General features: G+C 53.9%; 3 protein-coding genes across 10 annotated transcripts in view; 2 read left to right on the top strand and 1 right to left on the bottom strand.

Annotated features, from left to right (window-relative positions):
• CD5 (CD5 molecule) overlaps positions 1–15,917 on the top strand; it is an 18,539-nt gene extending 2,622 nt beyond the window's left edge. The window contains exons 2-11 of the mRNA XM_037137785.2: positions 6,809–6,844; positions 8,035–8,334; positions 8,768–8,827; positions 9,092–9,424; positions 11,565–11,855; positions 12,486–12,611; positions 13,340–13,393; positions 14,327–14,449; positions 14,957–15,048; positions 15,462–15,917. Of these exons, the coding sequence (XP_036993680.2) occupies positions 6,809–6,844; positions 8,035–8,334; positions 8,768–8,827; positions 9,092–9,424; positions 11,565–11,855; positions 12,486–12,611; positions 13,340–13,393; positions 14,327–14,449; positions 14,957–15,045 (1,412 nt within the window). The 3' untranslated portion in view covers positions 15,046–15,048; positions 15,462–15,917. The remainder of the gene's footprint in view (positions 1–6,808; positions 6,845–8,034; positions 8,335–8,767; positions 8,828–9,091; positions 9,425–11,564; positions 11,856–12,485; positions 12,612–13,339; positions 13,394–14,326; positions 14,450–14,956; positions 15,049–15,461) is intronic.
• Positions 15,918–19,005: 3,088 nt separating this feature from the next.
• On the bottom strand, positions 19,006–45,676 carry VPS37C (VPS37C subunit of ESCRT-I). Of its 8 annotated transcripts, none has more exons than XM_037137783.2 (6): positions 45,374–45,676; positions 44,794–44,924; positions 23,385–23,483; positions 22,650–22,821; positions 21,699–21,781; positions 19,006–21,136 (listed from the first exon to the last, which is right to left on the bottom strand). In XM_037137783.2, exons 3-6 carry the CDS (start codon positions 23,475–23,477, stop codon positions 20,405–20,407), a joined length of 1,080 nt encoding a protein of 359 aa, XP_036993678.2. In that variant the 5' UTR covers positions 23,478–23,483; positions 44,794–44,924; positions 45,374–45,676; the 3' UTR covers positions 19,006–20,404. The 8 variants fall into 8 exon arrangements, with proteins under 8 accessions (XP_036993678.2, XP_036993674.2, XP_053515130.1 ...); XM_037137779.2 differs by having other exon boundaries at positions 44,800–44,924; XM_053659155.1 differs by lacking the exons at positions 44,794–44,924; positions 45,374–45,676 and adding exons at positions 31,362–31,498; positions 31,790–32,654.
• A 14,960-nt stretch (positions 45,677–60,636) lies between these two features.
• Positions 60,637–66,314, top strand: LOC119043726 (pepsin F-like). Its single transcript, XM_053659044.1, has 7 exons — positions 60,637–60,765; positions 61,575–61,910; positions 63,112–63,311; positions 64,432–64,548; positions 64,695–64,839; positions 64,931–65,029; positions 66,168–66,314. The coding sequence occupies exons 1-7, from the start codon at positions 60,637–60,639 to the stop codon at positions 66,312–66,314; spliced, it is 1,173 nt and encodes a 390-aa protein (XP_053515019.1).
• Positions 66,315–69,035: the final 2,721 nt, after the last annotated feature.

Raw genomic sequence — 69,035 nt, 5'->3', positions numbered from 1 at the left:
AGGTAGGATTGGTGGGAAGGGGTCTTGCCAGAGGCTGGCCTACCCCTCAGTCTTTCTGCTCCCCAACACTCTGGCACAGGCTCTTCATTCATTCATTCACCTACAAATGTTTACTGAGCACTTCCTATAGCTCCATGTGTCCAGCTCTGCAAAGCACTGAGGATAGAGCAGTGAACGGAACAGGACCCCCCCATGGATCTGGTACCATGTGCCAGGCTGACCAAGGAGACCCGCTACAAAGCACAAGTAATCGAGCCCTCAAAACATGTGCAAATATTTTGATCAGTGTAACCAAGGAAACAGCAGCGGTTGACATAAGTGACCGACTTCACTGTGAGTCCACCGGCTGGGCATCCACAACAGAGGAGGGGGGTGGGGGCCCTGGCTTCGAGCAGGCCACCCAGCCTGTGTCCCAGGCTGCAGAGCCGAGGCCCGCTGGCTCTGGGCACAAAGGAGGGGGCCCCAGCACCCCCATGAGGAATGGAGAGACTGGGGGCTGGCGCTGGCCCTCTGGTCGCCCTGCGCAGCCCCAACCGTTCAGACGGGCTTTCTCCATCGCAGCCGGGGAGGGACTTCAACTCCATCTGACACGCTTGACTGAACCCCTACTGTGTGTGGTGCACGTGTGCGCGTGCGTGCATGCTGTGCGCGTCTGTGCCGGGTGCCAGGTGTCCAGGAGGGCTGTGTGCAGGTTCTTGAAGGCCCATGGGGCTTGGAGTAGCATGGCTCTGGGCCCGATTTCTACATGGTTGCTCACGAATGGCAAGAACACCTCTCTAAGTCTCAGCGTTCTCACCCGGAAAATGGGGGTCACCACTGTGCCTGCCTCAGAGGATAGTCGTCAGATCTAACTCTTTCCTTCATTCATTCAGACAGCACCTAGGCACTGAGCACCCACTATGTGCCAGGCGGCATTCTGAGTGCTGGGGACACCGTGGCGAATAAGGAAAACCCCGCCCAGTGGGTCAGTCGGGAGTAGTCTCCCCGCCCGTGTGATGGGGACACAGATGAGAGGTGGAGTAGGCCGGTGCTCACACGGCGCTCGGAGTCCTGGGTGGTGTGGCTGGGGGTTGGGACCGCTGGGGGCCGTGCTGTACCTGGGAGGGTGCAGTGGGCCTCACGAGAAGATAATGTTTGAGAAAGGTCCGGGAGGGCGGGAGGGAGCCCGCCGTGCCAGCCTGGGGAGGACCCCTGGCAGAGGGGCGGCAGCCCGGGGCTTCTCCTCCAGCAAACTGAGCAGAGGAGAAAGTGTGCTGAGCGCCCTGGGGAGAGACAGTAACTCACCTGTCCTGTCCGCAGCCCGCACCTTGAGCCCCGGGCCAGAAGCTTAGGGAGTTCAGAATGTTTTTGACGGTAGAAGGTGCCCTGTGCCTGGGCTGCATGCACCCAACACGCCCGCCAACCAGGCCTCGGGCAGCACTTCAGGAGATGGCTTCTGCAGTGAAACATGAACTCACACACTCAGAGGGACTCCTAAAGGCCACCAACACCCTCCCGCCAAAGGCGTTAGAAAGACTTTTGGTTTGGATTTTGAATAGCAGATGAGGGGTTGCGGCCACTTCCTCTATAATTAATGCTATCATCATTATCATCATGATCGTTATTCCCCTCCCAGGCTGGACTTCAAGGGCTCTCACAGGCACCCCACTACTCCCTTATCCCTGGGGACACAGCTGGGAGAGGTGTGGCAGGGATGGGGCAGGAAAGTGGTGGCAGTTGAGATGACAAGGGCCCACAGATCCCCACGGAGGCTTCCGGAGTGCGCCCTCCCTCTTCTCGGCCTCGGTCCCTCCATCTGTACCACGGGGCGAGCAGGTTCTGTGTCTCCCCACAGCAGACTCCCGTGGGGCCCTGTCCAGTGATGGTGATTGTTTTCCTGCCCCGACTTTATCACCAGCGAGCTGTGTGACCTTCGGCAAGTCACTCAGCCTCTCTGGATCTCAGTTTCCTGATCTCAGAATGGGGGTAAGCCTGGTCCCTTCAACCCATCCAGGGCTGTGGGTGGAAAGAATGAGCCCCCAGGTGTGGCAGAGTCTTGAGATGCGTGAAGCTCCGAACAAAACGGAGGGCTTGGCACAGCGGAGACACATGCGGCATGAAGTCCATGCCAACTCCATTAGACAGGCCAGGCCACGATGGGGGAAGCCATAAGCTAAATCGTGAAGGCCACTGTGCCCAGGATGGGCTCACTCTCTGCACATTGGCCCAGGCCCTGGGTGAGCAAGAGGAGCGGCCAGACCTGCGGTCCTTCTTTCTCTTCCGCAGGCTCTGGCGCCCTGGCTCTCCCGGCAGGAGCTTCTCTGCGTGTTTTGCACATAAAAAAGCTCCTAATCCTAAACCGGTCACTTCCTCTGGGGCTCGGCCAGAGGAACAGAATTTCAGGTCATGGGACCTTTGTTCCCCTGAAGCGCTGATGCTGCTGCAGTTTAGACACAGCTCACTGACTAGTGTCGTCCAGGGAAGAGGGGTCTCTGACCCTCCAAGGCGGTCCCTCACTGGGGGTGACAGGACGGAGGAGGCAGAATGCCCCCAAAGGCCCTCAGACATGTGGAGTTTGCTGTACATTGAAGTTCATGGACTAGTAGGAGGGAGAGTTCCCTGTTTGTGGGAAGGTGTTCACTATCGCCCTTGTTGCCATTGACAATGTCCCAGCCCCTCCTGGGATCCCGGGTGCCCCCCATGTCCCAGGGTGCAGGTGGTCGGAGCTTACCGGCAGGGCCCACCAGTGAGTAGGAGACAGGCCGGCCCGGGCTCTGCTGAGGACTGGGCAGTGGGCCCCACCCCACCGGCCTGCCAACCTTCGTCTGCAATTCCCAACCCAGCGAGCATTTGCAGGTTTCTGACCAACGCAGTCGGTGCGAATCCTGACCTGAACGAATGGGAGGCTATTTATAATCTTGGCGCGTCCTTCTCAGTGTGAAAATTCACGCGTTTCCCTGCAGGGGACCGTCCTGTGTCTGAAGCCGGGGGTCTCCAGAGGCAGGGCACCAGGAGGCTACCTCGGGCACCGTGGCAACCAGAAGGGCAGGCAGCTGCCCGGGGCTGGCAGAGGCCCCTGCAGACAGAGATATCTCTTCTTCAAAAACATCTGGGTCTTGGGATTTTTTAAATATAACAGAACAAAAAGAAACCTTTGAAAAAATGGGCCACCCGATTTTTAACACTGTGCAAAGCCAATAAAACTCATCCAGGGCCTGACGCGGCCTGCAGGGCTGCCAAAGTGGGAATCACGTGGGTGCTGGGAGCCAGGCGGGCAGGGAAGTAGGAGATGAGGGTGTCTGTGTATGAGATAGATAGATAGATAGATGATAGATAGATGGTCTCGGAGCTGCTCTCAGGAATTCATCTACTCCTCACTGAGACCTGTTGGAGCAAAACAGGGTCAAAATGACTGAATCCCCACAAAAGCAGAAATGAAAAAGGGGCTCGGAAGGAGTACGGAGGGCTTCTTTTTTGTTGTTTTTAAAGATTTTATTTATTTATTTTCAGAGAGGAGAAGAGAAGGAGAAAGAGAGGGCGAGAAATACCAATGTGTGGTTGCCTCTCATGCGCTCCATACTGGGGGGACCTGGCCTGCAACCCAGGCATGTGTCCTGACTGGGAATTGAACCAGCGACCCTTCAGTTTAAAGTCCGGCCCAATCCAATGAGCTATACCAGTCGGGGCTTTAAGAGGCGTTCTAACTCTGGCTTTCTTGTTCTGAGCTTTGCCTGGATGTAGTCAGTCTAAGTCCTAAATTTCTGGGCTTCCAGGAAGGGTTGCCCGGGGAAGGAAGGGGCCTTTGGAGAATTCTCGTTCCCAGCTCCAGCTGCCAAGGTGCCGCTGTGGACAGCGGGTTAGGAAATAGCACAAGGCTTCCGTGACCCATGTCCTCCATGCTCTCAAGGGTCTCCAGGCTTCTGTCTGCAGACTCTGCCGCAGCAGGGCCTGGGCCTCAGGCTACAGGCGGGGGCCGGCACGGTATGTTGTGGCAGGAAGGGCGTCAGAGAGCCCTGAGCGCACCTACCAGGTTCAGGGGAAGGAGGATGCTGGTCTGCGCAAAGCAGCTAAAATCAGCTGGGGACAAGCAGAACCTGAACATTTTCCTGGACAGAATGAAAGAATGAAGCACCCAGGATGCTCCAGGTCAGGCGCGCATCCCACCGTCCACCTCCGAACCTGGAGGAGGGCGAGGGGTCGTGGAATCTAAGGTCCTCATCTTATAGATGCGGAAACAGAGCCCAGAGAGGTGGAGTGACTCGCCAAGAGCACACAGCAAGTGCCTGGGAGAGTCCTCCCGTGCCATGTCTCACAGGCCGAACAGGATCCCAGGGTCACGCCTCCCCATCAGCCCGCACGCCGGGAACACGCAGGAACTGGTGAGACACTGGGCCGGCTGCCGCGGCCTTCGCTCCCATGGAGAGGGTGGCAGCCTGGCCCAGAGGTCGAAAAGCACAAATTCGGCTCCTGGGGAGGCCTGGCCGAGAGTTCCGACCCCAGCACTCAGTGGCAGTTCGGGCTAGTTCCTCGCTCTCAGTCTCCTCATCTATAAAATGGGGATTATTAGGACAGCAGTGCTTGCTTCTGGGAGCTGTGCTGAGGTTTCAGAGAGTCCACGTGAAAAATGCCTGGGCAAGGGGGCCAGCTGTAAGCGATGAGGACACTCCTGGAGGGACAGACAGGAAATGCTACTCGGCTGAGGACAGACGGACGCCCAGAGGGAGCCAAAGCCCCAGGATGCCTAGACGCCTCTTCATGACCAGGCATTTTCTGCTTTAGAATTTTCCTTGGTTGTCTGGCTGGCTCGGTCTTTCCTGGCAGGGCCTGGGCTGCTCTGTGTGAGACTTGCCTCCACGGCCAGGCCCAAGGGCTTCTGGGCCTGGGGGCTCCAGCTCCTCAGGGTCAGGGTCTGGGTCATGTTCATCTCTGCAGCCCCACCTTGGCCTTTGGGAGGCACGATGGGGGTGCAGAGAGTAGAGGGCACGGGTTTAGGAGGCAAGCTTACGGTTCAAGCCCAGGCCCTGCCAGTTGCTGGCAGTGTCGCCCTGGAGGGGGCACTTACACTCTCCCAATATGTCTTCCGTGAGCACATTCAACTCACACTGTGAGGCCGTGTGGGACGTTAACAATGGCATCCGTAAGGAATGACTCTGAGGGCCGAGTATACAGTAGGTGCTCAATAATGGTAGCTGCTGTCAATAATGAGTGTTGACTGAGGTAACTTTGGGACTGCAAGGGTCCCAGGTGAGAAGGCAAGTGTGAGCCCTGGGGCCTGGCTTCCCAGGGCCCTGGACCCGGAGTCCCCTGTAGGGAAAGCTCCCCCGGTCCCTGCACGCACCCCAGGCCCTGCCCGGGCCGTGACCAGTAGCTGCACTGAGCACCAAACAGGGCCGGGAAGGCACCGGGCTAAGTCCGTCACGCTGATCACATCCTCTCATCACTATGCAGCTGCCCCTTCCCTGTCCCCGTGCTGTGGATGAGGAAATGGAGACTCAGAGGGGCTGAGGGACTTGCTCCCAGGGCCTGTAGGCAGGTGGTGGCAGGGCTGTGCCCTCGCTCAGCTGAGAAAGGGACCAGTGCCTGAGAACCAGCGCAGCAGCAAAGGGGGGGACCCTTATGTCCCCTCTCCCCCGATATGCTCCCCCAAGCTGCCTCAGCCGTCATGGCTTAGCCAAAGAAATGACTCCCTAAAGGTGGACAGCCCCACTCACGACGGGGAGCTGGAACTGGAGGGAGGTGGCCTGCTGGGGGACCCCTTCTTCCCACAACGGGGCTGGGAGGAGGTGGCACTTCCCAAATGGCCCACATCCCTAGTGGCTGAGCCCAGGCAGGAGCTGGGCCAGGCTCGCTGGGGCCGTGGTCTTGGCACCTCTGCCAGCGGGCTGTGCCACCACAGCCGAGTCCCTTCCAATCCAAGTCTGAGCTTTGACGCCTTCCCCTGGAAACTGGAGCCGTGAGAGATAAATTGCTGCCATTCTCATCCGGCCTTGGGAATACCAGACAGCGGCGAGCTGGCCTTGGATTCCCTCCCCGGCTCATTTCCTGGTTCCCTAGATCCATGCAAACTTGGATTTAAGTGCGAACTTAAAAAAAAAGATTTTATTTATTTTTATTTTTAAAGAGCAAAGGAGGGAGAAAGAGAGGGAGAGACACATAGATATGTGAGAAAAATATCTATCAGGTGCCTCTTGCACACCTCTAAGTGGGGACCTGACCTGCAACCCAGGCATGTGCCCTGACTGGGAATTGAACCAGTGACCTTTTGGTTTGCAGGCCGGTGCTCTGAGCCACACCAGCCAGGGCAGCAGTGCAAACTTTTTTGATTAAAAGCAACCTAACAGGACATTTTTACTTTGCAACCTGAGGCACGGAAAGTGAGCCTTATCCTCACAGTGCACACTGCCTTCTGATATCCTCTCTTCGAGTCCACTTCATTTTCTAACAAATCGATGTTTGTGACACCGCTCATTTGTGCAAAGGGACAGCGGCAGGGGATGTGGGGCGGGTTACGACTGCTGTGCGCCCGGGTTGGGACGGTGATGACCCCGGCCCAGGTCTGCGCTGACATCCACAGCACTGTGCACCAAAGGAAAAGCCAGTGGACTGCCTGTTCTTCCACAAAGTCGACTTTGAAAACAGGGACAAAAGGTCATGGCCGCAACCCACTAAACTGGCCTCATGACCCACCCAGGGGGACAAGGGTAGCTGCAAAGCCCTGCACCTGGACGCCAGGATCGCGGGGGCTGGCAGAGAAGGCCACGGCTCTGCCTGCGGGCCAAGGGAGCGGGAGGGAGACTCACTTCCTGACCTTGCTCTCTCCTTTCCGCAGTCACTTCCTGCCTCGGAAGGCCCGCCGCCGACTCAGGTGAGGAAGAGCCGTGGGAGGCCTGGCGCAGAGGTGGGGAGGGGCAGCAGGGCTGATTCTGTCGGGCTGGAGGGGGTCCTGCCAATGAAGAAATCAGCGCCTCCACCGGGGATAGGGATAGAGAGAGACAGAGTCAGAACCCCCCCAACACACACACACACTGACATGCCCGCCGGTGCGTAGATGCTCTCCGCGGCCACGAAGCACCCCATCTGCCCAGCTTCCCCCATCCTAAACACTCATTCACTTCGGGCATATGTTTCCAGAACCTCTCTATGCAAGTGCAAACACAGATTCTCATTCTTTCCTCCATGGAGCTTGAGCAAATCACAAAGGCCACGTTCCCACCTACGGCCCAGCCACTCCGCCTCTCAGTCTTCTCCTGGGAGAAATGGGACCGTGTGCCCACACACAGGCAAACGTAGGCACCTCAGGGTCCGTAGCAGCCCAAACCTGGAAACAGCCCAAAAAGCAAAGGCACACGCGGATCGTGGCGTGTCCACACAGGAAGTGTGGTCAGCCGCCGGAAAGGACAGACGCACAGCCAGGCAGCACCGGGGGGATCTCCAGCACTGAGTGGAAGGAGCCAGACCGGAAAAACCGGCAAAGGACAAAAATGCTGAGTGATTTCACTCACATGACATTTTAGAACAGGTGAAAGTAACCTTTAGTGACAGAAAGCAGATGGGGGACGGGCTGAGGCGGGCTTTAGGGAGCTTGGGGGGGGGGGGTGCAGAGGCTCCGCATCGAGAGTGTGGCGGTGCTACGGACGCCTGCCGTCCGCCCAGTTCCTCTGAACAAGTGCCCTCAAAACGAGCACGTTTCACTGAGTGCAAGGTGCACCTCAATGAAGTCGATTTTAAAAGTTAGAGGAGAAGAAAGCGGCACCAGGCCTAACTCCCGTCAATGGAGACAGACTTCCCAGGAGTGGGGCGGTTCTGCTGCACCGTGGGTGGCCAGGGCCCCTCGCCCACTGTTCCGAGTTTCCCTTGGCTCCGAGGTCTGCGCCCCATCCTCCCGGCCTGGCTCCAGGGGCCGCCTGGGTGAGGAGAGGCCCCAGGCTGAGACTCTGGGAAGTCCCTGCAGTGCCCCGAAGGATGAGTCACAGGAGCAGAAGGGAGGCTGGCTGGGGGCAGGCGGGCAGAGAAGAGCCTTCCCGGCCTGACCCTCCCTTCCCCTCTGGCCCCTAGAGCTCCCACTGAGACTGCGCGGCTCCAACTCTCCGTGCCAGGGCCAGCTGGAGGTCCACTTCGACGGCGAGTGGCATACGCTGGACAGCCGGAGCTGGGGCCCCGACCGCCCGGAGGACCCCAAGCAGGTCTCCAATCTCTGCCAGAAGCTGAACTGCGGGGATGCCTTGGTCCTGACCCACATCTCTTACTTCAGCAGCCCCCAGAACCAGGTCATCTGCCAGGGGCAGCTGGGGTCCTTCTCCAGCTGCAACTCCAGCGCAGCAAACCAGAGGGCCCCTCTGGGCCTGATCTGCTTAGGTGGGTCCCCTTGGCCTGAACACCGGCCCTGAGGAGGCTGCCCCGGGCCTGGGATCCCGGGCCTGAGTGGGAAGGTGGAAGAGGGTCCCAGATTTACAGTGCTGCCCGCCCCCGACACACACACATTCACTGGTGGGGACCTGAAGGGGGAAGGCTGGCGCCTGTCTGGTAAGATGGAAAAGGTCAAGGACCTGCTAACTTCACTGTCTCCTCTTCACCTCTGTTTTCCCAACTGTAAAATGGGCTGGTGCTGCCCACCTCACAGGAGGCTTAGAGACTACGCGTGGAGCAAGTGGCACCCGCATCATGAGTTCCAGGTCCTTCTGGAACTGCCCTCAGCTCCAGCTTTCGTGTTTGCCCTCAGCCCTCCACACGCCCCACCCTTCCCTGCTCCCCCCTCTTTCTGCCCCCTCACCAGAATGTCTCCTTGCAGAGCCACGGAAGACAAGCCCTCCTACCACAAGGCCGCCGCCCACCACGCCAGAGCCCACAGGTAAAAGGACGCCGGAGCTCCCAGGGGAGGTGTCCGATGCAGTGATTAGAAACACAGGATGCCCAATTACGTTTGCATTTCGAGCAAACACGAAGTGTTAGTGGAATTACACCCCCTGCAGCAGTTGGGACCTCACCACTTCCCAGGTCTGTCGGCTGGTCATTCACATGTCCGTGTGTTGGAGCCTAGATCCAGGAGCAAGGAGGGCCCCCCCCACCGCCGCTGTCAGTGCTCAGATGCACACCCCTCCCCCTCTCTCCCCAGCACCTCCCAGGCTGCATCTGGTACCAGGGCCCGAGGGCCTGCGGTGTGCGGGCGTGGTGGAATTCTACAGGGGCGGCCTGGGTGGCACCATCAGCTATGAGGACCAGGACGGGCCCAAGGACCTGGGGGACCTCATCTGCGGGGCCCTTCAGTGTGGCTCCTTCCTGAAGCGCCTGCCGGAGGCCAAGGCAGCCAGGACGCAACCCCCAGGGGAGATCGGGCACTTGCCAGTTCGGTGGGAGATCCAGAGCACCAACTGTACCTCTCTGGAGCAGTGTTTCAGAAAAGTCCAGCCCCGGAAGGACGGCCGAGTTCTCGCCCTCATCTGTTCTGGTGAGTGAGACTGGGCCAGGCCCAAGGGCGTCCCCAGACGGTCAGTCACCACATGGTCTCCAAACCCCCCGCATGTAGCACAGGGTCCGGGGCACTATGCAGAGAGAGCGCGCGAGGGAGGTGGGCTCTGGCGGTTGGCCTCTAAGAGGTAGGCAGGTGGGATGGGGAGGCCGCAGTCACACCAGGTGCCTTGGGAATCTCTGCAAAGCAATTCGAACAAGTCACAGGCCCCAGACGCCCCACCGCTCGGGGAAGGCAGGATCAGCAGGACTTCCAGGAGGAGGCAAGGTCTGCCCAGCAGGTTTGGAAGGAGGAGAGGAGCGCAGTGGAGTAGAGCAGAGAAGGCTTGCAGGCGGGAAGCATGGCTCATGCCAAGGACCAGAGCAGGATGGGGCAGGTGGCAGGACCAGCCTCGCAGGAAGGGGGCTTGTAACCCCCCGGGACAGCAAGGTTGCAGATGGTGAGAGGTGGGAGGTCCCTGGGCGCAGAAGGCCGGGAGGCCAGAGCAGGTCTCCAGGGGTCCCCTGCACAGGCTGCCCAGCCACAGAGCTGCAGGTGGGAGAAACTGGTGATGCCGATGTGGTTGAGCGGGGGCAGCCGAGGAGTCTGGTCTACGGGACCCCAAAACCGGGATCAGTGGGGAACCTGAGGGGAAAGAGACTCCAGTTCAGAACCAGGAGGAAAGGCGTTGCCTGCCTGAGGAGGGATGGGCTTCTCTGCGAGGGAGGGTTCTGGCAGGTCCAGACTGGACGAAGTCTCCCTCGTGGGCAGGTCGTTCCTCTTGTTCACAGCAGCTTCGGAGGTGGGAGTTATCACTGTTCTGCCTCACGCACGAGCAAGCTGAGGCTCAAAGAGGTGACATTTCTTGCCTAATATCACAGATCAGCAATTTTCAGCCTTTTTCATCTCCTCGCACACAGAAACTAACTACTACAATTCTGCAGCACACCAAAAAAATATTTTTTGCCAATCTGAACAAAAAGGGGGTATAATTTTGATTCATTTACACCAGATGGCTATTGTGGCTGTTGTCACTTTTTAATTTCATAGTCTAAGGGAAAAGAGGTCAGTGACTAAATTATCAGGCGTTGTGTGTTTTAAACATTCTTGTGGCACGCCGGTTGAAAATCGCTGTCACAGAGCCCTGGCTGATTTCCGCTCAAGCAGGGTCAGGCCGGAGCCTGTCACCTAAGCCTCGGCTACTCCAAAGGTGGTCCAGGACAGCAGCATGGACGTCATCCGGGGCTGGTTAGGAATGCAGGCTCTCAGGCCCCACCCCCCAACCTATTGAATCAGGACCACCATTTCAGACAGGTCCAGGGATGTGGGCATACAAAGCCAGGAAGGGGGGGCTCTAATGTGGGTGGGGCAGCCCCAACTTATTGGGTGTCTGGTGTGAATTAGTCAACACTGCCCCCTTCAGGCAGAAGCTGGCCCCCACAGTCTCTTGGCCTGAGGAGGGGAGCAAGGCTGGTTTGCAGGTTATAGCCCACCCAGCCCTCCTGTGGGCTGTACCCTGCAAACCACACACGGGGAGCTGGCCCTTGACTTTTATTCTAAATAGATTTACTAAGCTTTTGAAGGTGGATGTTGCTATGGAAACTGACCAAAACTGGTGAGATCCCAGCTCCCTCTGCACGGAGCAGCAGGACCTGGACAGCAGCATTTCCAGCTTCTGTTCCCTCTGTGAACCGCCAGGACTCGGAGCAGGAGGGAGTTCCCATCCCTGGGCCTCCGTTTCCCTTCCTGAAAAGCCCTCCCGCCTCCCAGGGAGCGCAGGAGAAGGAGAGGATGTTTCTAAGAGGAAAGGGGAGCCCACTTTCCACTGCTCTTCCCACTCCCTGCGGGTGGCTGCCACGGGCATCGCCACCTGCCAGCTTCCTCACCGGTCAAAGGGCCCAGGCTGTGGCCTCTCAGGACAGCTGCTGGCAGCTTCCCAGAAAACGGGGGAAGTGGCAGAGACTATGGCAGAAAGGGGAAAGGACAGAAAGGAAAGTCGTGTCACATGGTGCCGCAGCCCCCATGAGGTGGCCGCCCCTCTGCCGTGGCAGGGGGTCCCAGGGGCCAGGCGTGCGGGCTCAGGGCGGAGGAGGTTCCCGCCGAGCCTGCCACCCCACCTCCCGCTCTTTCCCCTCCCCAGATTTCCAGCCCAAGGTGCAGAGCCGCCTGGTGGCGGGCGGCGGCACGTGTGCGGGCTACGTGCAGGTGCGCCGGGGCCGGCAGTGGGAGGCCCTGTGCCACAACTCCCAGGCCAAGGCCACCTCTCGGTGGGAGGAGGTGTGCCAGGAGCAGCGGTGCGGTGGCGTCAGCTCCTCCCAGGTGCTGGGTGCCGGCGACAAGACCTCCCGGGGGCTCGTCTGTCACCAGGAGAAGCTGTCCCAGTGCTACCAGCTTCAGGAGATAACCCACTGCAGGCGGGTGTTTGTCACATGTGAGTTGGCTGCAGCCCACAGCGGGTGGAGGACCGTTTTGGGTTTTCCCTCTAAGGCCTGGTCAGTGAGCAGGACAGGTAGCCCCAGGCCCCCAGAAAAGGACGCAGGGAAGGCAACTGGGGGGAGGGAGGCAAGAGCGCTCAGTGATGAGCACAAGCCACAAAGAGGACTGGCCCTCACTGTTAGGCAGCCGGCGAAGGACAGAAGGCTTCTGTCTTCTACTCGTCCAGGATGGACAGGAGTGAAGCAAGGGCCAGGCTGAACACATTGCTCCTTTAGTGGGAACTGAGTAGCACATTGAAGAGAGAGATGGAGGCATGGGTGGCCAGTGTATGACCATGTATTGGTGCCATATATGGTGGCAAGGGGATCACGTGGTAGGAAGTTCAGTAATTGATAACCCAAGCAGCACGTGATAGCTGGACAGTCAAGTGGCAGATGCTAAGTTGGAATGGAGGAATGTGCAGTGCGGAATTCCAGAGATGGTGGAGGGACAGCCATGTGGGTGACTGCCTTCCACATGTGCTGGTGGATCACGGGGAGAAGCCGGGCAGCAGCTTCCCTCTGAATGGGCAGATTCGACGCCGGCGGGGTGGGACTGAGCTGAGCCCCCTGCCTCCCCACCCCAGGCAACGATCCGAACCCGGCGGGCCTGGGCGCAGGCGCCGTGGCAAGTATCATCCTGGCCCTCGTGCTCCTGGCGGTGCTGCTGGTCGTGTGCGGCCCCCTCGCCTACAAGAAGCTGGTGAAGAAATGTAGGTGCCGGTGCCTCAGCCACCTCCCTCTCAAGCCCCAGTGTGGGGAGATGAGGAGGGGCCCTGCCTCTGCTCTGACACCCAGCCCCACCCCTCTCCCTTCGACTTGGCATCTTCTGCCCAAAGTACGAGAAAAAGAAAGCCAGGAACAGTGTAGGTGGCTGATTCACCCGCACCCGGGGCCCAGCTGAGACCCACTCCGGGCCAAAGGGAGGGTGCGGCCTTCTTTAGCTGATGAGAGGCCCAGAGGGTCATCAGCATGGCCTCTGACCTCAGGAGACACGTGTCGAAGGTCCAGCGCCACCACCTACCAGCTGTGCCTGATGGTGACTAAGCCACTTCCTCTCAGAGCCTCAGTTTCCTCATCTACAAAATGGATGATTACTCACCTAGTGAATGTAGCAGGTTGCTGTCTGTCTTCGTCCTGCAGAACTCAGGAGAACATGATTCAAGGACAAGGGAGGGAGATTAGAGGGGCTGAGAAAGGAAGGCCCAGAGGCAGGCAGTGTGGGCTCGTCCCTGCCACCCTCCCAGATCTTAACTCTGGTTCTGAAGTCGTTTCTGCTGGAGAACCAGCCACCTCTAGCAAGAGATGGCAGCAGTTTCCTCCCCAGCAAGTCAGAAAACTGAGGCCCCCAAAGACCCCAGGGGGCAGAGCCCCTCCTCCCCATGCCCTTCACCCCTACTCCTGCCTCCACCCTCATGTGCCTTTCTCGTCTGCCGCCCAGTCCGCCAGAAGAAGCAGCGCCAGTGGATCGGCCCGACAGGAATGAGCCAGAACAGTAAGTGTCCCCAGAGGCAGAGTCCGCCAGCCCAGCCAGTGTCCCCCAGGCTCAGGAAGGAAGCCTTGGAGGCAGGGTTGAGGCTCACTCTGACCACCTCCAGAGCCAGGGGCTGCCCGAGGGCTCTGATCTCCACCGTGTGGCTGAGGGATGGCTGTGCCAGCCGGCATTGATGGGCGGCACTCGGGAGGACTCCGTGACGGTGTAGGTTTGCACAGCCATGCCGGAGACAAAGCTGGACTCTGTTCCTCACCACGGGACTTATCAGAACCTTTAAGCGGTATTTCTGCCTGGTTCATCCCCAACGTGGGGACACAGGAAGAAGGGTTGTTCAAGCCAGTTCCATCACTGCCTCGGTCATGGAACAACCTTCAAAGGCCAGTTGTAAAAAAACTGCCTTCTGATGCAGCCAGCCCAACCCCCACCCAGCCTTCATCTTCTCTCCTTGCAGCCCTGCCCGCCAGAGCCACCCTCCAGGGTGGAGCCGCGACTCTCCTCCTCACTCCTGCTTCATAGTCTTCCTCCCTTTGCCAAAAGCCAAACCCTTCAGGAAGGCTCTGTGTTGTCAAGTCTTTTGTTATAAAGAAAGGTCCTCAGCTCTGGGAGGGCAGGGGGAATACCTACCCTATCTCCTGTGTTCCAATTCCCTGCTTAAAACATGTTTGATGACTGACTAACAGACCAGCCAAAGGCCCAGCCTGCCAATCAGCTTGCTGGCCAGTCCAGAAGCTGCTCTAAGTCTGACCCCTGCTTGTATGAACCTGTCCAGACAGAAGGGAAGAGAGGACCTATCAGAGGAGCTGCGGGTGCCCTTGCAACACCCGTCCCCCCATTACACACTGGGAACAAAAATTAAAGCTCTGGACCCCGTTGGGAAGGAGGATAAGGACTCGGCACATGTAATGACGCTGTCTCCTGTGTCTGTGTGCGCAGTGTCTTTCCACCGCGATCATGCGACAACTGTCCGCCGATCCCAGGTCGAGAACCCCACAGCCTCACACGTGGAGAATGAGTACAGCCAGCCTCCCAGGAACTCCCAAGTCTCCGCCTATCCAGGTAAGCACTGCTGGTGCTCCGAGGAGGCCTGGCAGGGCTGGAGCGGGGGTCACGTGATCACCCAAAGAGAAAAGCACCAGGGAGGAGGTGAACTGCCTGCTGAGGGCGCTCACAGCACGGTGTGGAAGGAAGACGGCCTCAAAGGCTACTCAGCTAGAGAGAAGGCAGTGGGACGCCATTAACCCCAGCACCACTGTGACCCCACGACCAGCGTCTCTGCAGGGCGTTGAGGGCGAGATGGCAAATGAGGCAGAACAGAGCCACCCAGAGGCCCGCGGGAGCCCGGTATTGAATGCTCCCAGACTGGCACTAACAATGAAGCCCCAGGGAGCCTGGAGTTCAGCATCATTAGTGAACGTTTGGCTGATTTAATCAAAACAGATCCATGGCTGTCGAGCCACCAGCTCCTAAAGCCTCCCTCTGATCCCTGACACACTGTGGGGCTCTGGGGTCTGTCTGTGTAGCCTGGTGGGGTGAGCCCGGCTGCAGTCACCTTTCTCTCCGCAGCTCTGGAGGGGGCCCTGCATCGGGTCTCCACCCAGCCCGACAACTCCTCTGACAGTGACTACGACCTGCACGGGGCTCAGAGGCTGTGAAAGGTGAGCACGGGATCCCCATGCTGCCCTGGGGATAAGCGCCAGCCACTGGACTTGTAGCTCCCGCCCACCCGCCCACAAATGCGGGGTTCCAACGTCTGGGCTCGTGTGCAAGGAGAAAATAAGTAAGCCTCGAGGATTTAGAGGATGGGAGGTGACCTGCAATTAGAGCAGCGGGCTCCCCGGCCTCAACACTGCCTCTTTCACTCCATCTCAGGAGACCACCCGAACAAGCCCCTAGGAGGTTTCCTGGTGCACTTCCGCCAGGGCTGCCAGAGGAAGGAGAAGCCCCTGAGCCAGAGGGTCAGCCACTGACCCAGACATTGAGCAGGGGCCTTGGGGCCTGCCCCCACCTCCCCAAACCAGCTCTGAGGTGTGAGGTTTCCTCCGCTGACATGCTCCCTTCTCACCCACAGACCCAGGAAATGGGAACGAACATCCAGAGCCAGACCACTTGTCCTGAGAACATTCTGTATTTGCCACTTGGAAATACGACCCCCGATCTCTGCCCCCGCCAGAACATGGACGGAAGGCAGGGGGCCTTTCAAACATCCCGCAGGAGCCTGGCCCAGGGGAGGCCCGCACAACAGCTCGGCTGACCCCAAAAGTGTGGCAGCTGGGAAAGGGCAGAGCCCACAGATAAGCAGCCCCCCCCCGGGGCAGAGACATCTGCGGGGGCCAGGCCCTGGAGGGCCCCCGCCGTCTGTGGGAAGCAGCACCCAAGCAGAATCGGCTCCTCAGACCGAGACTCCAGGGAGGACTGACAGGAAGCTCACGGCTCGGGGGAGAGGTGGGAGCTGAATACTCTAGTGTATTTCTAATATGTCCTTTGTAAATAACGCCTTTTCTACTTTCTAAGAATTAGTGTCCAGCCTCCTTGGTCCAGGGTCACCCTGTCCCTCTGGGGATGCATGAGGGCGGAGGCGCCTGCCCGGAGGCCTGGCAGTCCTCTGGTGGGAGGGCTGCACACCTGACACAGGGCAGCAGCCCCCGCAAGGGCCATGTGTGGTCCCCAGCCCCGCGCCCTGCTCCACCCCTCCTTCTGTGGCCTCCTCCAGACTCTTGCTTCAAGGTGCCCCCCTGAAAGAGAGCAGGGACTGGGGCTGGCTGTCAAGCCCAAAGGGCCCTAGTGCCACCTTACGACCAGGCACAAAGAGGGGACCCAGTAAACCCTGGCTGACTGGGGACATTGCTTTGCACAGCAGTTGAAAGTGCACACCTCAAGGGGTCAGCCAATCACAGTTAACTGCCTCCCTAGAGTCAGAAGTCGGGGCTGAACAGCCCTGTGGGTTAAATAACTCCCCCAACAGGAGCAGTCTCCCCTACCGGTCAGTGAGCAGACACACACACCTGAGGTGCCCTGAGGTGCCTGGGTTTCCTTCAGCACAAGTGAGAGGAGCGGGGAGCAAGGGCCTGTGGCTCTAGAGAAGGGAGAGGCCGTGCCAGGCCTCGCTGAGAACACCAGAGCACGTCTCGGACCCGGGGCCTCTCCCCACCCTACTGGTCACTGTCCCCACCGGGAGCAGCAGACATCAGTGGTCCCAGCTTCAGAAGCCACTCTGGGAGAGCACCCAGGGCGACCAGACGCATCCTGGGGAGAGAGGGTGCTCCCAGCGCCCTCCCGCCAAGCCTCTGCCCTGTCCCTGCTCTGGACTCAGGCCCCACGAGAGTCCAGTGGCCAAGCCCAGGGCCCAGGTCCATCCTGACCAGCCTGGGAGTCCAGAAACAGAGGCAACCTGCCCCCCTTCTCATGTGTGGCAGCAGGGAGGGTCCTCTAAAGGGAGCTGAGAGGCTGCTCGTAGGTCTGGCAGAGGGCATGAAGCAGATGTCCCCTACCAGTGCCTTTCTTCATAAAAGTTGGCCAATCTCTAGGCTGGCCACCACACAGGGGCCTCAGTGCAACCATGGCCTACCTTAAAAGACGCACTGTCCGCCCCACCCCGTTCAAAGAGGGGTGTTGAGGCAAAGTCTCTGTCTTCCGGGTGGGGGCAAGTGATGCACTCCAAAAAGATCTGCTTAGGCAACTGAAAGGGAACCGTCTCGGCCTTGGGGACACTTTTGCCGAGTTCCAGCCTTGGCAGGTAGACCCGGCCCGCAGGCCAGCCAGGCCGCTCCCTCAGCCCTGTGGCCCGGGTGACCTCTTGGTCCATATTCCCCCCTCACAGCCAGAGGCCAGAGTAAAGCAGGGGCTGTCCCTCAGCCAGAACAGTGCCCACCTGTGTGCCAGGTGAGCTGTCCCCAGCCCACTCCCCTAACTTGTTACTCCCCTGACCCTAGAGGCAGTCCAGTGTGCCACCTGATTCTAGCACATTCTCTTCGTGTTAAGTCAAAAGGAAAGCGCACTTGGACTGCCCAGCAATGAGGCTGGCTTTGGCGTGGCCAGGCACCGCGACCTGGGAGTGCTGCATGGGACAAGCCTGGGTCTGAAAGGACCTGTCAACGAAGGACCTTTCTCACTCAGCTTGGGTCTCTTTGAGGCTCTAAACTTGACGCTTTGGGCCTGTGTCCTGTGCAGCTGCTCTGCAGCAAGAGGCCCACTGTGGTCTGTCACGGTGATGGGTGGGTGGGGAGGGAGGGAGGGAGGGAGGAGGGGGAGCGTGCGAGGGCCAGCGTGTGCCAGATCTACGGTGTGGACAGTCTGCGAGAAGGAAGAGCAAGGGCCAGCGCGGGTGCAGCACACTGGGTGACTGGCTGCAGCTGCTCTGAGCCAAGGCCTTGGAAGGTGGAGCTTCCTCTCTTTGGCTGCTTCATGCACCCTGCCACCAGCACAGAGCAAGTGACTTGACTGTGCCCCTCAAGTGAGATTTTCAGCCTCTTCCTACAGAGCCAAACTGTCTAGTTTGCCCTGGTGTCCTGTGTCCTCGGCACTGGACACTCTCAAGATAAGGCCAGAGTGCAGGAGGGGATGAAGACAGGGAACATTTGACTGGAGCCCAGGGACTCAGTGCTGTGGCCTTTTGAAGTCTCATGACTTCTGGTACCACCAGGGCGTGGCAGAGGAGCCCGAGGCCAGGTCAGACAGAGCTGGGGGCAAGCCCCACCCCTGCCCACTAGGCTGTGTGCCCCGTCACTGAACCGCCCACCCTTGTGTAAAGCGGGGGGGCAGGGTGGGGGACCAGAGTGCTGTTGAGAGGACCCTCAATGAGGCACATGGAAAGCTTCACACGATGTGCGAGGCCCTGTTGTCAATACTGGTGCCTGGGCGCTGTCGATGGGCAGCCTGCCCTTGGCACCTCATGTCACTGTGCAAGGAGAGAAAAGCAGGTCCATCAGAAACCTGGCCTCCTGACTCCCAGGAAGCCACCCCTCCTGCTGGAAGCAGAAGCCCCTCCCAGGCCTCCTGACTACCCCGGGCTCAGGGGCAGCTGGGAGGGAGGCAGGCTGGCCCACGGCAGGGGACCACTGGACTCCTCAGCCTGTTTAGCAGCCCACTGCCCCTCTCCCAGCACAGAAACTGGACCGGAAGACTCGGACCCCAGACGGGGCTCCTGGACAGGCTGAGAGCAGGTGCTGTCGCCCAGCAGGTGGCAGGAACGCACACGCTGCCTGGCAAGGTCCTGTGCCTCACAGGGTCCAAGCTCTCCACCGAGGGCGAGGCAAACGTGCAGGCTCGGGTGTGGGGATGAAATGCCCCAGATGGACAACCACAGTAGCAGGGGAAAGGGAAATACTTCAGAGCCAGGCCCCAGGGGTGAGGGGGCGGGGAGGGCGGCAGCTCAGGAGACGAGAGCCGGATAGAGGGGCTTTGTGGACTTGAATCAAGGAGGCCTTTCAGCAGGGCGTGATCCTGAAGGCAGTGGAAGAAACCAGCGCCCGGCCCCACCACCCCGAGCGGCCCTCTCCACTTCTCCAACCACCGGAGCCAAGCACTGCACAGGACACCTCAGCTTACTGTGGCAATTATTTATACGACACACAAGCGGTCATTCACCCAGTTCCGAAGCACTCGAACCAGTAGAATCCATTGGTGATTTCTCTTTATAAATAACTTATGAGAAGCAAGCACAGTTGGCAAGGGACCGACGGCGCGCATCGAGCCCGTCCGCACGCCCACTGGCGGCACGCAGGCTGCGGGGGGCAGGCACCAGGTCGGGTTCCCTTGTCGGCCGCCAGACTCTGGGTGCTCGTGTAGTGGACGTTTCAAGGCACATATGACTCCCTAACCGGTAGCAGCTCCAGGGTCTGCCCTTGGGACCTGGTTCACATCAGCAACAGCTAAGTTAATGCTTCGTTCCTCACGCCCCCTTTGGTCCGTTGTCATTTTTATCACTGAAAGTGCTCAAAACCCCCAGTGTGCTGGGGGCTGCTTGTGTGTGGCTCGGAGTCACCGTCCCTGCCCTTTACATTCTGAAGACGAGAGATGCAAAGAAATGGACTCCGACACACTGACGGTGTTTTAGGAAGCACCACTGGGAGGTGACTGTCAGGGCATCTTCTGATGTCTGTCTCAGGAGGGATGTTGGGGGGGGGGGGGTACACCAGGAGCCGGAGGAAAGGGATGAGGGAGGGGCTGCTGCAAAGGAGATTCAAGGCACTCACGGAGTGGACCGGCGGGACGGCCCCAGGGAAGAGGGGCGGCTGGGGAGGCGACCTGGCACTCCGCTCCTAAGTGACCCCCGATGTGACCACAGTCTCCTGGGCCAGAGCTACCTTCTCCCATCCAGCCAGACGGTTGGAGGTGACCACCCCCAGATTTTCCAACCAGAGCGAGCCAGGTCTGGGGTCCACCTTCACAATCCTGTCTTCTCACTGCGCTGGCCCTGATGCTGTTAATCAAACCAGCAGACAGCACGTTTCTCTGACACAGGCTCATCAGAGTTCAGTTATGGCTTTTATGTGACTGAAAGTCATGAAGCATCTTCCCTCTGTTCTCGCCCTGGCCATGGTGCGCTGGGCAGGACATCCTCGAATAGACCAGAGACACAAAAAGTTGCGTCCCTTGGTGCAGGCACCTCATCAAATACGCCACATCCAGGGGAGGGGGGTGAGCAGGGGCAGGAGGACCCGCCAGCTGCCATGCAACCGAGACGGGACTGCACTGGGCTCAGATGTCCCGGAGCGCAGACACAGCAGCCGGTCACGGACGCAGAGCTCACTCGTGCAGACAGCCACAGAGAGGCGCTGTGCTCCCAGCCTGGCTGGCACTGGACAGGCTAAGGCAGTCACTGGAAGGAGGCATGTCCTCCTCCTGGAGGCCGGTAAGCGCGTGACAAGCAGGGCCTGTAGACTCCCAGCCAGGTGCCCCAAGTCCACGGAGAGTGCCGACTCCACTTCCAATCTAACCTCGAATCTCAGCAGAAGGTGGGCCAAAGGTGTGGTACTGGCGGAAGTAGGGAAGGGCCTAGGGCCAGGACCCTGTCTAATACCCAGGCCAAACAGGACCCTGAGGTGACGGAAACCCATACGGGGGAGCTGGCCCAGGGGGGTAGGGAGGCCGAGGGGGGCCTGAGGGCTGGGGCTGGCCTGGGAAGCCTGGGAGCGGGGGCTGTGTTGGGTAAGGAGGTTTGCCTCCTGTCGAGAGGTAGGGGTGCTGCTGAGGATAACCGGGACTGGGAGCCCGGCCCCCCGCCAAGGGGTACCCGGGGCCAGAGGCACCAGAGGGAGGCACAGAATAGCCAGGCCGGGGAGGCAGGCTCCTCTGTGGGGACCAGGAGTAGCCCGCAGCAGCCCTGGGTCCTGGCTGGGCTGATGGGTATGGGGGGCCCAAGGGCCCACTGTAGGGAAGGGAGGCCGGGGACACCCCCGGGAAGGGGGCCGGCTGGAGCGGGCCTTGGGCGGTGGGGCCCACTGGCAAGCCGGGAGAGGGGCTATAGGGCAAGGGGAAGGGAGGCACTCCTGTGGGTGCCTGCAGTGGGGGTGGCTGCTCTTCGGCCACAGGGGGCGTGGCCTGGGGGACTGGGCGGGAAGGCAGAGGTGGGCGGAGAGGAGGGGCGTCACCAGCTGGCTCCTGGGAAGCTCTGGGCTTCCTCACCACATCCTGCAGCTTCTCCACGCGGACCCGGCGCAGATGGGACAGCATCCTCATGGAGGAGAAGTTCTCCAGGAATGTTTCCAAGGATACCTCACCCTCCAGGAATTTCTCCGCCATGGCCTGGAAGACATGGGTCAGGTGACAATACAGGCCTGCTGGGAACAAGCACACCCTTGGTCCCCCAGGTCACAGATCAGCCATGGCCCTCCCACCTCTGCTGCCCCAGGCAGCCGCTGCCCTCTCTGGCTCCTCACTGCCGATACACACGATACACACACTCGGCGGTTCACTCTGCCTTTCTCACCAGAGTATCAGCTGCTGGAGGGCAGGGACCATCTGTCGCAGACACTGCCGTCCCTGCCCCCACTGTGGGGGCCCACTGTGCCTGGCCCCGTGGCTACTGCCTAAGCAATGAACACTGGCTGCTGAGTTGCTGGGCGGCCAGAGCACGGAGACCGAAGACGGAAGAGAGCCGCCTGCCCACCCGCCGCCCACGGCCACTCAGGGTCCCTGTTCTCTGCATCCCAAAGGGCCTCTGCTGGGACACCGGGTGCCACTCACCTCTGCAACCTACTAATGCGCCCTTGTCCCACCCTCCGCAGACACCCGGTGCTCATGACATGGCTTCTGCCCCAGGGGCTGACGCTGTGGGAGGAAGAGGGGATGCCAATGACCCTCTCACCTCTGACTCTTCTTCAATTTTCATGCTTTCGATCTGCAGAAGGTCTAACAAGGTCCCCGGCTGCAGTGCTGACGAGAATTTCTCTGGAACAGAGGGTAGAAAGGCCGACGTTTCAGGAGGATTCAGAGTTGGAGGCCAAGGTCCCTGCCAAGGCCCCCCGAGGGCCCTGTGTGCTGCGGCCGCGCCACACCCCTGCGGCGGTTCCCTCAGGTCGCCTTCCTGAGTGGAGAGGAGCTCGGCCGAGCCCAGCCCCGTTCGGTCCCGCAGGGCACCGCTCTTCCTCGCTGTCACGCCCGGACAGCCCCTGCCACCTCCATAGACAGTGGTCCGGCACAGAGAAGGCCGGGCCAGCCCTGCCGAAGCTGAGCTGGCTGAGTTGACAGTGGCAGCGCAGGCTCTGCGGGTTCGAATCCCAGCTCTACTGCTGGCTGGCGGTGCGACCTTGGTCACGCTCTGGGACCCTGGGCCTCATCTGTGTAGTGAGAGCGACAGCAGGACCCAGCCCTCTGTGGCCATAAGGACAAAAGTGCACGTAAAGCGCTTCTTAGCACAGGGCTGGGACGTGGTGACCCACAGTAACTGCTGGCCCTCTCCCACCCTGAGGAAGGGAGAGGGCATCTGTTCTTCCACGCTATTTTTTAATAATAGCTATTTTTATTTATTTTCAGAGCAAAGGGAAAGGAGGAAGAGAGGGAGAAAAACGTTGACATGCGAGAAAAACATCACTCAGCTGCCCCCCGCATGCACCCCACGTAGGCGTCTGGTCTGCAACCCAGGCCGTGCCCTGATGATCGAACCGGCGACCTGTGGGTCTGCGGGATGATGCCCCGCCCACTGAGCCACACCAGTCGGCACCTTCCATGCTACTCCATCAGCTCTCTCAGTCCAACCTGGAGCGGCCCCTGAGTTGGAGCCCCCCAGAGTACCCTCCCGGGGTCCGGCCACCCCTACCCAGCTTTGCCTTCTGCTCCTGGCACCGCTCCACAAGCTTCCGGAGCTCCTGGTACTTGTCCGAGAGGTTTGAGCGGCTGATCTCCAAGGGACCTTGGAACTCCAGGTTCTGCTCGGCCAGGCTCCGGTTGGTGGCCAGCGCCATCTCCCGTTCCAGCTGTAGGTCCTGGACCTAAAGAACGGGGTGCTCAGCATAAGAATCCCCACTACCACTCAGCACACAGCAGGCTAGTCTGGGGGCTTCTGGGACTCACTGCCCACCGTAGGCAACCACAACAACACTGAGCCCTCAGCTAGAGTCAGATGGACCTGGGGTCAACGCTGAGCAAGCACTCTGACCAGGCACCCCATGGAATGGCTGCATACGGATCAATCAGATGGGCCCATGCCCCAGCCCGAGAATGCCTCCTCCTGGAGGTGCAGGGCCACAGGCCCCGGGGAAAGGCAGCTACGAAACGGTACCATGGCTTCTAGAAACCGCCTCCAGACTCAGGCTGCAACAACAGTGCGGAACTGCTGCAGTGTGTGGGTTCGAATGAGGGCCCAGACTCCCTAGCACTGCCCCCTAGGGCCCCCGAGGGCCAGAGAACTAGGCTGACACCTCAGAGGAATCTCTGTGGGTCCCAACCACGGGGAAGGCCATAGGAAAGGGAGCTGAACCGGACCCGAACTCAAGTGCCTCAGTCCCATCCATAGGCCCTTCCCTTCTTGGGCCCCACGACAGCCTGCTTCTACCTCGGGGGACTCCTGGGCCAGCCGGTCAATGGCTTCCGGGTCATTCTGCATGGCCTCCAGCTCCTCCAGGGTCTTGTCTTTCAGGGTCTCCATCTTGCCCTGTAACCACAGAATGATTCTGACGTGACGAGGAGAAGCTCGTGGGGAAGGGACCCCTGAGCCATTTGTATCATCTGTGAAAGACAGTTTTGGGAGGATGCTTCCTCCCTCGAGGGGGTGGCTCAGGGAGGGGTAAGGGTCCCATTCAGTGTGTTCCTGCCACCCTGCCTGCCCCCCTCCCCAGGGACCAAGGAGCTGCTCCTTCCGTCCAAACCCTGGACAGCAGGACACGTGAAAGCACTCGGCAGCCAGGAGGAGAACACGGAGGAAGCTGCCCAAGGAGCGGATGGAAAGGGCAGGAGGAGAGACCGGCCCAAGGCGGCCCGTGGGCCCTGAAGACAGCAGCCACTCCGGGAGGCGTCTATTTCCGTGTGCACCAGAGACAGACCCCGCCTCACACACCAGGGCCGCTGCAGGCTGTATTTAGGCCGCTGACAGCCTCTAGTCCCCTCAGTGTTTTCTGCAACTGCCATCCTCCCCACATGCCACAAAACTGGACTGTCACATTCACGTCCCCATCCTCATCACCACGGGGAAAAAATGGACAAATTGGCTTCCAGGGCAATCAGGAGGAAAAGAAATTGACCGACCTGAATAGAATGTCCGCTTTGACAAAGAGCTAGTTTCAGCAGTCCCCTCCCTCTGTCATTCTGCCCGGGGGACACTGACAGATTGTCTGTATGACAAGGGGTCACAGCCAGACCCCAGGGACCAAGAAGAGAAAGCATGCACACAAACACCCAGTACTCACTCCCTTTCTGCTGCCAGGACCCTCTCTGTTTATCTGTTTTTATCTTTTCCAGATAGGCGTTTGATAGCATTACCGTTGGTTTTATCATTACAAAGGTGTTAGTTTTCTGAAGACTCTGACACTGTGGGAGATCTGAAGTGCCCCATAACCCCACGCCAGTGCCAGCCTCCAAGGAGCCGACACCTGCCACTCGGCCAAGGAGGCGTTTTGGAATCCAGCACCAAAGTTATAGCCAGAAGCAACCTTCTCTGGGTCCCAGTCTCCCCATCTGTAATAGAAAAAGAGGCATCTCCCAGGGCCCTGAGAGCCGAGAAGAGAAACTGATAAATATTGACCACCCTATCCCCCATTTTCCAGGAAAGTCTTGCTTTACGCCTCACCTCCTTGCATAGCTATTCCTTCCCACGCTCAAGAACATCCCGGTCTAGACAGATCACAGGCAGACCTGGGAGGTCGTGCAGGTTTGGTCCCAGACCACTGCAGTAAAGCCAATGCCACAGTAACGTGAGTCCTAATCTTTTTGCCGGCGGAGGACCTTGCTTTCAATTTGTAAAGATCACAGCACCTCTGAAACACAATAAAACAGGTGTGCCTGGATACAGCCACCCGCTGATAAAGTGCTACCCAAACAGGGTCACCACCACGTCCGGTGGTGCCTACTGACGGTGGAATGGAGCCCCGAACCTTGCAAGGATGGAATGCGAGGCTTCACTGTGCACCTGAGCCCCACCTGCCAGGCAAGCCAGGGAGGGGCCCGGAAATGCAGGGTCTCCCTGGGAAATGCTGATGCAACCGATCCAGGGCCAGAGTCTGAGGAAGACAGTAGATAGCTCCTTGCTAGTCGTGTGACAATGGAGGCTACTGGATATTGAGAGCCAAAGAATGAGTTTTACAATACACGTGCTATCCCTCTTAATCCTGTGAAGTGGCAGTCCTCCCACTTGCGGATGGCAGTCAAAACTGAAACCTGCACCCTGTCTACACCTCCCCCTGCTGCTCCCGAACTTGTGGTCTAAAAGCTGGCACAGGGGGCAGCAGACTGCACAGGCCCGAGGGAGGAGCCGAGCTTCAGAGGCCCAGTGCCCCACCAGGAGCAGGACGAGCAGGGCAGCTTTCTGATATAAGTCTCGAAGATCGGAAACATGTTGGGAGCCCAGGGTCAGCCAGACAGACGGAGTCTGAGTCCCGGGCCCTGCCACTTACCAGCTACCACACCCTGCCCAAGTGCAACCTGCCTGAGCCTCAGGCTCCTCATCTGTGAAATGGGTTCGTGCAAGGTTCAGTGAGATTCAGTAGGTAGAGTGCTGGCTTAGCACAAGGCCTGAACTAGAACAAGTGCCAGCAAGAGACTGCAATGCTTCAGAACTTACTTATTCCTAAGGCCTCCAGGATGGCCCAGCTTGCTGGGGCTCTGCAGCTGTGTGCCCAGCCCTACGCCACCCAGGCAGGGGCCTGCCACCGAACAGGGCACTGAAGGAAAGTGGCTGTGAGGGTCCCAGTAATGGCCAAGGCTGTGTAGCGCTGGCTCTGCTGCTCCAGGTGCGGCTGCTCTAACAGATAAGGAACTAAGGTGCAGAGAGGTTAAACAGCTCGGCTGGTGTGGCCCAGCGGGTCAAACCCAGGCAGTCTGGCTCCAGGGCTTATTCTCCTACACTCTAGGCTGATGGCTCTCCAAGTGTGTTCCCAGCACCCTGGGGCAGTCTCTAAGCCCCTCTGAGGCTGTCCAAGAGGTCAGAATGACTTTCACGATCCCAAGCATTATTTTTTTTATTCCCTTTCTTGCATACAGAGGAGCTTTCAGAGGGTACCTGGCACATGATCACGTGATTATTTTGGCAGCCAAAGTGTGTGCTTGCGAGTTGTGTTTTAAAATTTCCTCACTTTCGGTTTCTAACACAGTGAATATTAACAGCTAAAATCCACATGGATGCAAACTCTGGGAAATTCAGTAATGTTAGGAGTGAACGATGTCCCAAGACCCAAAGACGCAGAGTCTGCGGCCCGAGGCTATGCTGCCTGCTGCCTGCTGTGCAGTCCCTGCTGGGGACTCCTCCATGGGGCATGGCTGACGGGACAGCTGGTGCCAGTCCTGGGGAACTGCAGCTCTGCTCGGGGCTTGTGGAAACCTCAGGAATAAGTAAGTTCTGTGGTGTTGAGGTCTCCTGCCAGCATTTGTCCCAGGGCAGGTCTCCTGCTAAGCCCGAGCTCCGCCTGCATTATCTCACTGAATCTTGTACTAGCCCAGAGTCAGATGGCTAGGAAGGGGCCGTGCCCTTACCAGTGAGGGGCAGGGCAGTTGTCACCACGTCCATCAGATTCACCTGCAGTCCCGGTGGAGAGCCAGTGCCCTAAGACCTCCTCCAGACCCAGAACTTTAGAATCTCCAGGGTTCTTAAAACATTTTTTACATATGTTTACTGATCTTTTTTTTGAGAGGAAAGGAGAGAAACATCAACTGTCTGCCTCCCATGTGAGCCCCCATATGCTCCCTCACCGGGAATTGAGCCCACAGCCCAGGCATGTGCCCTGACCAGGAACCAATCCACAACCTTTTGGTGTGCAAAACAATGCTCTGAGCCAGGGTTCCAAGGGTCTTAATTTAATTTTTAAGTATATTTTATTGATTATGCCATTACAGTTGTCCCAATTTCCCCCCTCCCTCGCCCCACTTCTCCCCCTTGCCCCACCTCTCCCAGTACCCCTTTACCTCCAGCAACCTCCCCCCCTTAGTTCATGTCCATAGGTCATGCAAGTAAGGTCTTTGGCTTCACTTCCTATGCTATTCTTAACATGGCCCTGTCCATTTTGTTCCTACCAATTATGCTTCTTAATCCCTGTACTTTTCCCTCCATTCTCCCTCTGCCCCCTCCCAGCTGATAACCCTCCATACCTACAATTCTTTTTCTGTTCTAGTTGTTTGCTTGGGACTTGTTTTTGTTTTTTTAGGTTCCCTTGTTGATAGTTGTGAGTTTGTTGCCTTTTTAATGTTCATGGTTGATCTTCTATTTCTTAGATATGGCCCTTTAACATTTCACATAAGTGCTTGGTGATGGTGAACTTTACCTTGTCTGGGAAGCACTTTATCTGCCCTTCCATTCTAAATGAGAGCTTTGCTGGATAGAATAATCTTGGATGTTACGTCTTCGCTTTCACTACTTTGAATACTTTTTGCCAATCCGTTCTTGCCTATAAGGTTTATTTTGAGAAATCAGCTGATAGGCTATGGGCATTCCTTTGTAGGTAACTCTGCTTTTCTCTTGCTGTTTTTAAGATTCTCTCTTAATCTTTAAACTTCGGCATTTTAATTATGATGTGTCTTTGTGTGGTCCTCTTTGGGTCCATCTTGTTTGGGACTCTCTGTGCTTCCTGGACTTGTATGTCTATTTCCTTCACCAAATTAGGGAAGTTTTCTTTCATTATTTTTTCAAGTAAGTTTTCAATTTCTTGCTCCTCCTCTTCTTCTGGCATCCCTATGATTTGGCTGTTGGCACATCTGGAGATGTTCCAGAGATTCCTAAGCCTATCCTTGGTTTTTTTTGAGTTATTTCTTCTTTTTATTCTGGTTGAATGTTTTTCTTCCTTATGTTCCAAATTGTTCATTTGAATCCCGGCTTCCTTCCCTTCACTACTGGTTCCCTGTGGATTTTCTTTATTTCACTTAGTGTATCCTTCATTTCTTCCTCTGTATTGTTGCTGTACTCAGCTCTCTGAGCATCCTGATCACCAGTGTTTTGAACTCTGCATCTGACAGTCTGGCTACCTCCATTTTGCTTAGTTCTTTTTCTGGGGTTTTGCTCTGTTCTTTTGTTTGAACCGTATTTCTTTGTCTTCTTAGTTGGGCAGCCTCCTTGTGTTTGTTTCTCTGCATTATTAGGTAGAACTGCTCTGACCCCGTCTTAGTAGTAAATTGTGTGGGGCAGAGTCTCAGATAATTGCCAGGGCGGGGCAACCCAGTTCACTTCACCACTTTGTGGCTCTGTTGGGGGAGGAAGGATGACTCAGAGAGGGGACAGAGCTGCTGCCTGGCTTCTGGAGGTTTGCCCAGCACTTGCCCCATTTCCAGTCACTTCTATCACTTTCCATATGCAACTGGCACCTTCCAGCTGCTGCCCTGGTGGTTAAACCCAGAGTGGGTGGGTTTCTGTATGTTGTTCTACATCTCTGCAGGCCCCTTAAGCTGCAAAAATCCAGCAGTTCCTTCTGCCACCCCAACCCCTCCTGGTTTTTACACCCAGAAGTAATAGGGATTATCTTCCAGGTGTTGGAATCCTGGGCTGTGCAGTCTGGCCTGGGGATGGATCACTCACTCCCAAATTATCCCTCCTGATTTTTATCCACCAAACATGAATGTGGGACCGTCATTCCACCACCTCCTCTCCATCTCTGCAACTCTGCTCCTCCTATCCATCTGCATGAATGTGGCTTCTTTAAATCCTTGGTTGCTGGACCTTCATACAGCTCAATTTTCTAACAGTTCTGGGTGTTATGTTTTGAAATCTGGTTGCAATTCTTTCTATGGTTGCACAAGGAGGCAGAGCATGTCTACCTATGCCTCTGTCTTGACTGGAGGTCCTAATTTAATTTTCAATGATGTTACAATAATGAAGCCACCCAGGTCAAACTAGCTTTGCATCTGTGATCTTACTTTACTCTGGTAACTGAGGGAACTCTAGTGCTCCTGGCCTCATCTGGTGGGTGTGACCTCATCTGACAGGAAAGGCAAGGATGGGGAGCGGAAGGGCTTTGTCAACCTGTCCCTCAGAGGCGGGACGGAAATGCAGGGGCTCAGAGTCTCTGACGGGACCTCAAGTGCACTTTCCTTCAGTGCCTCTAATCCAGCTTGTGTGGGTGGACCAGGCAGGCACCAGCGCTTACCTGAGAGGAGGCACTGACTGATGGGGACCCAGCCTACAGCCACCTGGCTGGTTCCCACCAGCCACTATTCCCCTCCCCCCCAAAAGGGATATGTTTTGATCACAGTAAAGTCACCAAAATAAAATCTCTGTAAAACATTTGAGTATTTCACAGCATCTTGAATTGTCTTCCCGCTGGGGTTGACAAAAGGGTACTACTGACACCTCTGTGGATCTGCTGTGTATGTCCACCCTTCTTGAACTTGTAGTGAACATGGGGTTTAGTGGATGAGTCTGTGAAAGCTAAGTTCCCAAGCCACCTCTGCTGGGCTTGAAAGTCCCAGGTGGCCCAAGGCGGGACCTGATGTTGCTAAAACTTGTGTGAGGCTACTGCTGCTGCTGCTTTGGAGAGGGACAGGGAAAGGAGCAGCAGCAGCACCAAGGACGTAACTTGTCACCAAAGTTTGGTAATAAGTGACTGTAATTACAGGGGTGGGCAAAAGTAGGTTTAGAGTTGTGATACTCTAATGAATAATGAATAATAACACAAGAATAAACTCTGTTTCACCTGTAACTATAAACCTACTTCTTCCATACCCTGTATTAAGCAAGAAAGACTTCCCTGTGTTAAGAATAGTGGCCGATCAAGAAATCAATGAACAAGCGAGTACCCTGGATCACTCAGGGGTGCACTGAAGTGTGCAGCCCACTGTACCATGACACACAGCCCCCTTAGATCCAGTGCCCTCCGACCACCATCCAAATGATAACCTTTCTCTGGAATCTGACGCACCCCTCCTGACTCTGTTTCATTGCCTTGAACTCCCTGTGGCAAAAGTCCTGTAACGTTCACCTGCTGATCCAGAGTCCCGTTGCCTTTTAGACAGTGACAATTCTCCCCAAAGTGGGCCATGAGTGAAACACACTGCTGTCCTAATTAGACCACCCATGCCTGGCATCAGGCCCCCCAACGTGCTCCCTCACTGGGAATAAGATTCCATTCTGCGTGGAAAACCTGACATCCCAGCTCCAGGGGTGTGGAACCCGGGAGACGAAAGGGACAGGAGGTTCTAGCTCCCCTCTGTGAGGACTATCAGGGAGGACCTCCCCTCTGTGAGGCACTCCCTGGCTGGCAAAGACGAACACTCCCCAATTTACAGGTGTTGAAACTATGGCAGAATGGCGTGCCACTTGCCTGTGGTGACAAAGGAGGGGGCCCCAGACTTCTGGGGCCTGCTGCTCCTTCCACTGGGCCCCACCAGCCAGTCGCCCCCTCTCACAGCGCCTCAGAAGGCACTGCTGGCAGGAGAGGTGTGCGGGACCCCGCACCCACAGACGCCCACATTCTCTAGGGGCTCCTTCTTCCTGCCTGTAAAACGGCTAAACAATCCCTGATGGTCACGGGCCCCTTTCTTCTGAGATCAGAGCCCTCTGCAATCTCTCCCATTAACTTACATCAGTAACTTCCAACCTGTCATCTCATGGCACATAGAAATGAACTACTAAAATTCTTTGGCATCCCACAAAATATATACTTTCTGCCATTCTGACCAAAAAATAGGCCTAATTTTGATTCATTCACACCAGATGGCACTCTTGTGTTAGCTGCTGTCATTGTTTTACTTGACAATCTAAGGGGAAAAGAAGTCAGTGCCCCTGACTAAATAGTCAGGCACTGCATGTTTCTCTTTGTTTTTTTTTTTTTCTGGACAGAGAGAAAGGGACATCGATTTGTTGTCCACTTATTTATGCATTCACTGGTTGCTTCTTGTATGTGCCCAGGCCAGGGAATGAACTTTCAACCTTGGTGCATGGGGCCATGCTCTAACCAACTGAGCTACCCGGCCAAGGCCAGGTATTGCATATTTTAAAGATTCTTGGGCTGCAACAGGCACTCTGGTGTGCCCTAAGAATCTTTTAAAAAGGTACTGCATGTTTTAAAGATTCTGGGGGCACAGCAGAGTGCCTCTTGCAGCACGCCAGCGGAAAAATCGCTGGCTTCCAAACCGCTCTAGTAAGTAGAGTGAACACAAGGCTTAATTACCCCGATTTCAGAAAGGAGGCCCGGAGAGAGATGATGAAAGCACTGCCATGTATTGCAAAAGGTCTCGTAAGCCGTTTAGTATTTAAATTTCACAAGCACCTTTGCCCACCTGCCCCACCGTCCCCCCGCCCCTCAGGGGCAGTCAGGAGGATAGTTTAAGATAACAAGATTGCAGGTCTGAAAGCCCCAGGCCCCTGGGCGCCCCCCCCCCCGGCAACCAGCTCCCCTACCCTGGCCCACTGACAACATCTCAAACTGCAGCAGGCAAATGCCTGTCCCGTGAGAAGTCCCCGGAAGCTGGGAGTGCCTTTCTTCCAGAAGTCAGAGTCACCAGGGAGGCTGAAAGTAGCAAACACTTCTCTGGGTTCTTAATTTGGAAAAGGAGAAAGGAACAGGAAAATATTTTGCCCAAGGCCCCTGCTGCTGGAAGTGTTCTGCCCCCCAGTCACCCAATGTGGCAGGAAAAATCAAAACCAGTGCTACTCAAAGTGGCCACAACGCCCTGGGACGTCAGGATGCAGAGAACTGGAGGTTACTGAGCAGCCATCTGGGGGCCCAGAGGCCAGGAGGTTTTGTGTCTGGAGGGCCTGACAAGCCCAATCACCTCCCACCACCCCACCCCAGCACCCAGGCCTGACCAGGACGCCCCTCCACTTACCAAGGTGCCCAGGAGGATGTTGGGTACTCAGGGGTGGGGCAGTGTCAGGAGTCTGCTATTTGGAAGGAGGGGACAGGAAAGAAGGGTGAGATGAGAGGACAAAGGGAAGGAAATGGCGCGTTCACCACTGTATTCCCAGTGGCACACAGAGCCCCTAACGACGTCTGCAGAAGAGCGGACAGGGGCAGGGAGGGCGAGGACCAGTGGGTCAGCTGGTACGCGCGTCATCCAGGACGTGGGGATGTGAGAGCAGGGCTTCTTCCACCTTCCGCACCTCACTCCTTTCTTCATGCGTTTACTGACAAACACCTGCTTATTCATTACTACATGCCAAGTACCATATAAGAACCCACCGAAAGGGAGGAAGGGTATGTGGGGGCAGAGAGGTGTAAATAAGTATTTACTGAATTCTTACTGTAGGCCAGGCACAGCCTTAAAATATAAAAACAAGCAAATTCTCCAGAAATTCAGTTTTGTTTCAGAGAGCAAAACAGAGAAGCAGACGGTGGTAAGAGGGGCGTCCCGGGGGAGCGGGGGCCGTGGAGTAAGAAGCGGGGAGGTGGACAGCTCTGAGGGCTGGGTGTGCGCCCAGCCCCTGAGGCCTCGCCAAAGGGGCTGCTCGCACTGGGACAGGAGTCCAAGGGTGGAGGGCAGACGACAACAGGGCCCTCGTGGGAGCGTGGATGGGAGGAGAAGGCTGGTGAGGGAGGCAGGAGGCCGCATAACACTCACAGGTACAGAAAAGACAACACCTCCTTTGGAGGCGACACCATCAACTCAAAGGAGACCAGCCGGGGAACAAGGTGAACAGGGAAGGCGGGGGCTAACCTGTGTTCCCTCCGTCATGAGGGGACAACGTCGTGCATCCCTTGATACCAAGCCCTGAGAGGGGGAAAAAATATGTTTCTTTTCTTTCTTTTTCCTTTTCACTTTGTTTTGTTTTGTCTGCTCTGCAGCTTTCACATCCCCGCCAGAGATCACGGAAGTCACAAACCCTGCACCCACCAGGACAAGGCGGGTGCATCAGAGGCCAAGCCTCTGGGCGGGGAGTGTCTCCCTCCGCAAAGCACAGGCTCCTGCCCAGCTCATGCACCCCCTGGGGGTAGGAGGGCCGGTCTCCAAAGAAAGCTCAAAATCTAGATCTGGGTGCCATCTCCCCATTTTTAAATTCCAGTGGGCAATTCAAAGTTGTCAGAAACTGGGTGGCCTGTGGTTTAAACCCCAAATCGACATGTCCTCCAAGAGAGACTGCTGCCAGGGGAGTGGATTCTGCAAAGAAGGGGGGAGGACAGAGCAGCCAGGTGCCACATTCCAGGAGCCCTGCATTCCACAGCTGTGCCCTTGGGCCTCTACAACGCATGTACTGAAAAACAAAGCTTCTGGCCACTGGCCCTTGCTGCTGGCAACTCTGGATCTCAACTGCTTTCCATTACTTTGCATCTTGACTAACACATGCCTTGGACACAGGGAATGTGATCTAGCGGAAGATAAGAGGCTCAAAGGAGAGGACACTGTACCCTAGTGGATTTACGCCAGAGGCAGTATCCTTTCTTGCCCTGGGGAGGCAGGGGAAGTGGCTGCAGAATGTCTACGTGAGGCTGGTGAGCGCTCAAACTCAGGCAGCCTCCCGGGTCTGTCCTTAATGGGGTCGGTGGGGAGCAATGTACTGGTGGATCTTGCTCAATGAGGATCTTTGCCAGGATTGTTCAGCTCAAAATTCAAACAGCTTCGACTGATATCAGGTCCTTTAAAGAAGAAACTCAGGAGTGGAGGGGATAAAAAAATGAAAGTAAACGCAGCATTTTCTACATGCAGGCTGCTCAGATTGGAGTAAGGCGTGCCGGTCCTAGAGATGGTCTGTGGTGCCCCCCACCTCAAAACAGGTAAAGTCCGCTCTCCCCGCCCAGAATGCAGAGGGGACAAGCACAGTATGTGGGCACAGACACTCCGGCTTTGCGCTTTGGCTCCGCAGCAATTTAGCGGGGTGGCCTTGATCGAGTCCCTTAGGCTTAGTCTCCTTCTCCAGCAAATGGGCAGTCGGCGGACAATGCCACGTGGGGCCTGCGTGCCTCAGATGAACAGGGCTGTGCAGGCTCCCGGCCACTGAACAGGCATTACTGCATAATTCTGCTTCTTGAGGGAAATCTTAGGGGCGACTCCAGACACCCCTGGGGCTCCACACTGAGTCAAGCAAAACGACCGCCATCACTGAATTCTAACACGGAACCGTGGCTGGGCCAGTGTGCCTGCTTTCTCTGGCTCCAGTCCCCTCCTCACTGTGACCAGACACCACTTCCTTGCCAACTACTTCCAAGCCTGAAATTACCCTGGTAGGGGGAGTTATAAAGGCCTTGGGGTTTCTTGCAAATTCCCCACATCCACCTATGGTGGCGTAGGAAAGCTGTTACCATAGCAACCTGCACAAATCAACCCCAGGGTGTTATAACCCTGGCCCCATCCCACTGCTCATGTCAGAGAACACCTGTGGGTGCCGGAGCACACTTCCTAATCTTGCTTCTTAATGAGGACATACTAGTTGATCTGATCTATTTTTCTTCCTCCAAATGACTCCAGCCACGCAGCCAAGTATCAGGCTGTTGACCTGACTTCACACAGGAGGCCATAAAAAAAATCAAACATCATGTGAGTCTCACGTGACCCAAAACACCACCGAATTCACCCATCCTGCAGCTCCGAAAGGCAAGCCCCAGAAGGGAGGCCTTTTCAGTGTTCAGTCCTTCCGAGGAGTGTCCAGAGTTGGGGCTGGGGCCCCCTTCCACCCCCAGTGCTAAGTGGTTAGGACAGCAGGAAAGGTAGTGGAAAGAGCTCAGGGCTTTGGAGACAAATGGCCCTGGATTTAATCCCAGCACGACCTTTTACTAGCTACTTAAACTTGGGCCACTTAGTCCATCTTTCTGCCCTGGCTGGGCGGCTCAGTTGGTTGGAGCGCCGTCCTGCACACAAAAGGTGGCTCCCAGTAAGGGCACATCCTAGGTTGTGGGTTCAATCCCCGGTCAGGGAGCATACGGCATACGGGAGGCAGCTGAGAGACGTTCTCTCTCACACTGATTTTTTCTCCTCTCTCTCTCCCCCTTCCTTCCTCTCTAAAATCAATAACCATATCCTTGAGTAAGGATTAAAAAAAATTATTCAGCTTTTCTTACTCTGTTTCTCATTGGTAAAATGGGGCTAATCTCGCCAAAACCATCAGGTTGCTGTGAGGACTTAATGAGAATTAAATGAGAGTCTCTGGAGGTGCTAGAAAAAGCACCGAGCAGGTGCTAGGTGGCATTAACTCCCACACGCTCACACCTCCCACAGCTTATTGTGTAAAATGCTGCCTGACAACCTTTCTGGGCACCGGTCTGAGATGGCTCTTCAGGTCCCGGGGGGGAGGGGAGCCAAGGTCCCCAAGTGTAAGCGTGCCCATACGTCTTCAGGGGGGCACTGTACAATCTCTCGGGACAAGGTTTCCGAAGCCTTGTCACCTGCACATAAATGCTTACATGACCAACAGAATGCTCCTGGAGTGCACTGAGTAACTCCGACTGACCCCTTTCCCAGAGGCAGGCCCTCACGTGAGAATTCTCAGGAATAATGAGCCCTGTTACCATACTACATGGGGGATGCCCTCATCTTCTGATTTTTCTGCAAACGAGATACTCCTCCCAGCTGACCTCCACCTGTTTCCACCAGGACTCTCACTTCCAACCCCCGGGCCATCTCCGAGGCACAGGCCCCGCCCTCGACCAGGTTTTATCCAGTCACCGTGACGGTCTTTCCAGTGCCTCCATCCCTGTCCTTCCACAAACTCCAAACTCGTCTTCCCACCTCCAGGGTCTCTTCCTTCCAACCACCCGGATTAGTTTCTTCAACACTCCTGCCCGCTCCCTCTGCCTTCCCTAAAGCTAGTCCTCCCTTCCCTCCCCCCTCCCTTTACTTCCCGCCTATCCCTCCAGCGGGGGCAGTCAGGACACAGTGCCAGGACATGCCACCTCCATGCTCTGTCCCCACTTGGTGTAGCCACTCCTGCTGTTTTTCTAATTTTCAATTTTTTTTTTTTTTTTTTTTTTAGAGAAAGAGAGAGAAAGAAACATCAATGTGAGACAGATTGGTTGGCTCCCATACACACTCTGACCAGGGATCAGACCTGCAACCTGGGCATGTGCCCTGAACAGGAATCAATCCCGCAGCCTTTTTGGTGCACAGGACAATGCTCCAACCGACTGAGCCATTTGGCCGGGGCTCAACATTTTTTCTAAAGGAGGGTATTTTTGGCTTTTTCCAAACATCACCCATTACTCTAAAGCCCTCAGTGCACAGAACAAATCCTCTGGGCGGAGGGGCAGAGGGACAGCCCTGTGGTAACAGAGGGAGAAGCCTGGACCCTCAGGAGGGCTCCTCCCCAGACACCTCCCCAGATATGGTCTGAAAGCCACTGTCCCAACCCCTCACCTCTGCTGTCCCAACCCTCCCAGCCTGGCCACCGGCCCAGCTCCCCTCCCCCTCCCTCCCACCCCTGCTCTACTCCCTTTCAGCTGCCAGGTCTCACCCACCCAAAGCGCAGAGTGAGGAAATGCTACCTGGTACTCACAGAGCATGGGTGGGGCAGGATGAAGTCTAGGCAGAAGGAGCAAGGAAAGCAGCACAGGTGAGGGGACACCTGGAGGGTGGGCAGGCACTTTCAGGACGGAGAAGGAGCAGAAGAGAAGACGGCAGGCGGAGGGAGGGCAGAGCGGAAGCGGGGTGGCATGCTGGGGGCTGCTGAATCCTTGAGGGCAGGGGTGGAATCAGGCCTCACCACCTACCACCGTGCCCCTGCCCAAACCCCTGGGCCCCACCAGTGAAACAGCAAAGGTGGCTGTGACCAGAGCTCACGTGCACAGCACTCACTACCCACAGAGCGCTGTTCTGGACACTCTCTACCTAGCAGCTCGTGTGACCCTCACAATGGCCCTTCACCACTGTATATGCCTTGGTTTTCCTCATTTGATGGACAAGAAAACTGAGCCAAAGAGAAGTTGCAGAGGCTGAATCTCACCCGAGGCAGCCTGGCTTTGGAGCCCACCCTCTTCACCACCGCACAGTCTCTTGCCTCCGTTAAGTCCATGTCCATGAAACACAGTGCCTGGCTCCGGGTACAAACTTAATCAATAGTGGTTACTGCTCCTATCTTTCAACTACACTCCTAAGGCCCAGGGCCTCTTGATGTTCCGAACCCAGAATAACTCTGTCCTCAACAAGTACTAGTCTGGCACCTACCCTCCTTGACCATCCCTCAGGATAAGACCAAACTCCTGGGCCAGGCGCACAGGACCCTGGAACCCCAGATGTCCCAGTGGCACCGGGAGCAGCCCCTCCTTCCCACCTCTGCCCTGCAGGGGAAGCCCAGTGACTGAAAGCTCAGAGTCTAGAAAGCAGACAGCCTGCGCTCTCAGTCCCTACTGGCTGGGAGCTGGGCCAGGTTTCGGAAGCTCTCCGTCCCCTGGTTTCTCCTACAGGGAAGGGTGTCTGTGAGAGTGAAATGAATGGTCACCATCTGCACCGCCATGGCTGACCTCACGCTCTCAGCCCACTCCTACCTCTGCAACTCAAGCACTTCCCACGTGGACCCTGAAGAGAAAGAACCCGAGATCCCTCCGGGGATGGCATCAGTCAACAGAGCGACAGGACTCCGGTGGCTGGATGTAACTCAGATCGATAGCATTCAGCGTCAGTCAGTATGACGGCCAAGAAACAGGTCATTTAGTAAGTAGCCCGTTCTTGAAACTTCCTGACAATGAAGCACAACCCACCTACTTGGCAAAGCCTCTTCCTTCTCTGGCCTATGGCTCTGACCCTAGGCTGCTCCGCACCAAACTTCCACTTGTTTCTCTGTCCCAACTGTTCAGATGACTCAGGAGGGTCTCGATCTGCAGTCATCAGTCCTCCACCCTCACCCCACACTAATCTGTACGGAGTAAGCTGAGCTAGCAGGTTCAAACATCCCTTTAGGAAGGATCAAGATTAAGGTCAAGGCAAAAGCATACTTAGGACAAATATCTAGGAATCTGCAGGGAACTATCAAGGTGCATCTGTTTAAAGCCCAGGGTGGTCACACTCACGGCTCTCACTGATGTGGGGTCACCCAGGCCAGTATAAAGTGAGATGGCAATAGAACCCGACCCCTGCCATTGGTGTCTGAGCCAAAAAACTTCCCAGTCCACCAGAGGCAGGCCGATGGGTTCAGGGCAATCGTGTAGCCACAGAAAACAACAAACCAGGCCAGAGGCTCCTTATATCTGCTCCTGACTCAGGCAGAACTCCAGGAAGGCCATTATCCAGCAGGCAAGAGGTGGCAACGCCAGACGCAGCACTGAGCTCTGGACTCATTTTCATCCTCATGCAGGATGTCTGCTCTGAGCCAGCCTCTCCAGACCTGCCCTCCTGATTCTAACAGACCCCGCCCCCTCCCACACCCCAGTAATCACTAGGGAATGGTCAATCAGCACTTCTGTGTCCCTACTTAAAACCTTCCACAGTCCCCAGTGCTTTGGAATGACATTCGAAATCGTGTGCTCCTGGGCTTGGCATATAAGGCCCTGGATCAGCTGACCCCAAGCCTCCCTTCTCAGCCAGATCTTCCTCCACTCCCTCATGGGATGCTTACCCCATCCCCACTCTTTCTGTTCTGCCTTCTATTCCCAGAACAAACAGCAGGCTTCCAAATCACTTAACAAATGTTCTCCATCTACATAATGATCAATACAATAGGAGCCTTGCCTTCAAAGAATCCTGAGCTCTGCCTCCTTCCCTTTGCTCTTGCCCTTTGCTCTTACCGTTCCCTCCTCCTGGAATATGCCTTCTCCAGCTTAAAAATGACTGCCCATCCTTCAAATGTTAGCTCCTCTGGGAAGCGTTCCTGGCTCCTCCCAAAGAATTCATTCATCCTGCCCTCCATGGTGCTCTGTAGATATTACACAGCATTCACCATGTAGGAATCAGCATCTTTACCCAGCAAGAACATGAGCTCCCCAAGGGCGCAGCCCATGTCTCACTCATGTCTGCATTCTAGCACCCAGGTCCATGCTTAGCACACACAAGGCACTCAGTGACTGCTACCTAGACAGGGGCTTTCGCTTCCGGCGAACAGAGGAAGGGGGACCAGACTTACTCCCCTGCCTCAAACTGAGAACCAGACAAATTAGTGAAACAACAGTTTTCAGACAATGAGTCAAGCAGTGCACGGGGGATTCCTCAGAGAGGAAAACAAACAACTGCCCCTACAACTGCCCTAACTTACTGCCTAGAGAAAGTTTCCAAACCATGGCACAGGGAGGGTCAAGCCAGGTAGAGCCCAACAGTCTCCTCAAGCTGGGGAGACAGAGCTGGGGGTCCAGAGAAGCTCCAGGAGCCAGAGTTCGCAGGGCAGAGTATCAGAAAGGTGACAGCTGCACAAAGAGACAGTTCTAGAACTCTGCAGAGGGCCCCTCCAGCTTTCAGCGGAGTACAGACAGGAATCATCAGAATTAGAGGTAACAACCTTTAGACCTCAAGTTGAGCCAAAAACAATTTGTGTCCCCACCAGCCGGAGTGGGGAAACCTCATAATTCACAAGACATAATAAAGCACTGGAGAGGGTATTGCCTTGGTAGTGCAAAAACTTAACTCTGGTCTAAGAGCTGCTTTGATCCCAGCTAACAAAACTTAAAGAATTGAACTGTTTCCAAGTACTTAGAAGTGTCCCAAAACAATGCCAAGAATAATCACAGAAATACAAAAAATATACAACATCCCACAGGGTTAAAATTTGCAACTTCTGACACACAGTCAAAAATTAGCAGAGAAGAAATAAAAATGATCCGTAATGAGGGAGGAAAATCAATCGATAGAAACAGACTCAGAAATACAGGTAACAGAAGTAGCAGACAAGGACTTTAACATGGTTACTACAACCATATTCCATATCTTCGAGAAGCTAAAGGGAAGATTGAGCATGTTAAGTAGAGACATGGAATACATAAAAAACCAAAATCAAACTTCTACACATGGAAACTACAATGTCTCAGATAAAAAGTACATTGAATGGAACTCACAGCAGTGCAGACTCAGCAGAAGAGATGAGGGAACTTGAAGCAACAGCATTAAAATGATGTGAAACAAACCACAAGGAGAAAAATATTCAGGGAATCATGAGGGGCATCAGAGAGCGGTGGAAAAACGTTAAGCATCGTAATACATATGTAACTGGGGTCACCAGGGAAAGGCAAATGAGGATACAGAAAACATCTGAAGAATTATTACCTGAAAATTTTCCAAAATTGCATGAAAGCTAAAAACCCACAGATCCAAAAACCTCAATGAACCTAAGCACAAGAAACATGAAGAAAACATGTACCCACACCAAGGTACAACGTAATTAAAGTGTTTAAAACCAGTGATGGGCTGGCGGGGGTGAGGAGGGGAGGTGATGTTTCTCTCCCTCTCTCCTTCCCTTTCCCTTAAAAGATAAATAAATAAAATAAAAGAATTACATCATGTCTTTATAAAAACAGGAAAAGAAAAGCAGCCAGAAGACAAAAACACACATTATGAGAACAAAAAAATAAGAATGGCAGCAAATTACTCACAAGAAACAATGCAAGCCAGAAGACACTGCAACTGCATCTCTAAATGTTGAAAGAAAAATAATAAATCTAGAATTCTATACCCAGAGAAAAATACCTTCCAAAAACAAATGCCAGAAATATACTTTCTCAGGCATCCAAAAATGAAAGAACACAACCCCAGCAGACCAGCACTACAAGCAGTATTCCATAAAGCCCTCGAGTCGGAAGGGCCATGAAACAAACTGGAAATCTGGATTTATACAGAGGAATGAAGAGCAGCAGAAATGATAAACATGGTAAGTAAATATAAAAGATCTTTTCTCTTTCATCTCTTTTAAAAAAAATAACTGTTTAAAGCAAAAATAACAACATATTGTGGGATTTATAACAATATAGAACTGAAATTGTGACAATAACATTATTAAGGCAGGGGTAAATGAAAGCATATTACTGTGAGATTCTTGTACTGTATGTGAAGCGGTACAATACCTCTTCCTGATAAACTGCGACAAGTTAAACATGCATGCCATGAACCTTAAAGCGACCACAAAAAAGCATTATAGCAAATAAGCCAATAAAGAAAACAAAATATAATCATAAAAGTGACTCCATCCCAAACCAGTCAGGAAAAAAAGGAAAATGGGAAGAAAAAACATGGCACAGATTGAAAAAAAAATAGCAAGATGAAAGAGTTAAACCCAACTGTACTAATAATCATGTTACACCTAAATGGTCTAAACATCCCAATTAAAAGGCAGAGATTGTAAAATTGGGTTTTACAAAATGCAAAACCCATCTATATGCTACCAACAAAAGATCCTTGTTAAATACGAAGACACAACTAGTTTAAAAGTGAAAGTATGTAACAAGATATATTGTGCTAGCACTAATTTTTAAAATTCCCATCATTATTTTATTTGTGGTAAAACATACATAAAATTTACTGCCTTAATTAAGCATTTTCAAGGGTACAGCTCAGTGGCATTAAGTACATTCACGCTCTCGTACCACCATCGCCCCCCATCCACCTACAGAACTTTTCCATCATCTCCAACTGAAACTCTGCCCCAGAAGTGCCCCTTCCCTCCTCCCCGCGGGGCCTGGAAACCACCGCTCTTCCTCCTGTCTCTGTCGATGTCACTGTTCCAGGAGCCCCACAGAAGACAGGCCCTGCACTGCTTCTCCTTTAGTGAGCAGCTTGTTTCACTTACTTCTTCAAGTTCCATCCACACTGTAGTGAATGTCAAAACTCCCTTCCTTCTTAGAGTTGAGTAACAGTGTATCGTAGGTATGTACGCACTCATCTGTCAACAGACACTTGGGCAGCTTCCACCATTGGGCTATTATGAATAATGCTGCCATGAACATCGGTGTGCAAATCTGTTTGAGGCTCTGCTTATACCTCTTTAGGATGTACACCCAGATATGGAATTGCTGGATCATACAGCAATTCTATACTTCATTTTTTGAGGAATTCCACACTGTTTTTCACAGCAGCTGCATATGTTACATTCCCACCAGCAATAAATAAGTGTTCCAATTTCCCCACAACTTGGCCAACACTTCTAATTTTTTTGATAGCAGCCATCCTCAATGGTGTAAGTGGTACCTCATTGTCACTTTTGAGTTGCATTTCCCTGACGACAAGTGATGCTGCACGGCTTCGTGTGCTTACTGGCCATCTGTATATCTTCTTTGGAGAGCTGTCTAGTCAAGTCCCTTGCCCATTTCAATCAAGTTGCTTTGCTGTTATTGAGCTGTAGGAGTTCTTTATATATTCTGGATATTAATCCACTAGTTTTTTAAAATGTGAATGACTATATTAGAATGAGACAAAGTAGATTTCAGAGCAAAAACACATTTCATGATAAAAGAGGTCAATTCATCAAAGGAACATAACATTCTAAAATATTTATGTACTTAGTAACAGACATTCAAAGCACAGGAAGCAAAAACGGATAAAACTACAAGGAGAAATAGACAAATCCTCAATTATAGTTACATTTCGATGCCCTTCTTTCAATAACTGATAGAACAAGTAGAAACAAAAGGAGTAAGGACACAGCAGACTTCTAACAGCACTACCAACCAACTTGACGTAATATTTACAGAACGCTCAGCTCAATGGCAACAGAAAATGCATTCCTCACAAGTGCTCACAGAACATTTATGAAAGTAGACCATATCCTGGCCACAAAACAAGTCTCAGTCAAAACAATTCAAATCATATGAAATACGTCCCCTGTTTACAAAGAAATTAAACTAGAACTCAGTATTTATTGGAAAGAGAATAAACACCATAATGCTGACTCTGACTCTTTTGCTACTTGAAGAGGGAACAGATAAATTAGCGCTGGGACTAAAAGTACTTGTATGTCCTCCATGCTCTGCGTACCTGACCTGGGTTATTTGTGTATCATACATGGGTGAGTCTCTCCTCCTCTCTCCTCTCATCTCCAGCCCATCCTAAGCCCCAGGGGCCCGCTCCATCAGCCCCGAACAAATCACGACAAACCTGTTTGCTGTTTGCCCAAGTCTTTCGCAAACTTGTGAAAGGGAAAAACTTGTGAGTGGTGAAAGAAGTGCCATGGAGCAAGCACCTGTGAAGCAACTGTGCCTTCACGGCTCCCAAAGCCTCAGAGACCATGGCTATTACAGAGATCTCTTTGATAAGAGACAACTTTCCGGGAACAAAACACAATCTTCTGAAAACTCCAGACCCTAAGCAGAAACTAAGAGCATTTCCAAACAACAGAGATTCAATCAGATTAAAACAAAGCCTTCAAAGACCTGATTAGGTCAGTCTGGAAAAACCCCACATGTACTGGCCAACAGTGTCCAAAGATGATTCATATGGCTAGTCACACCCATGCCCTTTTAGGATTTAGGTCAGATTAGTCAATTTCAAGGCAATAGGAAAAAGAAAACAAGATTCCCTAGGAAAACTATCACTTCCAAGCTCAGCATATCTACAAACTTCTTCAGGTAAGGTGCTTCCCAAACCTTCCTTATTATGTAAGAATCGCCCAGTGTCTATGTTAAAATTATACATTCCTGGAACCCCCAACAGGCAGTCTAAGCAAGAATCTCCAGATGTGTGGCTCTGGATTTTTAGTAAGCATCACAGATGATTCTTAAGGTCCAGCAAGTACCCATTAGCTTTGAAATGAGAGTAACGAGTAATTGGCTATGTGACCCTAGCCAATTTATCTACCATCTCCCAAACTCACTTTTCACCTGTTAAATGGGATCAGCACCTACCTTGTGGTGTTCTCAGAGTTCAGCACGTTCACAAAGCCCTCTCAACAATGCCAAAAGCACACGCAGCCACACAAGAAATCAGTTACTGCTACCTAAAAAACTGCCACCAGTATCTGCCAAGACGATGAAATAAATCTATAATAAAAATGTTTTACCTAATGGAAATTACAAATTACGAACCCCATTTCTGAGATAGTATTGGGGAAAAAGCTTTTCTGGATACTACAGCTGACAAGAACAAAGACTCTCACTTCAGTATCTAGTATTTTTTGCCCCAAGTCGTCACTCCCATCCAGAACCATGGGCAGTCCTCTACAGGGCTGCAGCTTTGGACGACAGCCCCCAAAAAAAAGGCTTTCCATCCCAAATCCCTCAGTCACCATCACCTCCAGCTCAAGGGCTGACAGTAGCAGACCTGAGTCAGGTGGCAGCATTGTAGGTCAACCAGCAGGAAATAAGACTCTTGCATAGAAGGCAGGGAGCCCGGTCTACAGGGTGGCAAAGGCCTGAGTCAGCGACAGGATTTCTGGGATACTGCTGAAGCAAAGGGAAGTGACTCTGTGAAGTTTCCAGAGCTAAAGGTGGGCATTACTTAGATGAGTGAGTCCAGACACTGCGTGGCTGAGAAAGCACTGACTTGTGTTAGGGGCTGAGACCCTGACATACACCATGAACTCTGCCAGTAACACACAACACAGCCCCAGGTCACTTCTTCCCTCGCCCATAAAGTGGGAAATCAGCACCTCACTGGCTGTGGGGGAGGGAACATGGGGGAACCAGGCACCTGCTGGAGATACAGAGGGTCCCGACTTCGATTTTTCGACTTTATGATGGTATAATAGTGATATGCATAATAAATTATGAGATATTCACAGGTTACTATAAAATAGGCTTTGTGTTAAATGACTGTGCCCAACTTGTAGGCTAACATCTAAGAGTTCTGAGCTCATTTAAGGTAGGCTAGTCTATAAGCTACAACATTCAGAAGGTTAGGTGTATTAAATGCATTCTGAATTATTTTCAGTTTACGATGGGTTTATCAGGACTCAACCCTGTTGTAAGTCAAGGAGTCTATTTATGTATTTGTAGTATAAACACACACTGCCCTTTGTACCCAGGAAGTATCAGGCCCATACTGGACAAAGACATACATACACACACCAATGCCCTCGGTCCCCGGCAAGTCCAGGGATGAGGATTTGTCGGTGATGCTGGGCAGTCCAAGGCTGGGTCCAGAAAAAAGTGTAAGAACAGAGTCCAGGCTTAAAGCCCATGCTGTCAGTGCCCTGGAAAAAGGGCACACGTCAGGGAGTCAAAGACCAGAGTGACCCTCCGACCCCACAGGGCCACCACCTCCCGTGAGTCCTCTGCCGGCTGACTCCACTCTTGGGCCTGCTGCCCCATCTGTACAATGGGCAAACTGGCTCTAACGTCACCAGAACTATGACCTGCAAAATGCTCCAACAGGGCGTGGAAGGTGAAGCGCGGGGGGGGTGAGAGGGGCGGGGCTGGAGGCGCGACCCGCGGGGTTAACCCGGGCAGCGCCTCGCGCCTTCCGATCACTGCCTCCCTCCCACTGCGAGGGGCAGGGGAACCAGACCTCGGTGGCAGTCACGCGCCCCTCGTGCCCAATCACCGGCCTCTACCAGAGTGAGGCGGGAAGGAGGGGGCGCGCCGGCGGCCATTGCAGCGCCACCCCCGTCCCGGTCCTTGCCCCTCCCCGGGTCTCGCTCACCTGCCCCGGCCGCCGCCGCTGCCACAGCCGCCGCGGGTTAAACCACAGCCCACGCCCACACTTCCGGGGTCCGCAAGGCCCTCCTACTCCTGCCGGATGTGACTCCCCTCCAACGTCCGGGTCTGGGAGCCGGGCCCACAAGCTCTTCCCTCTACCGCGCTGGGCACCTCACGTCCCTCCGAGTCGCGACACCGGCCCTCTTCACCAGACACACTCTTGGGCACGAGGGGCCACACCCACGGGAGGCCCACGAGACCCCGCCAGGACGGCGGACGCCCCGCCCCCTCGGGCCTTTGGCCCCACCCCCAGGAGGGAACACCGCCCTAGAGGTGGAGACCAGGCCCCCCTTGGAAGAGTGCGCCTGCGCAAGTCTTCGGCGTATTCTCGGCTGGGTAGGCCAGGAGTTGCTGTTTTACACGGCTCAGCCTGGGGGAGGTGCCTCGAAGCGGCGCAAAAGGGGCCCCAAGGGAAAACTAATGGAATGCCAGCACGTAGAGGGCGCCCTAGATGGCCTGAGCTCACACTGCGGAACCCCCACGCTAACCAAATACTCAGTTGCGTGACACTGTGGCTCCAAGATTGGAGGGACCAGGGAACTAAGTGTCTCCTGGGAAACGGCCGTTCCTGTCAGTCTGGAACTGGCAGGCGTTGCAAAACAACTCCTGAGTAGTTTCCCCTAGAGTAACCTGTTTCCCAAGGCCCTAGATAACACTTTTAGTCCATCCGCGTGGGTAGTGCTTTAAAAAAATCACAGGAGTCCTTATGCCTCATCCTTGCCCACAATCACGAGGCTGATGACCCGCGACGGAGGGTCCTGATGCTTGCGTTCTCTCCTCTGAGCCTTGTGCTGGACAACAAGGTATAGAGTTGCATCCCATTTCAGGTTTTGCCTCTCAGCGGGGTCCACAATTGCAGCTTTGTAAAAATGGGACCCCAGGAGGACAGTTTCAGAATATTATTAGATGTTGAATTAAGAGCACTGTTACTAGTAACTGAAATGCAACGCAAACCTTCTTCTGCAAAATGGAAATCATCGGGTCACATAAGCATGCAGACCAAGGGCTGTGGTCTGTATTCAAGGATTCATCCTTCTTACTTGACTCTATTCTTTGTCTTTTGTGTTATCACCCTTTCCTTTCTGCAGATAGGCCCAAGATTTATATTTCAAATTCTAGAGAGAATGGATCTGATTGGTTAAGATAATTGGATAGAGCGCCCCCTTTCTTGCCGTTTCATAAACCACCAGGTAGCCTGTCAATTAACCACCTTGGGTCCAGAGATCACCCTTCTCCAATCGGCAACACCCTCCCTCCCCCTTAAAGCCCAGAAGGGAACCAGTGAGGAAGACAATTCCGGTTACTGATTCTTCTGAGACACCAGTAACTCATTTGAGGGATGCTGTGGTTGGTTTTGCAAACATTTCACTTTGAACATAATGTCAGAGTATCTCCCATTGACAGCAGCGGCCAGGAAGCCGGGTTGAAACTTTCCGAGGGGTGGGAAGGACCAAGGCAGATGACATTAATGTTTTGTTCTAAGCCCTTTTGTGCTAATAATGTTTAATCCTTTGCATGTATCACATTGGGAAAGGGCATTAGAAAACATTCCTGATAGATCAGCTTGAGTTTCATATATTCGGCAATCCTTTCACTCGCTGGTACTGTGTTTGAATGTGGAATGTGGATATGATGTCTGGAACTAGAGTAGTCATACGGAACCATGAGGTGACCTTGGGAATGGAGGCCATACCTGGTGCCACAACAGAATATGTGGAGCCTGAGTCCTGATACCAGGGAGCACCATGACACCGCTGGATGAGCACCCCGGGCTTTTATGGGAGAGGGAGATAAACCACTGTGCAAGCCACTGCTGTTTTGCGTTTTATGTCATTCCCACGCTTTGGGTTTTAGACTCCACTTCCAAAATGCCCCTCTCGTACCCCCAAGACAGGATAAGTACCCATGCACTGTATGTTCTTCAAACACCCCACTTATTTTCCTTTTTTAGCATTTACTACAGTCGTTCATCCCACCTGGAGAGTGACTTCTGTAAGGACAGACAGAGATTATTTTATACATCATTCTACACAGATGCTAGAAAAATGACAATAGTAACTTGTAAATGTGACAGATACGTGCAACAGTCCCCTGGGACTGTTGAGGAGAAATGGCAAACTGCTATATACTCTCTGCATTAAATGGGTCATTGTCAAGCTCATCTTTGGTTAGAGGTGGGGGTGGGTGGCAGCTGGACCTTCTGAATAGCCAAAGCTAATGAATAAGGGCAAAGGAAAGAGGGCAAAAAAAATAACAGTGGCAGGAAATTTGAGTCATCTGAGGCAGGCAGCGTTGGAAAAGTGTTCTACTTGCCTTGTTTCCTGCCGTTTGCCACTTCTGGCTTTTCCAGCTCCTCTCCACACCTCGGATCTGCCCCACCCGCCTTGTCCTGCTCTCCTTTCACTTGCACCCTTGTCTCCGTATACCAGGCCTCTATTACACCCAATTTTATTCATATCCAGGGTGGCTATGATATATGGAGAGACATACAGGCAGGCAGAAGGGCATTCACACCTCTCACGTGTTCACCGAATACCTGCACTGCTAAGACCTATGGGTACAAAAATGAGCGGACACCATCTCCAACCTCAGGAAAGTCACGTCCTTGGCTGCATATATCAGGCACAAAATACGCTGAAGTAGAAATAGTCATTGTGCTTTCTCTCTACCCCTTGTTACAAAGTTATTCGTGGGCTTAGTCCCCCCGCACTGGGTCTTGCGATTCTGGGATTCTGGTTGACGGGACAGAGAAGTCAGGTAAACAGAAGTACGGAGGGCTAGCCAGGTAAGTCAGCATCTGAGGTAACAAAGATAAGATGTTTGACAAGCTGAGAGAGGGGAGAAGATTTGCAAACTGGATTGGAAAAGCAGTTTTGGAAAGAAGTATAGCCATATGATATATATAATCCCCAATTTGGTCTTCAGATTTTCAGTGAAGACTTTGTCCTTTTTTTTCCCTGGAGTTGGAAGTCAGATCTGTCTGGCTGACTTCTTGCTCCCGCTCCTTCCTTCTGGACCCCACACCGTGCACACCTGTTCAGCCAGAAGGGTATGGTGCCTCTGATACAAGGACTGGGGGTACCTACAGAATTATCCATTCCCTGGCTTTCCCTAAAAACTGAGTATATTTTATTATAGAGCAATGTGCCCAGTAGCTAAAAGACTGCACTCCCCAACCTCCTTTTCCATTGGTTATAACTGGGTGACTCTGTGATATAAGCAGAGTATGCAGAGGGATTTCTTAGGAGGGAGATTTAAAGGAGCCGATCCAGCTTCGGAGGCTAGTCTTCTCACCTCTCCCACTTTAACTGCTGTCTAGATTTCAGATGTGATGGCTGGAACCCTTGTGGTTGTATTAAACCCTGAGGTGTCCTTGGAAATGCAAACCATTCAAGCTCTGGATGGTCTACTTCCAGATTTGTTTTAAATGGGAGGAAATAATCAAGTTTTATCTAGTGTAAGTTACAGTTCTTTGAGGCCTTTTGTGACATGCACCCAAACTTAAACCCGATACTACTGTGCGGTGGTACAGATTTAGATTTGTTATTTCATTGGGCTTAGAAAATATATTTTTTGAATTTATTTTCTTTATTATTTAATTGAATTTGTGCATAACCCACACAGATATGAACCCTTGTATAAATACAAAATTATTATTATAAACATGCTTTCTTATAGTTTTTGGATTTTTTTTTGGCTTGGTTTCCCCACTTGTTAAAGTCTAGTGTGTGCCTTCTCATATAATCTTATGCAAATATGTATCTAGGGCCAAGGGAGGCTGAGGGGCAGGGTGGGAAGGACCAGAGAAGAGTAAAGTACAGGCATGTGAATAGAGGGCGGCGGCCATCATTGCCTGCCATCAATATCTGTAAGAGGATCGCACACACACCCAGCCCCACACACCGCCACCAGGTTGCCATGGCTGTAGAATTTACATTGGCACACGCATGTGAGCATGCGTCACTTCCAGGTGGAAGTCTTTGAGAACCAGAGTCCAGTTTGCCATACCGCCCCTCCCCTGCATCTAGAGAGGGCACCCCTCAGCTTTTCTCCCTCAGGGTTGTGCGGAGCAGGGCTCCCTGTCAACCCGTGTTGATGTGAGTGAAAAGTGAACCCTAGTTGTGTGGAACCCCTGAAACTTGGGGGCGGTACGTCTTCCCAGTGTATGTAACGCAGCGTATCTTCACTGAAGCAGGAGGGTATCATGGGGTCTGCTAATTGTCTCCTTCTTCCTTTAGTAATCCAACCCCTTGTCTAGGACCATACAGCTGAAGAACACGTCTCCTCGCTTCCTTGTCACCTAATAGTGCCCTTGTGACTTCCTCATAGCCAGTGAGATGCGAGGGGAAGAATTATTTGTAGCTTCTGGTTATGTCCTTTGGGGGAAGGGGCACGTCCTTCTTTCCTTTCTCTGTTTCCCGCTAGCTGCCAGGCAGATGTAACGACCGGCGCCACAGCAGCCGCGTTAAACCGAGAGATGACTATCTCATGGTGAAGGTGGCAAAGCAACAGGAAAGAATTTGGGTCCCCATCATTGTGGAGCCACCTGGACTGTTACATGAGAGAGAAATGAAAGTGTATTTTATTTACGCCTCTGTTTTTGAGGCTTTGGTTATAGTAGTTGAGTCTGTAATCTAATACCTGTTACCTAATACCTAACCTGTGTATCAGCCTTGGCTTAACAACTACATTGTGGTAAATAGAGACTGTATCTGCTTCCGTGGGCTTATGAGTGAGTCACCTGAGATCCCTGCCCTCAGGAACATGTGGTCTAGCGGGGCTTTCAGAAAATCAAGCCAGGGCAAAGCCGCAGGGCAGGGAAACTTCACACATGGGAGGGGATGCTAAACTAGTCAGTTGCCTACAAAGGGGGACTGTTTTAAGTCAGGCTTCCCAGAAGTAGCCCATGAGATGAGTTGTCATGTACAGTGATTTATTTTCAAGTTGCTCCCAGAAAAATTAGTGAGGGAGCAGAGCAGAGAAGGGATGGGATCCAGCACGGGTGTGATTTCTTCATGCAAGTCCTGCAGAAGGAAGTGCCCGCCTGCTCCCACAAAGAACTCTGGACTACAAATGGAACCTCAAAAGTGTGGAACCCAGAGGTGGCTCCCATTGGCTGGAGGCCACAGGTGCCCATGGGCTGTTGAAGAGGATTCTCCAATGATCCCCCAGGTGCTACACAAAGCAAAAGCCCACCTAAGCTGGAGAACGCAACCTAGAGAACATAGGGGTGGTCCACGCTGCCTCTGCTCTCTCCAGCATCCCATCAGGAACCCCACCAAGGCTTTGGGGAATAGCACCTTCTAGTCTGGCAAGGCAAGAACACCCTAAATGTAGGGGGCTCCATTTCCGATGAGGCAGGGAACAGCAGGAGTGCATTTGACCCTGGTGGTGCCCACAGCATTTAAAACCCCACCCCGCCTCCCTGCCCCAACCCCATCCCCACGGAGACACACCCAAGAGTTTTAAGAGCAAGATGTGGAGAAGGGTGTGACCTTTCATAAAGTGCTCGGCCAAGGCAGGCCAGGACCAGTCTCTAGTTGGGACCCCAGGAACTTGAAGCCTTTGGTGTCTCACTGTTGCTCCTGATTTGTGTTTCCATCCTCAGTGGCCATGAGGAGGCCCCAGGAAGTCAAACCAATCCCCTCAACCCCTAGGGCCAGCTGAGTTTCAGAATGTAAGGACGGCCCTCCCCTGAGGCAGCCCGGGGCTAGCTGGAGGTCAGTCTCAGGCCTAGAGGCCCACAAGCAGCCTGTTCATCCCATAGCTAGATAGCCCTGAACCACAAAGGTTCCTGTTCTGTCACTAAATCCACAGGTGATTTGCAGACTGGGAAGGATCCAGCATCTGAGTCCTAAGTGAAGGTGTCTCTGATCAGAGCTCCAGACAGCATTAATGGACAGGCAGGGAGAGCAAGAGAGAAACCTTCCGATTTTTAAATTGGGCCCTGCTTGTCACTGCCCGTTCTACTATTCTGACTAATAATATGTCCCTGAAGCCTGGCACCCTTGCCATCTAAGCTCGCCAGGTGATTTATGACCTCTTGAGTGCACTACAATGCCAGTGCTGCCCTCCTTGATTGACATTCCCTCCCCATTATGCCTGCTCAGCAAAGCCCTTTCACCCAGTGAGACCCAGCTCAGTTGCCACCTCCACTAGGAAGCCTTCCCAGCTTTGCACCCCAAGGCAGCGTCAGGTTGCTCCATTCCCAGGATGCCTAGAGCATGCCTCCATGACAGTCTGGTCATACTCCTTTCCTGAATTTTTGTTTGCTGCACTACAAGGCCACGGCTGGCTCTTGTAGAAAATCTGACTCCTCCAGGTGATTGCACGTCCCTAGCAAGGGCGTAGCTCAGCGAGGGGTGTGAATTAGACTTTAGACTACCTTCTCCCTGGCCTGACTCCGTGTCCTGGGCACAGTGAGCATGAGGCCCACGCTCCTCTACAGAGTGAGCATTTTGGGGACTTGGCTTAGAGCAGCTTCAAGAAGTGTTCACTGAAAGAAAGATGAGACTCCCTTCTCAGTTGCCCCTGCACCTTCCATCCCCTCCTCTCCTCTCCCTCCTCTGCATCATCCCCTGGTTCCCCACACCCAGCACCAACGAGGAGCAAAGAAGGGGTCAAGACCATAGAATTTGCAGTCAGGCAGACCTGGGTTCAAATCTCAGCTCTGCCATTCCCTAGCCATACGCCCACAAGGGAATTTCATAACTCTTCCCAGCCTCGGTTTGCTCATCTATGAAGTGGGGACACTCAGCCCCTTAGGGCTGAGTTTTCCCATGAAAACACATGGGAAAATGCATTCAGTGTCTGTGGGGCTCCTCAAATGAACCAGGGTCTGTGTCTGGGAGGCCAGAGTGGCCAGGGAAAACCACACAGTGGAGACGACTTTTGAACACAAAGAAGGAGCCAGTCATGCAGAGAGCTGGGAGAAACACGTTCCAGACTTCGTTGGGGGGGGGGGAGACATTTGGGGGAGGGATTACAGGCAGGGAATGGCGATTGCGGAGACCCAAGGTAACAAAGCTCAGTAAACTGCTCCAGTTTCACCTCGTCTTCCTTCACTTGGACGCACCAGGGACATCTAGGCCACAAGTCACCATCATGACCTCGTCACACACTTGGACTACTTGGTTACCAGCAATGACTCATCACCCCTATTCCCAGAATAAACCCCCTGGGATGGCATTCGACCTGAGGCATGAAGATCAGGGCTCTCGCTGGGGCCGGACTTCCCTCTGGGTGGGCCCGGGGCCACGTCGGGAAGCTGGTTATCGCAGCCCCACCAAGTCCCCGGAGACACGGTGGACGTCGTCACTAATGACTGACCCTCGGGTTGCTTGATCTCCTGGGTGAAACCTCCAGCACACCAATGAGACCCACAGGAAACTAAATGTTCTGGTTGAATCTTCCCTGTGTGATCAGGAGGCCCCCGGAGGTGATCCCCCCATTGACAGAGCCTGGTTACTTCATGCCTTCTCCAAAGGCAGCCATGGGGTTTCAACAGGGGTCCCTGAGCCTGAGGCCTGGTGTCTGGAACTGAACTTGCCATTAGTGGGGACCTAGGTAATGTCCAGCCGTTTCCCCCGGGGCTGTCCCAGCCTGCCCTTTTTCTCCATCCAGACCATAAAGCAAAGTCCCCATACTGCATGAGTGGGTTCAGTCCCAGCCGGGGCCTGCTGAGCTCCAAGTTCTCTTTTGAAAATCAAAGATGCAACATGTTCCCTGAATCCGGTCTTCCCCGAGCCTCCTGAATCAGCCCCATATTCCCTGAAGGACAAGTAAGACATAGGGTCTCAGTTGAGGAAGGCTGAGCAGGAAATTCTCATCGCTCTAAATGCAGGCCAGTGCCACGCAGCCCTGTGCGGGTCAGTGCCTCATGAGTGAGGAGGGGGAGCCGTAGCACTGCCCAGCTGGACGCGAGTCAGCCGCTACCTGCAGGACTGCCTCCTGCCTCCTGGTGCCGCTGCAGCTGGGGCTGCCCCACGGTGCCCGGCACCTGGCTTTCCTGTGGCTGTGAGACAGCAGGGCTGGTGAAACCGCAGGGGTACAGGGAAAGGACTTCGGCTGTGGCCCACGGAAGCCGGCAGTCTTCTCTGACCTGTCCCTTCTCAGCACTCCCCCAGCCTGAGAACCAGAGGCTGGTCCCAGAACTTTGCTAACTTACCTTGCAACCTCTTGCCTAGTTACACACCCCAACCCCCCATTTGCCCGTATCTAGGATGAAGAGATTAGACTTGCTCCACACTGAGTGTCAATGACCATGGGGGGAGCAACCGGCTGAGGCTACATCCAGTGGCCAGGGGTGCTCCGATGGCCTGGCGGTGTCTGACCTGGGTCCCGGATGGGGAAGACCAGGTGCCACGTACCTGCCACTCATGAGCTGGGAGACCTCCAGGTCCTGCCCAGTGGAACATTCTGCCATGCAGTTTGGTGGGCTGAGATCAGGTGGTTAGAAGGCAGAGGCTACCATCGGGATGGCTGTGGATTCTTGGACGGAAACCCAAGCTAGGCGGAGGGACCGCCTCTCCTGAAGGAGTGGGTACCAATAGGAGGACTCCGGGTCCGAGGCGTGCCTGGGAGGTTCAGCGAGTGAGAGAATATTTTAAATGCTGTCAAGGAACTGCCCTTTGCCTGTCCAGCTCGAAATGATGCCAACAGTTAAAGTCATCAAAAGGCCACTGGAGGTGACTGTCCCTCTTCCTCGTGGCTCACCAACGGCGAGTATCTCTGGGTCACCTCCATGTCCGGAGCTGGCAGGACGCTCCCTGCCGCACAGTGTACTGGAAGGCCCGTGGGGCCCCGGAGCACTGGCAGGCGCTGTTCCCCTCCCAGGTCTTCTTCCCCATCCCACTCCCTCCCGGGTCCTGCACAGGCTGCCCTTCTCTGTTACTCGGCTGTGCATCCCACCCACCTTGCCTTCCAAATATCTCATGGCTGCCCCCTTTGGCTGCTGCCACCCAGGCCCTACCCCTTACCCTGCAGTAAGGAAGAGGAAGTGGTGGAGGCGGGAAGCTGCCCAGTTTATTATTCCTAAAACATTTCTTCATTCCTTCCACTTCCAGGCCCGGACATGGTTCCTCATCTCGGGCCGGACCCTCAGGCAGCCCTGAGGGGTGGCAGGGCCAGTTCCCGGGACAGAAGCTGGAGAGACCAGCAGGTTAGGCTCTGTAACTCCAGCCCTGGGGGGCCTTCCCAGCTCTGCTTTGCTCGGGCCCCTCTCAATATCCGTAAGGAAAGAAACTTCAAAATGCACGTTTTTAAAACATATTTCTACAAAGAAATTTCAAACACAACGAGGGTTTTTTTAAGTGGTATCACAGATGCCTTATTTCATCATTCAGCATCAAAAATTACAACATTTCTTAGCCCAGGCTGTCAGAGCCAGGAGGCTAGAAACCCGAAAGCAAGGTGCCAGCCAGCTTGACTCCCGAGGACCTGCTTCCCGGCTGGCAGGCAGCTGTCTCCTCACTGCAGTGCACCCCGCACATTGCAGGGCGAAGGGAGCAGGCGCCCTCACGACCTCGTCTGACCTAGTCACCTCCCAAAGGCTCGTCTCCAAACACCGTCCCACTGGGAGTCAGGGCTTCCACATAGGAATTTACAGGTGGACATGACGCCATCCACAGCAACCATGCAAATCTTTGCCTTATCTAGATGCTCCTTTAAAAAGCTTTACCCTTTAGGGAAATGGGAGGAGGAGAAGGGGGGAGAAGGTACAGAGAATAAATAGCATAGACGGTAGGTAGAAAATAGATAGGGGGGAGGGCAAGAATAGTATGGGAAATACAGAATCTAAAGAACTTGTGACACATGGATATAAACCAAAGAGGGGGCGGGGGAGGGGGTGTGCAGGGTGGAGGGGAATAAAGAGAAGGGAAATGGGACAACTGTAATGGCATAATCAATAATATTTTTTTTAAAGTTTTTACCCTTTATTCATTTTTGCTCGAATATTTTAAAGCAGAGGTTATCATTTATCTACATATATAATCTCCATAATGCTATTTTATCCCGTCATAATGAACAACTTTAATATCATCTAATATGTAGTCCATATTCAGATTTCTCTGAGTCTCTCAAAAAATGCCTTTCAACGGTTTCCTGTTCAAATCAGGAATCAGGATCTAGACACCGTATAACTCTGTTGCGTTTGCTTGTTGTTTCTTAAGGCTTTTCACAGTCTTCCCCCCTTTTCGTGCCACTTATTTGTTTGAAAAGTGAACAGAGGTGGGATCGTTCGTCCTATAGAACATCTCAGGTATTGGGTTTGGATGCTTGTCTTCTTGGTCCTTTATGTATGATGGCGATTTTCAGCTTATGTACCTCAAAAAATTTTGAAACATATAGTACCTGACTATTTCGTCAGGGGCACTGACCTCTTTTCCCTTAGATCGTTAATTTAAAAAAAAATGATAGCAGCCAATACAACAATAACCATCCAGTGTGAATGAGTGAAAATTATACCTTTTGGGGGGTCAGATTGGCAAAAGGTATATTTTTCGGCGTGGCACAGAATTTTAGTAACTAGTGTATGTGTGCCATGAGGTGGAAAAGCTTAGAAATCGCTGCTCTGTGTATTTCCTGAAAACTGGTCATTAGATCCAGACTTGAGTTTGCAATGCTTTGCTGGGGTCCTTCCTAGGCCGTGCCATAAATTTCTCGCTGCATCCTCCACTTCCCGAGGCACGTAATTTCTAGTCGCCCCACTGTTACAGATGCCAAGACTTGTCTGTGTGTCCTGAGGTTGCCAGGCTCCTGCGTTCATCACAAACTTCCTCGCATCTTTCGTGTCCAGGTCTTAGCATCCACTGATGAGCTTTGCCTAGATCCACTGTTCCATTAGGAGTTGTAAAACACTGATTTCCCAATACTGCCATGCCTTTTAAATTGAATTGCTGGTATTCTTCAATTAAAAAAAAAACAACTTTTCTCCATCCACTATGTGCAGCTCTGTGAAATACACGTCACCCAGACAAAACCAGCAGTGAACAGGAACCACTATTTCCCTTGCTCTCCTGACGACCACGGTAATAAACCGGCTGCCTGACAACCTCCCGTGGTGACATATTAGCTGTTGCATGTCCAAGGAAGCTCCTGGCTTTTTACATATTTAACTTGTTTCAGCCAATTTAATGTGGGGGCTCTAATGGCCCTATTTTTGGCCAGTGGAAGCCTCTTCCTACCCATTCCGGAGGCTTTCGTCAGGCCGAGTCACCCAGCCCTTCAAGGCGCCCCAGGGCTCATCTCCACAGCAGACGGCCCAGCTCTGGAATGCTCCAGACTTCAAAACTCTCCCCGCCCTTCAGTGGAAAGCGCTGGAGGCCACCTGCCGGGCCTCGGGCTACTCTGTTATCAGGGTTTCGTTGCTTCAAGGCTTTTCCATGCGCGGAGCCAGAAAATACATATTTTTAGAACAAAAATAAGTACAAACTTCTATTTCCAATTCAAGTTTTAAGATTGCAGGGCTTTACTTAATCTTCCCTGTTTTATGCTTCCATCTCTTTTCCACTAAAAATGTTGTTTCCGAACCACATTAGCATCATTACTTATGTGCTTTAACCTAGAGTGTACAGTTAGTAGTTTCAAAGTAAGAGGATCACCAACAGTAAGGTTACCGGGTACAGTTTCGGATTCCTTGGAATTTTTTTCATTTATTTTTTTCTTCTTTTTTAATTCTATTTTTGGTCCATATATAATACCTGCCTGTGAATGCAGAGCCAAAAATTCTTCGTTTGAAAGCCATCTGAAGTCATGTTTTGCTCTGTATGATACAGTGAAGCCCATTTGTTTCAGTCTGTTCTCAGTTTCGAGAGCTGTGATTTTTACACATTTATTTATTTTTTGATTCTGTGGCACATTCACATGATTGCACAGTCGAACATAAAACAAGAAAATTCTCACTTCCATCCCTGCTCTTCACCCTCAATTACAATTTTTGTCCGTGTTCTGGTTTATTCTTCTACTGCTTCTTACTGAAAATGTACATGGATGTGTACTTGTCTATGTCTACGTCAAAGCAGCAAATCGTAAACCCCGTTCTGCCCCCTTTTTAAAACGAATCAGTAGGCCCCAGCGATCTCGCCCATTCCACCTGCATCGCCCCCAGGTGGGCGAGGGCGCTCGCACCTGTCCAAGGCGCCCCTGCTGATGGCCAGTGCTAATGGTGCACTTCTGGTTGCCTGCTTTGGGAAATGATACTGCAGCGCATGGCTGGTGCCTACATCTCTTTTTATTTTTGCCAGTGTATCTTTGGGGTGGACCCCTAGAAGAATGGTTGTGTTAAAGGCCATATGGGTCTGTCATTTGCTACATGCCGTCAAACCCCCTCTCGAGGGGATTTGACCACCCAAACCTAATTTAAACAGTATTCAGTAAGGAGGGGTGAGATGCAGCGTCCCCACTCCATCTACCCCCTCAGTGAGGAACTAGGCCAGCCTGTGCACAAGGGACAGACCTGGACAGACCCCACGTAGGCACACCAAGGCCCTGCGAGTCCTGGGAGGAACCACGAATCCCAGTCTCTTTACTCTGGCTGGACTGAGACAGGTTTCATGGGTGTCCCTGTTCATCTCAGGCCGAGCAGAAGCCCTGATGGTCGATTTTTATTTTCTTTGATTGGTAAGACACTTAAAAATTGATCATTTCTCTGTGTGGTTGGTTTGGCACACAAAATGCTTCTAAGGCATGGATCCAGTGGGGGAATTACATTAGGGCCTCAGCAAGTGGAAGTTTTTAAGTCTGTTGGATTATCTGACCCTGGGGTTCTTTTTATGACCAGTGGAAGGGAAATGAACACGGTTAGGATGCTTGCAGTCTGGAATGACTAGGATGCGTCTAGTCCTTCAACCAACATGAATTGAACATCCCCCCACCCCAAACCCAGTCCCCTCCACTCCCACCTCTAGGCAAGAAATAAAGCCTGCACAGCCTGCGAGCTGAATCCAGCCCACAGTTGCTTGAAGGTTGGCTCACACCACAATTTTTTTAAAAAATTAGTTCCTGCCCTGGCTGGTGTAGCTCAGTGGATGGACAGGTTGGGGGGGAGGACTCTGCTCTCTCTTCTTCCTTAAATAATCTTAAAAAAATTAGTTGCTGACATTTACACATCAAGGGAGTTCACATAAATACCCAGACCTCAGACGTCTCTTGGAAATTTGGCCCACCAGCCTGCTTTCTAGCATGGCCACTGCTGGTCCCAGCTGAGTAGGGGCTGCCCCATGCCCAGGGGGCCATCCGGCCCCTCCATTCCTCTCCCTTGCTTTCTGGGCCTTGGGTTCACGAGTTTGGCTCTACACTGCAAGCTGCCCAAAGGCCAGGGCCACCAATCTTGCTGGACTTCCCAGCATCTAGCCCAGACCCCAGCCTATCCCCGGTCCTCAATAAATGAATGTTTGTTGAATGAATAAAATACATTTTGGACACCTGCGTCACATGTCCTCCGATATGAAAATTGCACTGTTGTTATACTGCTCCAGCCTAGGTGTTTGAAGCAGAGTGGCACCATCAGAACCTCTGATTTGTGCCGTCTGTCCCATTACCTAGAGCCACTCATATGCCAGGGGGCTGCCCCCACAGCTTCACTCTGCCTTTGACATCTATTCCTCCTAGCAACCTCCCCTCCAAGTGCAGACAGCGAGACACGGCTCACAGGATCCCTACGAAGACAACAGGAGACCAGGAATGTCAAGCATGGCAGCTAGCATTTCTTTTTATGACATGATTAGCTGTGTTTTATCTCCAAGATAGCAAGCATCTCTGCACTCTTTGTCAGATCATGTGGTTTGGGTTTTTTTTTTTTTTTCCAGCCATGCCCCAAGGAAGAGATTACAACAGAGATCTCTGCATTCGGAAAAAATTCTAAGTCCCTTCCTTAGGAGCATTGATGGAAATAAAGATCTTATCGGGAGCCTTGTATCCCTTATCGAGGCCATCAGTAGCCCTCCGAGGGGGCAATGAGGCCAGGTGAGAGCGAATATAACCGGCAGTGCTCGCCCATCACTGCATGCTCAAAACTCCCTCTTTCCTGAGTGCGCTGGATCCAGGAAGAAAGCATGAAGTGGATTGGGCTCCTCGGCCTGGTGGCCCTCTCTGAGTGCTTGGTCACGTAAGTACGGGGACTGCAGGCAGCACCAGCTCTCTTCTGGGCTCTTCCCCATTGTCCTCTTATTCTCCCACCACCCAGGGGTAAAGAAGAGAACGCCGTCATTCCCTGTCTTGAAGTCTTAAGTCTCCGTTTACTGATGAGTAGCTTGTCGTGTGCACTGTGGGGCCCAGGGGTCTTGGGACCAGCCCGTGGGGTTACACGTCCCCAGGTTGCACATGGGATCTGTGGATGGTGCTCCCCGGCATTGCTCAGGGCACAGCCTGCACCGCTGGAAAGGTGGAGCCAGCGGGGACAGCGTTCCTCTCCAGTTTGCTTCTACACCTTCTCCCCGCTCTCTCAGTTTCCAGGTGCCTGTGCCTCCGTGTCTGCAGCTCCGTATCTCTTCTCCCCTTCCATCTCTTTGGATGCCTCTGTACACGCAAAACTCTCTGCAGTTTTTTTTCCTATTTTGATTCTTGTTGCTCTATCCTCTGAATTTTCCTAACGTATTCCCCATCGGCTGGCCTCCTCTCTCAGCCTTCTCCTCTGCTTGAACCCTGGAGAAAGATCAGGAGCGATACTCCAAGTCCGGTTTTGCTCTCCGGGAAGTGTGACCAGCACCAACTCACAAACTCCCTGCAATTCGGATTCCCCTTTCCCCCGTAAAAAAAGATAATGGTCCCCAAGCTGCCTCCCTCCCCAGGTTTCACTAAGAGACAATGAGGTGACAGTAGCGGTAGTATTGGTTCTCAATGTCAAGATCTCCCCTATGTCAGGTGCGTTATGTCTGTCAGCTCACTTAATAACCAAAAGATTCTATGTGAGGGGGGCCTTATCACTCCACCCCTTTACAGGTGGGGAGACCGAGGCTTCACAAGGTCACACGGCTTACCCGGGCTCACAGTGGAACCTATATGTGAACCCAGGACCGTGGTCTTATTCATGTTGTGTGACCTGTCGTGATAACAAGACGACATTCATACACACACTTGGAAAATTCGAAGTGTGATTACAGTGCAAGGCGTGGCAGCCACGTCAAAACACGGGGCAGTGAACTGTTTTCTCAGTTTTATTTGTTTCCCTTTCCCAACGAAAGAATCCCTCTGACGAAGATCAAGTCCATGAGAGAAAGTCTCAGGGAGAAAGACCTGCTGAAGGATTACCTGGAGGAGCACCCTTACAGCCAGGCCTACAGGTTTATCCAGAAAAAACCGGGAATAACTTACGAATCCATGAGGAACTTCCTGGACGTGAGTGTGGTGGGGGCAGCACTCCACAGCACCCCCTGGAGGTCTGGGAAAGCACTAGCGTGCGTCTGGAGGTGGGAGCCAGGATGTTGGGGCTGGGGCTGGGGAACAGGGCTCCCGTCTCCAGAGTTGAAGTCACTCCCGCCCTCAGCTCTTGGTCCGTGGTGACTGGGTCCAGCTGGGACCAGATGGCAAGTAAACACCCACTTTAATGCCAGGAACATGTCATTGAGCACCTGGGAACCACGGCATTGCTTTCACAGATTCTGTTCCTTCTGAACTGAAAGAACCAGTCACTGTGTTAGAGTTGAAGGCTGAGCCGTGTCTGATTAAACAACAAAGCCAATTGCAAGTCAAGTTTGATACCCTGGGCAGAGGACCTTTGGCCTCCACAGCCCCAAGAATGGCACCATTAAGAAGTTAGTGAGCCCCTACAATGTGTGAGGTTATAAAACCACTAACGTGATGGTTATTGTTGTGGATAACAAAGGGTCTCATCTATTCCACAAGAAGAGACAAAGGGAAAATAAATCAAATGAAAGGGCCACCTGCATGATATGGACATTACAGGTTTGAGTTTGGAGGAAGCTTCCTGGGGTAACCTAGAAAGGCTTCCTGGAGGAGGAAGCAGTCCAGCTGGGCCATGAAGGGTTTAGAGAGCTGCAGGGGAGACTGGAGAAGTGTTCAAGTGAAGGCACTGGCTGGAACCATGGCTGTGAGGTAGGCTGGTTGGAAAGTGATCTCAGGAGACACAGGGCACCCTAACAGAGGCAGGTATCCCAGGGCAGCCAGGCTTGGCCTAACTACCCCTTCCTGGCCCCGGCAGCTGTATTACATCGGCACCGTCAGTATTGGAACGCCCCCTCAGGAGTTCAAGGTCATCTTCGACACGGGCTCCGCTGACCTGTGGGTGCCCTCCATCTACTGCTTCAGCCGTGCCTGTGGTGAGTGCCCCCAGCCCTGTCTCAGCACTGCACCCCACCCCCAGGCTTTGGCGGGCCGGCCCACAAGCACTCTCTGTCCCTGCAGTCAGACACACGGTCTTCAACCCGAAGAAGTCCTCCACCTTCCAGGGCACGAACCGGTCCTTCTCACTCCACTACGGCTCTGGGAGCATGACGGGATTTCTCGGCTATGACACCATTAAGGTGAGGTGGAAACCAGAGGCAGAGGTGGGGCTGGCGCTGGGAGCGGCCTCTGCCTGAAGGACTGGAGGCAGGGTCAGCTAGAGGCACCGTCTTTCCCCAAGTCTCCCCACTGGTCGCCTGCCTCTTGGGGCTGCGTCCCTTGGAGAGAGAGCACTCCTGCTGACGAGCTCTCCCAGTGGCTAACCCACAGAGTGGGTCGTGGTGCTGGAGGGGCTTGGAGGCGTGGGCCTGCAGCCCTTTCTCCCACGGAGGGCTCAAGACTGATTTTGCTGAGAGCAGGGCAAGGTGAGGAAAAATCTATTTGCATATTCTCAGTTTGTGCTGGCACCGTGCTGGGCACTTGCATGGCAATACCCCGTCTAATCCTCCAACAAGCCCACGTGGTGGGCACTACCGCTACCTCCGTGACACAGACAAGGGGGCTGAGGTACAGAGAGAGTGAGCACCTTGCCCAAGGCCCCAGACCAAGAAAGCGGCAGAGCTGGAATGCGAGTCAGGACTCATGCAGGTGCGGGGTGTTTTTCAGGAGAGGGTGGAGCTAATCTGAGGTCTCTGGGGGCTGGGGAGAGCTCCAGACATCAGCGAGGGGGACACGGGGGGCCACAGATGCCAGAGGGCCCCCTGTGATACAAAGCGTTCCTACTTGGGAGGGGGGCCTTTGAGAATCTAATAAAAACTGTGGACTGTGCCAAAGCACACACACATACACACACACACACACACACACACAAAGCAGACTTCACCGGAACTCCGGGGGCTACATGGTGTGGCTGGCTTCTCGCTCCTGGGATGCGGAATCCACAGTGAATTGTGACGAGTTCCCTCCACTTCTGTCATCAGACCACCGCAACACCAGAGAGAAGACCATCTGCTCCCTGTTCATTTTGTCCTGGAGTAGGAACCCCTTGGTCCCACTCTGAGCCTCAGTTTCTCAGCTGTAAAAAAAAAGGGGGGTAGAGCATGTTTTGTGAATTAGGATGATGCTAGCAGGAGGAGTGGGTGCTGGCTGAACCCCCCCAGCAATGCACAATGCATTCCTGCTCTGGCTTGTCATAGCCATCTGAGGCCAACGCAAAGCACAGCCTCGCCTCAGTTTACCCCTGGGGTGCCAGCGGCACCTCTCTGCCGGCCTCTGCCCCAGCCCAGGCCCAGCCCTGCTTCTCCACGTTTACACGAGATCACCCGCCCGCCTTTCTCGCAGATCGGGACCCTGGTGGACCGGTCCCAGGCGTTTGGCCTGAGCAAGACAGAGGTCAGCAAGATCTTGGAATATGGGGCTTTCGATGGCATCCTGGGCCTGAGCTACCCCAGCATGGCGCTCACGGGTACCACTCCCGTCTTTGACAACTTGTGGACACAAGGAGTCCTTTCTCAGAACCTTTTTGCCTTCTATTTGAGCAGGTAAGTCTGGGCTACACAAGCCCTCCCTCCAAATCAGCTGTAAGATACTTTCTGTTGTGTGAAAAATTATAGGAGATTCGTCCACAAGTTTCCTGAGAGACAGCCCAGTCCAGGTGTCAGCAAATAGTGGCCTGGGGACACATCTGGCCCACCAGCTGTTTTTTATAAATAAAGTTTTATTGGAACACAGCTCTGCTCATTCAGTTACCTCCTGTCCATGGCTGCTCTGCTCTACAGTGACAGCATCATGCAGCTGTGTTAGAGGTCACGCAGCCTGCAAAGCCTGGAATAGCGACAACTGGCATTATAAAAAGTGTGCTGATCCCTGCAGTTCAATTCCTTTCTTTGCCAGATTGGGAACCTGAGGCTCAGAGAGGAGCTCTGCACACAATTGCCCAGGCACACACTGGTAGTGGCAGGGCTCGAACTCGGGCCACAGGACTGCCCCCCATGATGGGTGATGAGGCCATCAGCAGGTCTTTAGTCACTGGGCTCAGTAGCAGGAAAAGCTAATGTTCCTGACTGGTTGACAGCCTCGATGGGGTGTGGAGAGAGAAGCAGAGGCCACAGGACGGGGCCATTGACAGGCTGTGTTTTCCCACCAAAGGCAGAGGCTGTCCCCCTAGGCGCCAGGAGGAGGCGGAGGGTGGGGCTGAGGCTGCAGACGGCACAGGTCAGAGGCCTGTAAAGCCCCCGTGGGAGCCTGCACACACGGCCCCTGGCTTCCCAGCGGCCTCCGCAGTCAGAAAACAACAGGCCAGACCCCTCCGGCCCAGCACCTGCCGGCAGCCTCTCCGTGCACTCCGGCGACTGGAGGGGACCTGGCTGTCTTCGGAAAGGTGGGCAGTCAAAGCCCAGCCACACTGTCTGTGTTCGCACCTCAGCCTCACCGCTCCCCAGCCCTGTGACTGACCCTGGGCCAGCGCTCACACCGCTGTGCCTCAGCTTCCCCACTGGTACGGCGGACGCCACAGCTGTGCCTGCTCCGCAGGGCGGTGTGACCTGGGGAGAAGCAGTCACTGCTGAGAGCAACCCTGGGGCCAGGTGCGTCACCGAGCTTGAGAAAAGCCACCTGCTCTTCTCCCCTCACAACGAGCCCCCTCTCTGCCCCCCCCCCCAGCAACGAGAAGAAGGGCAGCATGGTGATGTTCGGCGGGGTGGACAGCTCCTACTACAAGGGAGAGCTCAAGTGGGTGCCCGTGAGCAAGCAGGGCTTCTGGCAGATCACCATGGACAGGTAAGCGCCCCCCTCTGAGGGCCAGAGCAGCGCCATCCCCACGCAGGCCCATGCACACAGGTGCAGGCGCAACGGACGCCGAGACGCACACTGGTAGGGGAGGGTACACAGTGATCCTGGTGCCTGCTCTGTCCCCTGTCTCCCAGCATCTCCATGAAGGGGAAGGTCATTGCATGTGAAGGCGGCTGCGAGGCCATTGCCGACACTGGGACCTCATTGCTGACTGGCCCAGATTACGACATCTTCGACATCCTGAAGACCATCAACGCCCGGATGACCAACACTGGAGAGGTGAAGCGTCCTGCCACAGGGTCGCTCCTGGGCTCTCCACGCAGAAAGGGGTCAGCTGGGCCAACCGTCTCCCTCCCCCTTTCTCTCGCAGTACGTGGTCAGCTGTAATGCCATCAACACCCTGCCTGACATTGTCTTCACCATCAACGGCTTCAAGTACCCGGTGCCGGCCAGGGCCTACATCCGGAAGGTGAGGGGCCAGCCCTGGGGGCTCGTTTTCAAGTCTGGGATGGGCGGGACGCACTGGGCTGCGGCTGGAAGAGGCCCCCTGTAGGCCAAGCCTCGTCATTGCAGATGCTGCTGAGCACCCCTGGCTGGGAGGACCCTTCCCACAAAACACACCTCTTGACAGCCAAGAGCAGGCCAGGGCATCCCTCATCCTCAGATAAATATGGAGTGGCCACCCCATGCTGGTGCAGTGCTAGGAGATGGGACACAAATGGCCACTGCCCTCTTAGAGCTTCAGTTCAACCAGGGCACTCAGACGGATGAACACGGACAGTGAGCCGCAGCAATCCTGGAAATGCGCAAAGGACAGGGACTGGTGGGGTTGGCAGGGGACAGTCCCAGTGAGCTATCTCACCATAATTTTTAACTGCATCCCCTTCCCATCTCCAAAGGGTCCTGATTCCACCGACAGATCCAATGGCCACCCTAGTCCTAGGTGACGATCCCCCTTGTGAAGCCCCAATCCCTCTCTGTGAAATAGAGTGACGACCCCTCCCTTGGTGGGGGTGGTTAGACACCAACGTGAATAAAGGCCACAGCGGCCACACTGCCTGGCACATAGTTGAGGCTTCATGAATGTCAGTTCCTCCGTGGGTGTTCAGAGGAGGTGTGAATGGACTCAAACAAGACCTTGAGGAAGAGAGGAATTTAAATAATCCTAAGCCCCCGGGTTCACAGAAGCACAAGGAGGCCCACCCAGGTCAAGGCAGGTCCACACTAGACCCCATGCAAATGGCACCCCAGAGGGCTGTGCCAAGGGGCGCCCTGGCAGATCCAGTGTGACAAGGGCTAAAGACACAGGCAACTCCCAGGAAATCAGCCCACCCAGCTCAGAGAAGCCAAGGAAGGTGGTCATGGGTCCAGGAAGGCTGCCCAGAGCTTAGTCTTCGAGAATGAGTCGGGGTGAGGAGGCGGGGAGCAAGCTCTGCAGAGGAAACAGTCGGAGCAGGTTCAGTCCCTGGGTGAGCGCCAGCTTCTGCCACTGCCGAAGGAGCCACGAGGCCCCTGGGAAAGCCAGGGAACAAGGCTGAGAGCTGCCAGCTCTAGGTGCCAAAGCAGGAGGCAGGCAAGGGCTCAGGCTGTGTTTTCTCCTCCTGCAGGGTCTCTTTAACACCTGTTACAGCAACTTTGATGAAACCTTAAGCCACTCTACTCTCTGGATCCTGGGGGACGTCTTCCTGAGGCTGTACTTCACCGTTTTCGATCGGGCAAACAACAGGATTGGCTTGGCCCCTGCGGTGGCATGAGTGCTGGCACTGCCCCCGGATGTGGCCCCGCCCACCGCAAACACACTCTCACATAGACTAGGTATTCAGGCCCTGGGGGGAACCGGCTACATCCACGTCTGCTGCTCCGAGAAGCCCTGTTCTCAGTGGAAAATAAAGGCTCTCATTCTCAAGGGTACAGATACGCCGCATGGTGTCTCTCTTTGGGTGTGGGCCGTGCCTCAGAACCAGGCGGGACGCTAGAACCCGGCCTGGACCAAGAGTGAGGAGCCCAACTCCAACTGGCTTCATGGAGAAAGGACACCTATTGGAAGCAGATAGAGGATCCAGGGGACAGAAACCAGAGCAGGTCCAAAGAGCTCGGTGGTTGGACCCAAGAAATCAAAACCCATCAGCGCACTCTTTCTCTCCACTTCGATTCACTTCCCCTGACAGCTTTCTTTTGCCAGCCTCTCCAGGTGGTAAAGGACTTTGCCATTACCTGCCCCAGAGTTTTACATCCTTAAGGCATCCAGCTGGAAAGGAGAGAAGCTCAGAAACAAACAAACAAACAAAGCACCAGGGAGGGATCTGATTGGTCCATCTCAGGTTATAGATCCAGCTCTGGACCAATCATTGTGGCCAGGGTGAGGAGCACTATGATTGGCTCTACTTGGCCCCATGTCCTGTGCCGTGGGTGGCGATGGATAGTTTCCTCCAGGACCACTGGCAGGAGCCGGGTAGAAGCAGTCCCCAGAAGTGGGAGAGAGACGTTCTAGATCATAGTAGAGTATGTGACTCTGTCCATCAACTCCACCATGCCTCATTCAGAGGGATGTCAAAAACAGATTCTATTTTTCCCGTGTCAGAGGACCTTTGGCAGTAGCCTTGTGATTTGGGGGGGCTTCTATCCTGTCTCCCCAACACACACACACACACACACACACACACGCCCCGAGGAAGGCAAAGACCCCAGTCACCAGTTCTCTGCCACCCAGTCTTGCTTCTCAGATTATGAGTTCACATGGGTGCTCGGGCCATTCCTATCTGTCAGACACCCAGGATGGCCCTGCCCTTGGCCTCCAAGACTCTCTTGGGGAGGCAGACTCTCATATGAGGGGAGACCCAAGGTGCACAAAGCCTTTCGGAGCACACCATCCTGCCCTGCCTCCAGGCAGGCAGCTCCCAAGCCATTTGGTTTGAGCTGCCGTGGTTTGAGCTGCCATGTTTTGGCAAGTTTGGAGTCAGGGCATCACTTCTTCCCACATGGAGACCCCGGGCAGAGGCCCAGGAGGAGAGCAGCAGGGGTGAGAGGCAGAGGAAGGGGGGCCCGGACAGAAGAAAGGGCAGGAAAGAGTAAAGGGCTGGAAAACAGCCCCCGTCTCTGCACATCAGACTGCCCTCTCCTCAGGCGAGACAAACACCAGAGAAGGTGCAGTCTTCTTTCATCATCCTTTCCCTTGGTGCATATTTACTGAGCACCTACTATGTGCTGGGCACTAAGGTGGACCCCTGGGCTTGAGCTGGGTTAGGAACTCACCGTCGAGTTACGGAGAAATATAAGGAGATAATTGGTAATACCAGGGATGGGAGCCCAGGGGGGAAAACAACAGCAGTGTCGGAGAGGTGATGGGCTTTCTCTTCAGGGTGCCAGGAAAAGGTGCCCAGGGGCGTCGGGGGTCACACTCACCTCAGTCTTGCCACTGCACCCCCAAACCCCTCGGTCTCCATGGTGTGCCAATCCACTGCATGTGCACAGTTGTATGTCCACAGTCGTGTGGGCCCAGTCCCTTGGGAAGGCCGAGGGTTATGAGCAGCATAAGGGGAGGCAAAGAGGGCTGGGTGCAAAGCTGACAGAGCCCAGGGAAAGGGTGGGATCAGAATTTAAACGAGCAGTACAAATCATGAACCAGGCTTAATGGAGACTCGAGCGAACTGCTTGTTTGTAAAACTCACTTTCCAAGTAGGTCTTCATGGACCCATAAGCATCATGTCTCTCGGTCAGAAACCAGCACTTACCCCACTTGCTGGGATAGTAGGAGCAATGACAATAGCTCCAGTCGGTGACCTAAGCCATCTCACTGTGTCCCACGACCCCCTGCATGGCAGATAACATCGCCCCCACGGCATGGGTGAGGGAAGTCTCTTCCGATCTTCCGCCTCCCGCACTGGGTGCCAGCACATAGTAGGCCCTCAATAAATACAAGTGGAGACAGTAAATGGCGGCAGCAGGGCTGACTGCCATTATATCAACAGTAAAAGACCAGGCTTTCCTCCCTTAAACGAGCCCGTGGCCAGGGCTGAAGCCATGTCCATTAAAACGAGCCACACTGTTCCTGAGGCTCGATATTTGTAGCCTGTGCTGCCAACATGAGGGTCGATTCTGATGCTCAAGGGGAAAATCCCCCCCCCACTCTCCCCTTTCATCCTTTATCAGTTGCAGACCAAAGAGACTTCCAGCCTTTGGTGAGAGAAAAATATGAAGAAAAAGGGAAAAGATAGCTCTTGAATACTTCTTGTAACAGTGTAAATTGATACAATCTTTTAAGAGATGATTTGTCCTTAAAGGTGTCTGGCCTTTGTCCCAGCGATTCTGCTTCTAGGATTTCTGCTAAGACGATACTCAGAAACGCCCGCAAATGTGAATGAGCAGGGATGCGATCCTCCGAGTATCTGACAACGTGGAAAACCTGGGACCTCCAATGTCTATTAAACAGAGTTGTCCACGGTATAGTGGGTTCGGCCATCACGCAGCCACCTAAA

Source organism: Artibeus jamaicensis, unplaced genomic scaffold (genome assembly GCF_021234435.1).
Source record: "Artibeus jamaicensis isolate MK-2021 breed Jamaican fruit bat unplaced genomic scaffold, CSHL_Jam_final scaffold_614, whole genome shotgun sequence".
NCBI lineage: Eukaryota > Metazoa > Chordata > Mammalia > Chiroptera > Phyllostomidae > Artibeus > Artibeus jamaicensis.
Note: the sequence above shows the minus strand (reverse complement) of the source record. Positions and strands in the feature narration are given on the sequence as shown.

What these genes read in the sequence shown, in the direction of transcription:
- LOC119043726 (XM_053659044.1), top strand. Translation starts at nt 60,637, where the DNA reads ATGAGAGAAAGTCTCAGGGAGAAAGACCTGCTGAAGGATTACCTGGAG. An exon ending in CCATGAGGAACTTCCTGGAC is followed by an intron (nt 60,766 to 61,574) that starts GTGAGTGTGGTG and finishes TAACTACCCCTT; the next exon opens with CCTGGCCCCGGCAGCTGTAT. An exon ending in CCAGGGCCTACATCCGGAAG is followed by an intron (nt 65,030 to 66,167) that starts GTGAGGGGCCAG and finishes CTCCTCCTGCAG; the next exon opens with GGTCTCTTTAACACCTGTTA.
- VPS37C (XM_037137777.2), bottom strand. Translation starts at nt 44,107, where the DNA reads ATGCAAGAGTCTTATTTCCTGCTGGTTGACCTACAATGCTGCCACCTG. An exon ending in AATGCTGCCACCTGACTCAG is followed by an intron (nt 23,484 to 44,053) that starts GTCTGCTACTGT and finishes CTGTGGTTACAG; the next exon opens with GGCAAGATGGAGACCCTGAA. An exon ending in TGGCCCAGGAGTCCCCCGAG is followed by an intron (nt 22,822 to 23,384) that starts GTAGAAGCAGGC and finishes CCCGTTCTTTAG; the next exon opens with GTCCAGGACCTACAGCTGGA.